Source organism: Hypanus sabinus, chromosome 18, assembly GCF_030144855.1.
Source record: "Hypanus sabinus isolate sHypSab1 chromosome 18, sHypSab1.hap1, whole genome shotgun sequence".
In the NCBI taxonomy this organism is placed as follows: Eukaryota; Metazoa; Chordata; class Chondrichthyes; order Myliobatiformes; family Dasyatidae; genus Hypanus; species Hypanus sabinus.
In genome coordinates this window covers 8,055,292-8,127,380 of record NC_082723.1, presented here as the reverse complement: position 1 = coordinate 8,127,380, position 72,089 = coordinate 8,055,292, and the positions used below count along the sequence as shown (strand labels likewise).

The window sequence follows — 72,089 nt, the reverse complement described above, 5'->3', positions numbered from 1 at the left end:
GGCCGAGAAATCCCCAGCTCCAGATGGTCTGCACCCTAGGGTACTAAGGGTTGGCCCTGGAAATTGCGGATGCCCTGGTAATCATTTTCCAATGTTCCTTAGATTCAGGATCAGTTCTTGAGGATTGGAGAATGGCTAATGTTATCCCACTTTTTAAGAAAGGAGGGAGGGAGAAAACAGAGAACTATCGACCTGTCAGCCTGACATCGGTGGTGGGGAAGATGCTAGAGTCCATTATTAAGGATGAAATAGTGGCATATCTAGATAGCAGTGATAGGATTGGGCCGAGCCAGCATGGATTTACCAAGGGTAAATCATGCTTGACTAATCTGTTGGAGTTTTTCGAGGATGTAACCAGGAAGTTGGACGGGGGAGATCCAGTGGATGTAGTGTACCTCGATTTTCAGAAGGCATTTGATAAAGTCCCACATAGAAGATTGGTGGGTAAAATCAAAGCTCAGGGCATCGGGGGGAAAGCATTGACATGGATAGAAAACTGGTTGGCAGATAGAAAGCAAAGGGTAGCTGTGAATGGGTGTTTCACGGAATGGCAGGTGGTGACTAGTGGGGTGCCACAGGGCTCGGTATTGGGTCCAAAGCTGTTTACCATTTACGTTAACGATTGGGATGAAGGCATAGAAAATAACAACAGGAAATTTGCTGATGATACTAAACTGGGTGGTAGTGTGACATTTGATGAGGATGTTAGGAGAATTCAGGGTGACTTGGATAGGCTGGGTGAGTGGGCAGAGACTTGGCAGATGGCGTTTAATGTGAGTAAGTGTGAGGTTATCCACTTTGGGAGTAAGAACAGGAAGGCAGATTATTATCTGAACGGTATAGAGTTGGGTAAAGGAGAAATACAAAGAGATCTCGGAGTCCTTTTTCATCAGTCACTGAAGGTGAATGAGCAAGTACAGCAGGCAGTGAAGATGGCTAATGGAATGTTGGCCTTTATTACAAAGGGAATTGAGTACAAGAGCAAGGAAATCCTCTTGCATTTGTACAGAGCCCTGGTGAGACCACACCTGGAGTATTGTGTACAGTTGTGCTCTCCAGGGTTAAGGAAGGACATCCTGGCTGTAGAGGAAGTGCAGCGTAGATTCACGAGGTTAATTCTTGGGATGTCTGAACTGTCTTACGCAGAGAGGTTAGGGAGACTGGGCTTGTAAACGCTGGAATTAAGGAGATTGAGAGGGGATCTGAATCTCCTCTAAGATTCAGATTCTGAATAACATGCATTCAATGTGAAAGCAAATCTGCTTGAAACATATAAGATTATTAAGGGATTGGACAAGATAGAGGCAGGAAATATGTTCCAGATGTTGGGAGAGTGCAGTACCAGAGTGCATGGTTTGAGAATAAGGGGTAGGTCATTTAGGACAGAGTTAAGGAAAAAGCTTCTTCTCCCTGGGAGTTGTGGGGGTCTGGAATGCACTGCCTCGGAAGGCAGTGGAGGCCAGTTCTCTGGGTGCTTTCAAGAAGGAGCTAGGTAGGTATCTTATGGGTAGGGGAATCAAGGGATCTGGGGACAAGGCAGGAACCGGGTATTGATAGTAGTTGATCAGCCATGATCTCAAAATGACGATGCAGACTCCAAGGGCCGAATTGTCTACTTCTGCACTTATTGTCTATTGTCTATTGACAGCTTCAGTTTCTCTGTTTTCAGCCTATTGAACGGTCGCCCGGAGCGAGCACATGCTCTCTGGTAGTAAGGAGTAGTGATTTTACCTTCGGCGAAATTGACATATAGCACTGCAGAAAATATGGGGTATATAAATTGAACAGTACCAGGAAGTGAAATTCTATAACAAGCGACCCAAGCCACAGACAGTAGGCGGAGAAAAGTGGCTATTGGAATATTTGCCTTGCTGAATCGAATGACCTTTGACCACGTGCTCACACAGAAAATTGTCGCATGTACTGTTAGGTGTAAGGAAACCTGCACCGAACCACATTTCTGACGAGTCGAGAAAGACAATTCACCAGGAGGATTATATTAAACAATCGGTGGATAAGGTTTAGGCAGTGGGGGAAGCAGTGGATCTGTTACACTTTGGGTGAAGATGTTTGCGTTCCGGGGCACAAGGATGCTGATGTGCTGTTGGACATTTGGTGACGGATCTATAATAACTGAGTGTGCTATAGATGAATACCTGTTCGATTTACCTCAGACGTTTAGTCGCGTACTTCAATGTTTGTCTACAAAAAAAAAACATTTCATGTGCATACTCGTAATCAGCTTTGTCTCTCCCACTTACTGATTCGGCGAATCTGCTTCCCTGAATGAATATCCGTTCATCCAATTATCACAAGTCGATCCACGTGCCCAACACTCGCTGTGAAAAACACTCAGAAATCGCCTTTAAATTTACTTTCACATTCCATGCATGCATCTAGTTCGTATTCTGACACAGTGAGCAAAACGGATGTTTTTTTTTTCTGCTGATAAAACTTCACTATACCCTCACTCAGCATCGGCCGCTCCAAGAGGAAACAGAACATTTTTGTTCAACATCTCCTAATGACACACATCCTCTCATCTGATAGATTGTTTCTTCATCCTCTCCGGATCTTCCACTTAGCTCCAGCAATGAAGCAGCAAGTTCTGCATACAACACTCCAAACACGGCCTGAGAGAGTTTTAGAAATCTTTAACACAGCTTTACAACTCTTGAAATAGTGCCCGGGGCAATGATCAAGCAGGTCACAGGGCTGCTTTACCACCTATTAACCGGCACAAACATCTCCAAGCACCCGGTGAGCATCTGGTGAGGGAACCTGTACAATTCTCATTATAATCAATATAATCAATGAAGATATGGCCTGCGGCCAATCAGGACATCGGCAGATTGGAGAAAAGGAGATTCAAGAATTCCACCGTCCGAGAAGCAAATGCAAGAGGGGTCGCGGCAGCGTAATGAAGCTTTGACCAAAGCCCGATCTGGAATAGAGAGGGCCTCAATCAGATTGACCGCAAGGGAATAAGCAGGCAGGAGCGGTTCTACGAGGGTAATATATTTTTGATAAGTTTTATTTTTGACGATAATATATTTTTGACGAGGGTAATATATTTTGATAGGCGATTGGGAGTAATTAATAAGAGCAAATTAAAAGTGGTCAGGGGCAAGGGCAGCGGATATCGTCTGCTTGGCGATAGTCGGAGTGGTGGTCTTAAGGGTTTAGTCGAGCCTTCAACGAAGAGAATTTTGACTCAGAGAAAGCGAAAGAAAGAAAAGCTCGAGGTTTTATTGTCACTTCTCTTCTGTGTATCTGCTCAGCTATGTAGAGATGACAGTCAGGATTGTGCAATGCTCCGCTTGTGGGATGTAGGAAAACAGTAACACCTCTAGATTCGGTAGCACTGAAACTTCGAGATGTGCATCCAGCTGCAGGTTCTTACAAACCGTATTAAGGAGATGGAGATGGTACTGGATGAAATCCGGAATATACAAGAGGCTGAATGGGTGGTAGATAGGAAATATAGAGAGGATGTTACACCCCAGGTGCATAACACAAAACACATGAGCGTCAAGACGGGGTAAGGTATTAAGGAGCCAATGCAGACTACCCAGCAATCACCCTCTTCCCCCTCAACAACAGAGAATATCACTTTGGATACTGTCGATGAGTATGATTTAACAGAGAAATGTTACAGTGGTCTCGTCTCTGGCGCTGAGTCTGCCTCTGTGACTCCGAGGAGAAGGGGAAATAAAGGTACACTGTCGTGACAGGGGATTCATTAGTTATAACAGGAAGTAGGATTGTGGACAGGAACAAGTTTCCCGGATAGAGTGTTCCCTACAGTCTCTCAGGATCAGGGTCCTCTGCATTCTAAAATGGGCGGCTGAACAGCCAGATGTCATGTTCTATATGGTCAATAGCATAGGTATGGCGATTGACGAGGTACTGCAGAGTGATTTCAGGGAATTGGGTGCTAAGTTAAAGGCAGGACATTCTGGATTGTGATACCAAGTTTGCCATGGACTAGTGGGGCAAGGAACTTTATACAGTTTAATGCTTGGCTGTTTAGTTGGTGTAGGGCCGAGTGAATAAGATTGATGGGTCTCGAGGGCTCTCTTCCAGAGAAGGGGGAAGAAAGGATCTTATGTGAAATGGATGGTGTTCACCTGAACGAAAGGGATCTAATATCCTAGAAGGAAGGTTCGTTTGATGGTTTTAAACTGGGGTTGCATGGAGATTGGAATCAGAGTGCCAGAGCTGTTACGTAGAGGAGAGATTGTTCAGACAGATGTTGGGAAGACCTCAGACGATGTCAGGAATCAAATTGTTGAGGATGGTACGACAAAAGCGAACATGGCGAATGCAGGACTCTAAGTGTTATAGTTGGATTCGGTGCAGAAAGCGGAATAAGGTAGATGAACTTGCAGCACAGTTACAGCTTGCTGGGTTTGATGTTGTAGGCATCGCTGAATCTTGGCTAAAAGCAGATTATAGTTGGGAGCTCAATGTCCAAGGGTACACATTGCCTGGAAAGGATAGGTAGAAGGGTAGATCGTGCGGCGTCACTCTGTTGATTCAACATGGTATCATTAGAAAGACGAACACAGGGTTCCATTGTGATGAATTATTTGTGGCAGGGCGAAAGAACTGCAAGGTTAAAAACAAAACACTGCTGAGAGTTGTGTACAGACCCCGAAACAGTAGTAATGATGTGGCCTACAAATTCCAACAGGAGGTAGAAGATGCATTCTGGAAAGGCCATGTTACAATTGTCATGGAGAACTTCAATATGCATGTAGATTTGTGGATATCAGGTGGGTGCTTCATTACGGGATACATAATTTCTAGAATATCTACCAGATGGCTTATCAGAGCCCCTCGTGGTTGAGCTCAATGGATCGGCTCTTCCAGACTGGGTGATTCACAATGAACCGAAATTGATAAGAGAGCTCCAGCTATTAGAATTTTGATAAAATTTGAGAAGAAGCTAGAGCCAAATGTATCAGTATATCAGTGGAGTAAACGGAATTACAGAGGCTGAGTGAGCAGTTGGCCATAACTGACTGAGAAAGAAAAAAAAAAACACTGGCAGGAATGACAGCTGAACTGCAATGTCTGGAATTCGCGGAAACAATCTGGAAGGCACAAGATATATACATCTCAAAGAGAAAAAAAATGAGAAGATGACACAACCGTGGCTACCGCCACGGCAGAGTATCCGAATGCGCATTTTGCATCAGTCTGCACAGTGGAAGACGTCTGCAGTAAACTGGACATTCAAGAGTGTCCTGGAAGTGAAATTTGTGCAGGGAAAACTACGACTGAGAAGGTGCTCAGGAGGCTTCCCCTTCCGTGGGTGGATAAATCTCCTGACCTGATGGAAAGCACCCTCGGGTTCTGAAGGGAGTAGCTGGAAAGATTGCGGAGGCATTAACGATGATCTTTCAAGAATCGATGAATTCTGGCATTGTACCGGAAGACTGGAAAATTTCAAATTGCAAATGTTACTCCCCTATTTAAGAATGGAGGGAGGCAGCAGAACGGAAACTAGAAAACAGTTAGCCTGATATCGGTGTTTGGAAAGTTGTTGGAATCGATTGAAAGGGATGAGGTTACCGAGTATCTGGAGGAACATAGCAAGATAGGCTAAAGCCTGAAAGGAAAATCCTGCCTGACAAACCTATTGCGATTTTATTAGGAAATTACAAGCAGGGTAGTCAAAGGAAATGCAGTAGCAGTGGAGTACTTGGATTTTCCGAAAGCCTTTGACAAGGTGCTACACGTGAGGTTGCTTAACAAGACAAGAGCCCATGGAATCATAGGAAAGTTGGTGAAGACAGGGAAGCATAGGTTGGACAAGAGGGCACGATATAAGGATTGAAGAATGTCCATTTAGAATTGAGATGAGGACAAATTAGCTTAGTCAGAGGGTGGTAAATCAGTGGAACTTGTTGCCACGAGCGTCTGTGCAGGCCAGGACATTGGGTGTATTTAATTCAGGAATAGATAGGTTCTTGGTTAACTAGGTCATCAAAGGGGATGTGGTGAAGAGACAGGGCAGTGAGGATGACTGGAAGATTTGGATCAACCCATGATTGACTGGTGTAGCAGACTCCAAAAGAGCAAAAGAGATTGAGCAAGATTAGTGGAAAGTTGGAACACTGGAAAGTGATTATGAAGGGAAAGATCGGGGGGGGGGGGGGGGGGGTCACGTGATGACGTAGGATCGAGACGCCGGAACCCAGCTCTCCCGTAAAAAATCAATAAATTAATGCTTAAGTGAAGAAAAGTTAGTCAATACTTTCTAAAAGTTACTTATAAACTACTTCGGATTGTTTCAAGTTATGCCTCACAAACAGAAGATGAAGAAAACTACTACCGTGAAGACAACACAAGTTGGAACAGAATCAAGGCCCACTTCTGCCAAAGAACCGCGGTCTCAGGTACATTATACCACCGGCGATACAGAACAGGAAACTGCGGCAACACCGACCATTTTTAAAGAAAAAGACCAACGAGAACTGCTCAAACGTGAAGGAAAGAGCATGCGCAAACGGGAGCAACCAGAACTACAAATCCCAGTTACGACTGAAACCGAAAGTGAAAGTGAATCTGAGGGAGAGTCAGATTCTCTGGAAAAATGAGATGAAGATGGAGGTAAAAGTTTTTCTGGAAATATAGAAAAGACTTTGATGCAAATAATGCATAAATTATAAAAATTAAACTTATTAAAAGTAATCAAAAAAGTGATAAATATGGAGATTATGTTTGATAAAATGACTGAAAGACAGGAAATAATGGAAAAGAGAATTATAGATTTGGAAACTACAACGGAAGACATAGTTGAAAGAACGAAGAAAATGGAAGATGTTATTACTGCCTGGACATCAGAAAGAAAACAATTCATGGAAAAAATTGATAAACTTGAAAATTTTAGTAGAGGAAACATTGTTAAAATTGTTGGACAAAGAAGAGATAGAAGGAGAAGATACAATAATTTTTTTCAAAAATGGATCCCTGAAAAATTGGAATTGGAAGGAGAAACTCTAATTGAGATTAAAAGGGCTCAAAGAGCTTTAAGGTCAAGACCTCAAGCTGATCAAAATCCACGATCAATTTTGATAAAATGCTTAAGAGACCAAGATAAGGACAAAATCCTGAAGGCGGCTGCCCAATTGCCAAAAACAGAAACGGGCCATTGATTATAGCAGGGAAGGCGGTTCTTTTTTATCCTGATATAAGTTATAACCTTTTGAAGAGAAAGAAGGAATTTAACCCAGTGGAAAAATTTTTATGGAAAGTGGGTTATAAATTTATAATGCATCACCCAGCAACACTGATAATTTTTTCGGAGCAGGGAAAAAGAAGATTTTTTACCGATTATCGAGAAGCGGAGGAGTTCGCACAAAAACTCCCATCTATTCGCTAATTACACATAGAGATTTCCAAGCGTAATGGATTAAAGATGAAGATAGAGACAGTGAATGGAAGTGATGGACATTTAAGGATGATACAGGGGAGACAAGCAAAATTTCAGAAATACTAATTGAGAATAGTATTTTTTTCATTTTTATGTTGCGGGGGAGCTGGGGAGCTTTAGATCGATTACTACGGGATTCACGTGTGTAATCATGGCGATCGCCATGACCCGTACAACAGAGGAGGGTAATGTTGTGTTCTTTTTTTTTTCACAACATTAGTAGGGGGGTATTTTGTTTTTTTTATACTCTATTTTTCTTCTATCTTTCCGCCTGGATGATCGGTGGGGACACACATAGCAACATGGAGAATCTTAAAAAGATTTCCCAAGATATCATGAAAGTTGAAAGATTAGGTATTATTATAGATTGGAGTAACATAATTAAAAATAATGACTAATTTCCTGAGTTTTTAAAGTTTTAATGTTAATGGGCTTAATGGACTGGTGAAAAGAAAAAGAATTTTAACATACATTAAAAAATGAAAACAGATATAGCATTTTTACAAGAAACATTTTTAACAGAAATAGAACATCAGAAATTAAAAAAAGACTGGGTTGGAAATGTTATTGCAGCTTCATTTAATTCAAAGGCGAGAGGAGTTGCAATTTTGGTTAATAAAAATTTACCAATTAAAATATAAAACTTATTAATTGATTCGGCGGGGAGATATGTAATTATACATTGTCAATTTTTTCAGAACTATGGACTCTTATGAATATTTATGCACCAAATGAAAATGATGTAAAATTTATACAAGAGGTCTTTTTGAATTTGGCTAACGCACATGACAAAATATTAATAGGTGGAGTTTTTAATTTTTGTCTAGATCCAGTTGTAGATAGATCAACAAAGGTTGTCACAAAATCAAAAGTAGTAAAATTAACTCTATCATTGATGAAAGACTTAAATTTGATTGATATATGGAGAAGAATTAATCCAAAAGAAAGAGATTATTCATTTTATTCAAATAGACATAAAACATGTTCAAGGATAGATTTTTTCCTATTATCAACGAATATTCAAGTTAGAGTGAAAAATATGGAATATAAAGCGAGAAAATTGTCAGATCATTCTCCTTTGATAATAAAGAGGAATCAATTTATAGATGGAAATTTAACAATGTTACTAAAACGTCAAGATTTTTGTGATTTTATGAAAAAGCAGATTCAGTTCTTTTTAGATACAAATTCACATTCAGTTGATGATAAATTTATATTGTGGGAAGCAATAAAGGCATATTCGAGAGGTCAGATAATGTTATACTTCTAAAATTAAGGAGGAATATATGACAGAAATAGATCAATTGGAAAAAGAGATTACAAAATTAGAAAAAGAATCTCAAAGAAATATGACGGAAGAAAAACGAAGACAATTTATTAATAAGAAGTTACAATACAGTACACTTCAGACATGTCGAACAGAAAAAGCAATTATGAGAACTAAACAGAAATATTATGAACTAGGTGAAAGATCACATAAGGTCTTTGCATGGCAGTTAAAAACCAACCAGACTTCTAAAACAATAAATGCAATTCGAACAAGAGTAAATAAAATTACTTATAAACCTTTAGAAATTAATGACATTTTTAATAATTTTTATTCTGAGTTGTATAAATCAGAATCACAAAATGATAATGTCAAGATGGAAAGTTTTTAATCTCAAATAACTCTTCCAAAATTAGATACGGAAGAACAGAAGGGATTAGATATGCCTTTTACATTGAAAGAGGTCGAAGAAGCCCTAGGATCACTTCAAAGTAATAAATCTCCAGGAGAAGATGGTTTTCCGCCTGAATTTTATAAAAAAGTTTAAAGATTTATTAATTCCTCCTTTTATGGAGTTAATACATCAAGCGGAAAGAAGGCAAAAACTTCCAGAATCTTTTTCGACAGCTATTTTAAAAGTATTGCCAAAAAAAGATAGAGATCTTTTAAAGCCAGCATCATATAGAGCTATTTCTTTATTAAACACTGATTATAAAATAATAGCAAAAAATCTTATCTAACAGATTATCTAAATACTTACCAAAATTAGTACAAATGGATCAAACAGGATTTATTAAAAATAGACAATCGGCAGATAATGTAACTCGGTTATTTAGTATAATTCATTTGGCGCAAAAGAGGAAGGAAATGAGTGTGGCAGTTGCTTTAGATGCAGAAAAAGCATTTGATAGATTGGAATGGGATTTTTATTTAAGTTATTGGAAAAATATGGATTAGGAATATCTTTTATAAAATGGATTAAAACCTTAAATACTAATCCCAAAGCTAAAGTAGTGACAAATGGTCAAATTTCAACACCATGTCAGTTAACAAGGTCAACTAAGCAAGGTTGTCCATTATCACCTGCTTTATTTGTGTTGGCGATAGAACCATTAGCTGAATTAATTAGAATGGACCCAAACATTAAGGGTTTCAGAGTTAATCAGGAAGAATACAAGATTAACTTATTTGCTGATGATGTTCTGCTTTATTTAACAAACCCATTGCACTCGTTGCGTAAATTATCCTATAGATTAGAAGAATATGGGAAAATATCAGGATATAAAATAACTTGGGAGAAAAGTGAAATTTTACCTCTTACTAAAGGAGGTTCTAGTCAATGTCGATTAATAACTGAATTTAGATGGCCGGCAAATGGTATAAAATATTTAGGTATAAGAGTTGATAATGATATAACGAACTTACATAAATTATATTATTTACCATTACTGAAAAAAATTCAAGAAGATCTTGATAAATTGATGGTATTACCAATAACATTCGTAGGTAGAGTAAATACCATAAAATGAATACATATTTATTGCATCTTTTTTTGAGAAAGATAGATGGATTAGAATAGAACTAGATAAAATAGGAGAAAATACACCAGAAGATTTTATATATAAATGGGAATCTCAGTGGATACGGGAAAAGAAAGAATCTCCTATATTAAAGCATTTGATTGACTTTTGCAATAAGATAGATGTTGATGATGAGACAAAGAAATCTTTATTAGCAAAAAGATCTTTAATTCAAAATAGACTTATTCCTTTTACAATGGATAATCAACTTTCATATAATTGGTTTCAAAAATGGAGTAGATATATAGGAGATTGTTTTGAAGGAGGTATATTAAGGACATTTGATCAATTAAAGATTAAATATAAAGTATCAAACAACACTCTTTTTTGTTACTTCCAATTAAGGGCTTATTTAAGAGAAAAATAAAGGCAAACAATGTTATTGCCGAAATCTAATGAAATAGAAACTTTAATTCAAAAAGGAAAGACTAAAAAACTTATTTCTTGTATGTATAGCTTGATTCAAAAACAGGCAATTAAACAAGGGGTCCATAAGTCAAGACAAAAATGGGAAAGTGACGAATATTAAAATTGAAGAAACAAATTGATCAAGACTATGTCTTGATAGTATGACAAATACAATAAATGTCCGGTTAAGATTAGTGCAATATAATTTTTACATCAATTATATATTACACCACAAAAGATAAATAAATTAAACCCAAATTTATCCGATCAGTGTTTCTGATGTAAACAAGAAATCGGTACAATTTTACATTCTACTTGGTCTTGTTCGAAAATTCAACCTTTTTGGACAAATTTAAGTGTTTTATTGGAACACAACTTCCACATAATCCAATATTATTTTTATTAGGTGACACTGAAGGGATAAAATCTAAACCCAAATTGAATAAATATCAGAAATAATTTATAAAAATTGCAGTGGCAGTAGACAATAAGGCTATTGCAGTTACTTGGAAATCGGATGCATACGTAAGTATAGATCGTTGGAAGAATGAAATTTACAGCTGTATTCCACTTGAAAAAATACTTATAATTTAAGAGATAAATATGACGCGTTTTTGAAAATTTGGTGCCCTTATTTACAAAAGGCAGGATTATGTATATAAGTGCTCCGAAGATAAAATAATTGGTTATTTGGGGAAAGAAATAAATATATGCACTAAAGTTATTACGAACTCCATGGAGCATGTGGGGATCTCCCGATATCCAGGCACTCTTACTTTTTCTTTCTTACTTTTCCTTCCTTCCTTCCTTCCTTCCTTCCTTCCTTCCTTCCTTCCTTCCTTATAGGGGGCAGGGGTTAAGAGGAGGGGGGAAGGGTATTTTTTTACATATTTTCTTTTTCTTTCTGCAATTATTTGAAAACTCAATAAAAAAGTTTTTAAAAAATGAAGGGAAAGATCAAGTACGAAAGTAAGATAGCGAATAATATTAGTAAGGACATCAAACTCTTCTACATATATAAAAAGTAACAAAAATAGCAAGACTGGACATCAGATCGCTGAACAACGATGCTGGAGATGTAGCAATGTGGGACAATCAAATACCAGAAGAAATAAATAAATATTTTGCATCATCCTTCGCTGTGGAAGACACTAGCAGTGTGTTGGAAATTTGAGGTGTCAGGGGTATGAAGTGTGTGAAGTTACCATGACGGGAGAGAAGGTTAGTGAGTAACTCAAATATCTGAAGGTAGATCAGATGGACCATACGGTGTACACGTCATAGTTGTGAAAGAGTTGGCTGAAGACATGGTTGAAGCATTATAAATGATCTTGCAACAACCACTCGGTCTGCAATGTTTCCGGAAGACTGGTTAATTGTAAATGTCACTTTACTCTCAAGCAGGGAGAGACAGAAGAAAGGAAAATCTAAGCCATTTTGTTTGACCACAGGGGTTTGGAAGATGTCCGAGTTAATTATTAGGGATGATGTCTCAGTGTACTTGAAGACACATGATAACCTAGGCCGGAGTCAGCACGGCTTCATCCAGGGAAAATCTTGCCTGAGAAATCTAATGAAATTCTTTCAAGGGGGAACAAGCCGGACAAATGAGATTTTCCGAATGTTTTTGAGAAGGTGCCACACATGGGGCTGCTTGACAAGCTACATGGTAATACAATGAAGGTTCTAGCATGGACAAAGCAGTGGCTGATGACTGGGGGGAGGGTAAATAGAGCGTTTTCTGACTGGTAGGCGTTGTCCAGTAGTGTTTCACAGGGGTCTGTGTTGGGATCTGTTCTTTTTTTGCGTTATAGATCATTGATGTAGTGACGAAAATGGTGGTTTTGTTGGAACAATTGAAAAATCCTACGACTTCTCTTGCTCTGCCGATTAACGCACACAATGTAGTTACTCGCTTTATCCTGATTTCCGTTCTGCAAGATGGAGCAACATAGCTATTCCCCTGTCCCAGTGTCCTTGGCAATCCGGGGTATTGATACATTGGTTAAGACCCAGCAATCCCATCTCTGCCTCTCTATCCTCAGGCAAATCCCATCAGATGCTAGAGTCTATGATTAATGTTACAAGTCCACTTTTATTTTTACTCCCTCTTTACTTTATTTTGTATTGTTTATTTGAATTAAATTGACTTGATTAGTGACATCATTCATATACATGAGGGTAGAATTTTATTCTATACGTCTTCGTATAAATGAGAAACTTGCAATTGTTGTAATTTCTAAGCAGAATTATGTACGCCAGGATAGTCATTATAACTTAGAAATACAGTTGCGTCAGCATTAATTAAACCGCCTGATGGCCTAGTGGAAGATACCCGTAGCTTTTGCTCGCGGTATTTAAAATGTGGTACAGTTTCCCGGATGGTAGCAGCTGGAACAGCTTGTGGTTAGCGTGACCCGGGTCTCTTATGATCCTTTGGACCCTATTTACACACCTGTCTTTGCTTACGTCCTGAATAGTGGGAATTCCATATGTACAGATGAGCCTGGTTGTTAGAGTCTTGCGATGGAGGGAAGTACAGTGTGCATACCAGGCAGTGATGCAGCCAGTCAGGCTGCTCTCAATCGTGCCACGATGGAAAGAACTTAGAATTTGGAAACCCATACCAAACTTTTTCAAACGTCTCAGGTGAAGGAGGTGCTGTTGTGCCTTTTTCACCACAGAGCTGGTGTGTACAGACCACTCGAGATCCTCGGTGATGTTTATGCCGAGGAATTCGAAGCAGTTCATCCTCTCAACACCAGATCCACTGATGTCAATAGGAACTCAAAGTGAGAAACAATTCCACTGGTCAAATCAATCCCTGTGCCAAAAATCTTCTGTTTGGGCTTTCCCGAAGTTTCGTACGACCCTCTATTTCTAGTGATCCCGACGGTGAATCCTCGCTCTGATCTTCAACCCATCAGTGAGCGTCTTGGCAAAGGATGGGATTATAAGTCGACACTGAGACCCGTGTTTAGGAAGGCGATAAGGAATAATTGTTAACATAATTAGCAAACATAGTCGCAAGGTAAAAGTAACGCCTCCAGCCTGGTTTTCATTTGAACATTCATGTTTAATTCAATATTTGTAATCATTTATCAATTGTATAGAACTCCATTTTTTCCCGATTATGGTGTGTGGACCAAGCTCCATAATATACACTATTGGGCTGCTTCTCCAATAAAACTATTGTATGTTTGCATGGATTTTTAAATTTTAAAATTTCCAATTAAAATTCTAAACGCACGAACGACAACGAGCAAAAAGCTTGCTTACATATTTACATTGAAACCAATGGCATTGTGATCACGAGTTACTACGAGTTCATTAAATCAAGCTTCTATCTCTTGCCCCGACTCATTAATTTCATAATAGTATATCAAGTATCGCAGACGCTCTCGGCAGCTCGTAAACGCACAAATATAAAAAATAAAATCCTGAAAACATTGGACGATCTCCTACCCATATAGTCCTTTAAGAGTGTAGAATTAACAATCAACGTGCGGAATGTTAAAAACACCTACTCTAACAACCGTAATGATTTGCAATAAACAACGATATCTCCTCAACATTGGCCGTCTAAATACTATTGACTATTGGGTGGTCAGTGAACTATCCCCATTAACGTGATCACTCCTTTCCTCTTTTTCAGTTTCACTCATAAAACCACAATAGTTTAATTCTGCATCTGTCCTGACTGAAGTCAGCCGTGACATTTTCGCTGACTATTAACACTAATTTTCCTGCTTTAGTCCATCCCGCTCGATCATTCTGAAACAAAGGAATTCAGGGATACTGAAATGCCAGACCAGACTCTTCTGCAACCAAGTCTCATTAACGGCTAAGTTACCATGATTCCAGGTTTTGATCCAAGCCCAGAGTTCATCGACTTATTCTCCGATACTTCTGCTACTGAAGTATACGCAGTGCAGGGCACTAGTCGTACCATCCTGCCGTTGTGTGAGATCTTATCAAAATGCTGGTACAATTGCTCCACTAACTGTTCCTGCACGCTCCTTCCCACCTCCCTGCAAATGTAGTTTAAACTTAATCATGCAGCGCAAGCTAACCTTCGGCAAGATATTAGCATTTCCAGTTCACGTGCAAATCGTCTTTTATCAATGGGTCCCAGGTTCCCTGGAAGAGAGATCAATGATCGAAAAATCGTATGGCCTCCCTCCTACACCAGACCCTTAGTCACGTGTTAATCTGCATCATATTTCCTTTACTGGCCTGATTAGGACGCGGCACGAGTCGCTGTCAGAACCCCGAAGATCCTGCCCTACACCTCAGCACCTAAATCTCTGAATTTCCATTGCAGAAATTAGTCACTGTTCCTACCGATGTCATTGGCACCGAGATGGAGCCAACCCCTGCCGGCTCACGCTCCTACTGAAGAATGTTCAAGCCTTAATCCAAGTTGTCCCGGACCCTGGCACACGGGAGGCAACATACCATCCAGGAATCTGTTCTTCCCTTACCATTCTGAGTCACAGACCATACTCAGTGCCAGAGATCCGACCTCTATGTCTTTCCTCTGCTGGGTCATCCAACCAGAAACAGCATCCAGGTGTTGCTGACGGTGATGGCCATAGAGATAGTCTGCGCTGGGTCTTTAAAACCTTTTTTCCTCCTGATTGTCACCCAATTTTCTGTGTCCTGCACCCTGGCTGCCCTACCACTCTATATGTTCTGGTCCATCACGTCCGTGCCCCTGAATGAACCGGAGTTCATCCAGATTCAACTCCAGCACCCCAGGGCGGACTGTTACACGCTGCAGCTGTGTGCACTTCCGGCAGGTGTCGTCATCAGGAACTCTGGAGGCCTCCCCATCTTCCACATCCCGCGAGGAGCGTTTTACTGAGTCGGTGGCCTGCAGAGCCCGTCCCTGTCTTATTTTAATGCGTTCTGTGGTTTTAACACTGGATCAGAGAACCTGAGCTAATTACGTTCTCTTAAGCGTCTCATCTCTCAGAAAGGCCGCTGCTCGAACGTCCAAAACACCCTGCTTCTGTTTCCTCTCCATCAGATTAAACATTGATCTACAAGCCTGCACAACATTCTGACTGTCCTAACTCATTCATGATGGAATGATGAAGCAAACCCAGGAGACCGAACGGCCTTTCTGCATGATGTCTTATGTTCTTGTGAACCTTGTCACATATTCGCTTTACTCGACAATCATCAGATTATTGGGCCTTGTAGCCTACTTACCAACATCCATCTGTAAAGCAGAGTTGCCCGGTATAATTGACAACCTTTGTTCAGTTTCTGTTGACATTGTTGCAATCAACTTCCACCCAGTTTTCAGATTCAGTCTTGTCTATAAACGTTTATTTCTCTGCTTCCTTAAATGTAAATTTATTGTGTCTTCCAAGCGTTCTCATCCATCTCAACAAACGTCCTTCACAAATTCTTGCCGAGTCGCGTCTCACGAGTCTTCGATTTGTAATTATTTTACAGCTTCACTCTCCACAGAAGCTGCCTAACCTGAGAAAATTGTAACACTCTCGCTTTCATTTCCGATTGGCTGGACGATATGCGTGATTGTGTGTATATAACTTTGCTTACATATCAGGCATTCATTCCGTTCTTAAACACACATCAAAAGTTTTCAGGATGGCCGAGTGGTCCAAGGCGCCAGACTCAAGGAATGAAAGTCCTTCCGACAAACGGGAGGGTTCTGGTCTCCATCTGGGGCAGTGGGTTCGAATCCCACTCCTGACATAATTTGTCTTCAAGCATTCAATCGAGGCGACGTTATTTCTGCATACAAACCCTGGGTTTTTGAGGTGGATTAGAAAAACTGTTGGAGGATAAGATTATGTTTTTGACTCTGTTCATCGCATTACAATAGATCACCGTACACCTAACTGTGGGTAAGTGATTTATTCAGAAACAATTTCACGGTGAAGGATCTCGTCCCGAGAACGCCGACTGTTTACGTCTGTCCATAGAAGCTGCCTGGTCTGCTGAGCTCCTCCTGGCATACTCAGCTGATCAATATAGTTTCTAAAGTGAAATGATTGGCTGTCGGAATATTCAATGGATGGGCATGTAGTGTACACTATCACCTTTTGATCAAAAGTCCGGTGTCGGATGGGTAGTAGTGGTGCGAGTCCTGAGGCTCTTGTACCATCTACCCGATGGCAGCAGCAAATAAAAAAGGGCATGGCAGGATGGTGACGACCTCTGACAGTGGATGCTGTTTTCCTATGACAGCGTTTTATGTGGATGTGCCTAATGTTTGGCAGTGCTTTTCCCGTGATGGACTGCGCAGAATTCAATAAACTTTTTAAAGATTTTCCTTCAAAGGTACGGTATTTCCGTACCACGTCACGATGCAGACAGACAATATACTCTCTACGACACATCTATAGAAGCTCATCAAGGTTTTTGATCTCATGCTGAATCTCCGCAGTCTCCTAAGAAAGCAGAGGAAATAGTCATCCCAACAATTTAAAGTTACAGACACGCTCCGCCTCTAATCCTCCAAGGAGAACTGACTCAAGAGCATTTGGTTTTCCCTCTGCTGAAGACAACACAGTCCTTGGTCTTGCCGACATAGAGTGATAGTGTGTTGGCCTATCTTGCTTAAAATGATCCCCTCTTAGTTGAAATGTATGCCCTAAGAGGGGATCGTTTAAATACATGTAAACCCTGGAATGGAGATAACTGCTGCCTACTCCACCATTATCTATGCCTCAAAACCTAAGAAACGTCTATTAGATTCCCCTTCACCTCTGATGCTCCAGAGAAAAATAAAAAGTTTCCCCAAACTTTCGTTATTGCACAAACAGTCTAATTCAGGTAGCATCTTGGTGATGCTCTTCTGCACACTCTCCGAATCCTCGTCATCCTCTCTATGGAGGATGGCCTGAACGGGGTGCAGCACAATTCCAGTGCTGTGATGCTGTACGCTCTGATTCCGCACATGCTCGGCAACCTGAGAAAATGCATCACGTCCATGTAGGAAATCTGGAGGAAGTAGAAAGTCTATAAAAGGACAGAGGAAGATGAAGAGGATGGGCAAAGAAGTGGCAGACATAAAACACTGCCACGAAATGTATGGTGCTGCACTTGAGCAGAAGAAATAAAATGGAAGGCTATTTTCTAATCGTAGAGAAAATTGTAAAATCTGAGGTGCAAAAGGACTCAACGTTGTTCGTCCAGCATTCCCTGAAGGTGAATATGCATGTTGCGAAAGTGGTGAGGAAGGCCAATGCGATGTTGGCGATCATTTCCAGAGGAATGGAGTATGGATGCAGCGATGGAACTTTCAGGTTTTAAAATGCACAGATGAGGCCTTACCTTGAGTATTGTGAGCAGTTTGGAGCCCCTTGTCTGAGACAGGTTGTGCTGTCACTGGAGACGGCTCAGAGGTGGTTTAGAAAATTATTTCCTGGTTGAAAGCTTTGTCAAACGAGAAGCATGTGCTGGTTCTGGGTCTCTACTCAGGGGAATTCAGGAGATTGAGTGGTTCGCGCAACAAATCACCCCTTGGACAGTCTCTATCACTCGCGTCACCCAGCTGACTACTGGACCGTCTCTCCCCGTGTCTATCACTCGTGTCTCCCGACGGCTTAGGCGCTCCTGCTCCATGACTAAACTTAGCTTCCCTCTGTTTCATCAGCTGCGGATGAATGTCAGGAACCCCCGCTGGAATCAATCGGCGAGACTTCTCTCGAAAAGGGATGCCCTCGGTTCCTCTAATACTGTGGCAAGTACTCCTGGAGAAATCAAACTCAGAACTGCCAGTGGAAAAGGCGACTTCGCGTTCCAACACGTTATCAGTTAATCTCCATTTCCATTCCACGAACATTTCAGCAAATGTAGGGCTTCCGGTCGCTCTAGTTGCTCCCAGAATGTAACATGACGGGTTTAGACAGGATGCACCTCACAGTTCCTCCTTTCCGCTCATCATTCTACTTAGCAGGAACTTGCACCTTCTTAACAGCAGCTCTGAACACATGGTGAATGGACAAGGTGTTCAAAAAGTTCTCTCTATTTCTCTCTTTGCATGCTCCTTGGAACCTTCTCACAAGAATAAAAAGTTCCATCCGTTTCAATAGTCTCAGTTACTCCAAAATCTACTTCCATAAATGCCAGGTTCAACGAAAAGTAGCCATTGTATGGGTACTTATCAATACTAAGCCCCGGAATTCCAAGGGCACTAACAGGTACGTGGACACTGATTGTAAATGACACTAGAAGACACTAGACACCAGGATTTGACTGCACAATTCAGACCCTTCGGCACTCGATTTTGAGCAAAGCCATATATCTCTTTCATCCATTTGCCTGTGCAAGAGGCTCTTCAAAGCCCCTAATGTTATAGCCTCCATCACAATCCCTGGCAAGTCATTCCAGGCACTCACAACCCTCTGTGTAAAAAAAAATACCCCTGATGTCTCCCATAAACTTCTCTCCCTTAACTTTAACTGTGTATGTATGCCCTCTGGTGTTTGCTATTCGTGCCCTGGGAAACAGGTACTGGCTAGCACCTTATCTATGCCTTTCATAATCATGTAGACCTCTATAAAGAACCCTCTCATCCTTCTGTGCTCCAAAGAAAAAGTTCCAGCTCTGCTAAACACGCCTCATAACACTTGTTTTCCAATCCAGGCAATTTCCCTGTAAATCTCCTCTGCACCCTCTACATAGCTTCCACATCCTTCCTATAATGAGGTGACCATAATGGAATATGACACCCTAATTGTAGTCTCACCAAAGTTTAGTAGAGTTGCAACATGATTTCTCTACTCTTGAAATCAATCCCCCTATTAAAGAAGCCTAGCATCCCATAGAACTTCTAAACTATTCTATTAATCTGTGCAGCGACCGTGAGGGATGTATGGATTTGAACAGCAATGTCCTTCTATTCATCCACACTTTTAAGTAACCGACCATTAAACATGTACTCAGCCTTCTGGTTTGTCCTTCTAAAATGCATCACCACACATGTAATCGGATTGAACTCCATCTGCCACTATTCTGGCCAACTCTGCATCTTGTACATACCCTCTTGTAACCTTCGACAACCTACAGCTCCATCCACAACTCCTCCAATCTTCGTGTCATCCGCAAACTTACTACACATCCTCCTGCGTCTTCATCCAGGTCATTTATAAACATCACAAAGCGCAGGGGTCCCAGGACTGATCCTTGTAGCACTCCACTAGTCACCGAACTCCAGGCGGAATACTTTCCTTCCACAACTAACCCCTGCTTTCCTCCAGTAACCATTTTTTTTTATCCAAACAGCAAAGATCCACTGATCCCATGCCTCATGACATTCTGGATGAGTCTCTCATGGGGGACCATGTCAAATGCCTTGTTAAAATCGATGTAGACGACATCTACCGCCCTACCCTCATCAGTTTATTTTGTTACCTCTTTAAAAAACACAATTGGGCCCGTGAGGCACGATCTTCCCTTCATAAAGCCATGTTGACTATCCTTGAGTAGACTGTACTTCTCCAAATGCTCGTAGATCCTATCCTTAAGAATCCTTTCTAATGGTTTGAAGACCACCGACGTAAGACTCACAGGTCTAGACCAGGTCTCACCAGGTTTCTCTGTTACCCTTTTTAACAAGGAAACTACATTAGCCGTTTTCTAGTCCTTCGGCACCTCTCCTGCAGCCAAAGAGGATTCAAAGATCATAGCTACTGCTCCAGCGATCTCTTCTCTCACTTGCCACAGCAACCTGGGGTATATCTCGTCCGGACCTAGGGATTTGTGGTTTCTAAGAAGATCCGACACTTCTTCTTCCTTAATCTCCACATTCTCCAGCACACAGGCCTGTTCTATTTTGGCCTCACCCTGATTAAGATCCTTTTCACTTATGAATACCGAAGCAAAATATCCATTTAGTAACTCTCCAACCTCCTGCACCTCCAGGCACATGTTGCCCACTTTATCCTTTTGCGGCCCAATCTTCATTCTTGTCATCGTTGCTCTTTACATACACATAGAACGCCATGGGGTTTTCCTTAATCCTAGACGCCAAGGCCTTTTTATGACCCCTCCAAGCTCTCCTAAATCCTTTCTTAAGCTCCTTCCCGGCTATCCTATATTTCTCATGAGCCTCTCTTGCTTCCTGTTTCTTATATCTAACATATGCTTTCTTTTTTCTCTTGACGAGTTGCCTCACAAGTTTTGTCAGCCACTGTTCCCTTTTCCTACCATTTTTTCCTTGCGTCAGTGGGACAAACCTATCCTAAACCCAGCACAAGTGTTCCCGAAACTTCCTCCACATTACTTCTGTGCTTTCACCTTTGAACATCTGTTTCCAATTTACTCCCGCTCGTTCCTGCTTCATCCCCTCAGTTAGCCATTCCACAGTTAAGCACTTTCCCATTGCCTGTTTTTATCTTTTTCCATAGCAATGCTGAAGCTAAGGGAGTTGAGATCACTCACAACAAAATGCTCTGCCACTTAATCAGGTTCATTACCTTGAACTAGATCCAGTATGGCTTCTCCTCTCAACAGCCGATCCAGATACTGTATCAGGAATCCTTCTTGAACACACCTGACAAATTCAGCCCCATCTATCCCCCTTGCAGTCAGGCGGTGTCAGTCCATATGAGGGAAGTTGAAATCACCAATAATTACAACCTTGTATTTCTTGCACCATTCTAAAATCTGCCTGCTTATCTGCTCCTCGGTGTCCCGCGGGCTATTTCGGGGCAGATAGACTACTCCCAGCACACGTGATTGTTCCCTTCCTATTTCTGACTTCCACTCACACCGACTCAATGGACACTCCCTCTGCAGCGTCCTCCCTTTTCTATAGACGTGAAATTATCCCTGACCAGTAATGCTACATCCCCCCCAGCCTTTCTACCTCCCATCCTATTCCTTTTAAAACACCTCAACCTCAGTACCTCCATCAGTCAATGCTGCCCTTCCTCCAGCCAGGTTTCAGTAACGGCCAGAGTCATAACTCCACATACTGATCCATGCTCTAAGTTCATCCACTTTATTCCTAATACTCTTAGCATTGAAATAAACACATTTCAACCCCTCTGTGGCTACATTTATGTTTTATCGCCTGCCTGTCCTTCCTCACAAAATCAGAACTCAAGGCATCATGCCCTTGTCCTTGTACCCTAATCTCTGTACTCAAATTCTGATTCCTACCCCCTGCCAAACTAGTTTAAACCCTCTCCAACAGCTCCAACAAACCTGGCCGCCAGGATATTGGTCCCTTTCCAGTTCATGTGCAGTCGGTCCACTTTGTACAGGTCAGACCTTTCCCAGAAGAGATCCCAATGTTCCAGAAGTCTGAAACCCTGTGCCCTGCACCAACTCTTCAGCCACCCATTCAACTGCCATGACTTCCAGTTCCTACCCTCTGCCTCGTGGCACAGGCAGCAATCCTGAGATTACCACCCTTGCTTTTTAACTTTTATATTAACTCTCTATATTCCGTCTTCAGGACCTCATCCCTACTCCTATCTATGTCATTGGTCCCTACTTGGACCACAGCTGACTTTTCACCCTCTTTCCTGAGAATACCGAGAACTCGATCCAAGATATCACGGACCCTGGCACCAGGGAGTCAACACACCATCCAGGATTCTCGATCTTTCCCACAGAACCTCTTATCTGTCCCAATAACTATCGAATCCCCAATCACTACTGCTCTCCTCTTTTCCCTCCTTCCTTTCTCAGCAAAAGGGCCGGTCACTGTGCCAGAGACACGACCACTACAACTTGTCCCTGGTAGGTCATCCCCACCTACAATATCCAAAACAGTAAGGTTATTGTTGATGGGAACGGCCACAGGAGTGCTCTGCTCTCTCTGTCTATTCCCCCTCCCTCTCCGGACAGTCACCCAGTTAGTTACCTGTCTCCTGACTTTTAGGGTCTGTCTCCCTGAAACTTCGATCTATTACTGCCTCTGCCTCCCGAACGATCCGAAGCTCATCCAGCTCCAGTTCCCTAATTCGGTTTGACAAGAGCTGAAGCTGGACGTTGCTGGTGTAGTTATCAGAGACAATTGTGCTGCCCTGACTCCTACATCTTACAATCGGAGCACTGGGCTGCCCTATCTCCTGCCTCCATCACCAACTCCTAAGTTAATTAAATTAATTAAAGAACCTTAACCGGCCTTACCCACTGGGAGCAAGTTTGTCCTCCGCCTCTGCTCGCCAAAACCTCTCGAGTCAAAGCCTCAAAGCTCCACTGCTGCTCTGGCCCCACTCACTCACTGGCCGCTCCGCTTGAGCTACCCCTCTTTTTATTTGTTTGTTGAGCTATTCAATTTACGATTACCCAATCAGACCCCTTGGTCACCTGACCTGGATAGCCCAATCAACTGCTTTCTGCTGAGTCTGAACTATTCAAATCTTTTCATTCTTATTGTCCAAAATAACAAGAGTATATTGAAGTAAATAACAATTATTGTCAAGGAAAAAAAAAACGATTGTTTTAAAGATTGAAAAATATGGTGACACATAAAAAAGGAAAAAAAAAACACTAAAGCAAAGAAAAGTGAGGGAAAGAAAATATTAAGAACTCAACCCCGGAGCCATGCGTCATACAAAAAGCTTCTAAAGATAACCATCAAACCACCAGCAAGAAAAAAAATACAATTAGATAGTGGAGAAAATTATCAATTAACTCAAATGGTAATAACGAGAAAATGAACCCCTTCTTTTCTCAAAATTAAACACAGGTTCAAAGGTTCAACTTCTAATTTTCTCCAAACTAAGACATAGCATCACTTGGAAGAACCATTGTAACAGAGTGGGAGCTGACGTATCTTTCCACTTCAACAGAATGGCCCTACTGGCTATCAATGTAACAAACGCAATAGCATGTTGGTCAGACAAGGAAATAGCTTGGATATTTTGAGGAATTATTCCAAAAAGTACAGTTAATTTGTTAGGTTGTAAAATAATTTTAAGTGCTTTAGAAATTGTAGAAAAAAACTGACTTCCAGAACTGTTCCATTGTAGAACGAGACCAAAACATATGTGTCAGTGTAGTTGTCTCAGTTTTACATCTATCACAATAACTATCAACATCAGGAAACGTTTTAGACAATCTCTCCTTCGTCAAATATAATGATGTACAACTTTAAAGTGAATCAGTGCATGACTAGAACAAAACGAAGAAGAGTTAACCAACTTCAGAATCCGTGCCCAGTCCTCCGTCATATAAGTCAAATTAAGTTCCAATCTTGGTTAATCTTAAATAAAGGACACTTATCCCATTGTGATACTAATTTGTAAATTCTTCCAATGGAATACCTAACAAGCCGGCATTCAATATGTATGGAAAATTAGTTAAATGTTTTTGTAAGAAATGTCTAACTTGAAGGTATTGTAAAAAGTGTGAGTACGAAAGAGAATATTTATCAACTAATCGTTCAAAAGGCATCAGTCTATATTCTTTAAATAGATCCAAATAAGAATTAATACCTTTATTTTCCAAAGTAAAAAAATTGGATCACTCAAATAATGCTTAAAAATTATAATAAATTAAACTATAAAGTTTAAATTTTTTAAGATTAAAAATTACAGAACTGGAGCCAAATTTGTAAAGGATACTTAATCACAGGGTATAAATTTAAATTAGCAACTTTAGCTAATTGTAAAGCAGCTCCCAATAACGAGGTTAAATAAAACTGTTTCACAGCTTTCAATTCCAGATTGACCCAAATTGGCCATTCATTCTTATCAACCCAGTGTAACAAAAAGGACATATATTGCACATTAACAGCCCAGTAATACATTCTTAAATTAGGCAAAATAAGACCTCCATCCTTTTTCAATTTTCGCAAGTGACACTTACAATACTTGGTCTTATATCATTCCATATAAAAGATGAGATAATAGAATCAATCCAATCAAAAACACATCTTTGCAAAACAAACAGGGATATTCTGAAATAAATATAACAATTTTGGTAAAATCAGCATTTTGACTATATGGATGTGACCAACAAGTGAAAATGTACGTGGGTTCCATCCACTAAATAAATACTTCATAGAATCTACTCAGAGAACAAAATTAGCTTTGTAAAGATCCTTATTTATTTGTTAGAGATTATAATACATAAATATCTAAAAGAATCCATAATGTTGAAAGGAGTATTACCATATATAGAAAGAGATTCATTTAAAGGAAACAGTTCATCTTTATTAAAATTTATTTTATATCCTGAAAAATCTCCAAATTCATGAAATAAATTTAGCAAGGCAGGGAGATTCCTCGGGATTAGATACATAAACCAGAAAATCATCAGCGTAAAGAGAAATCTCATTCACAAGTAGTCCATGAATATCTTTAGCTTCCGAAGAGTGATACAAAGGACTTAATAGACAACCTTGTCCTGTCCTCCATGAAAGCTGAAAAAAAGATCTACAATTATTAGTAATAACGTGACAACAGGAGTTTTATATATCATTCTAATCCAATTATTTAAATTAACACCAAAACCAAATTTCTAGAAAACATTAAATAAATATTTCCATGCAACTCGATCGAATGCTTTTTCAGCATCGAAAGAGATGACACATTATAGAGTTTTAAAAGATGGGTATATAACATTAAATAATCTCCAAACATTTGAAAAGGAATAATGGCCGTTTATGAAGTCTGCTGACCTTTAAAAATAACTTTACCAAAAAATTTCCCAACAAATTGGCCATTATCTTTGACAGGATCTGAGCATCAACATTCAATAATGAAATAGGTCTATACGAGGCACAATCAGAAGGACCTTTATCCTTTTTAAGCGTCATAAAAAGTAAAGTGTAAATTGCCTTTCACAAAAGAGTCCTTAATCATTTCCTACATATGCAGAGAGAGCAATTTTCCAATTTTTAAAAAAAATTCTACAGGGTACCTATCAAGTCCAGGGGCCTTACCAGATGGCATTGAAAAAATAGCTTTATGAATTTTGGCTTCGGTAATTTGGGCATCAAGAGATTTTTGATCCTTAACAGAAATTCGAGGAAAAACAATCTTTCCTAAAAAAAATTCATTTTAGAAGAATCTACCTGAAATTTAGATTTATGAAGTTCAGTATAAAAATCTTATTAATGGCTTCATATTCCCAAGCCAGGGTACCATCTTTCCTACAGATTTTCAAAATTTGCCTTTTGGCTCTGGCCGTTTTTAATTGAGATGCAGTTTGTTATTTTTATCTCAAAATATATAAAATTGACTTTTTAGCTTAAGCAAATAGCCTTCAATAGGATGAGTTAATAATCAATTATATTGTGATTGAAGTTCCAGCCTTTGTTTAAATGTCAATATTAGGGGAAATCACATAAATATTATCGAAGTCTTTAACTTGTTTTGTAATCTTATCTAATTCTACTTTAGTCTGATTTTTCAGGTTAGCAGAATAAGAAATGATCTGAACACCTTAAAATTCTCTAAATGTATCCCATATGATTCATTTAGATGTACCCGCTAGAACATTAAAAAGAAAAAAAAATATTTTACCTGGTTTTCAATTAAGCTAACAAAGTCTGAATTCTGCAATGATGTCTGAGACAGGCGCCAAGGTGGGTGGGCAAGGATGGCATCATCGAATTCAAAAGACAAACTGAAAGCTGCATGAGCAGATACAGCGATAGTGTCATATTCACAATTCTTAACAGTAGGCAAGAAGTAAGGGGCAACTATAACATAATTGATCCTTGAATATTTTCTATAAACATGTGACAAAAAAGAATATTCTCTATCATCATGGTGTAAATATCTGCATAATTCAATTAATCCAAAAATCAGTCAAAAAGAATTAATAAGTAATGTGGAGTGATTTGAAAATTGCTGGTTGGTTGAGCTCTTGTCAATCAAAGGATTTATACAACAGTTAAAATCCCCGTCCATTATCAAGAGATATTCATTTAAATGAGGCAGTAAAGCAAATACATTTTTTAAAAAAAGATCATCTAAGTTAGGACCATACAAATTGACCAAAACAGCTTTTCTGTTACAAATTACTCCTTTAACAATTAAAAATTGACAAAAGAATGTGAATTAATGTCCTTTTGAATGAAAGATATATTGGATTTAATAAAAATAGACACTCCCTTTGTTTTACTTTGAGAAGTGGAGTGAAATTGCAAAGTCTTCCATGATCCAAAAAACCTATTTTGATCTCCCGCCGTGACATGCATCTCCTGGGCAAAAATTGTATCAGGTTGAAATCGATTACCGGTAATGATTTTAAAAGTCTTTTTTCATTTGAGAGGATGATTCCAACCACGTACATTCTAACTTATTACATTAGTCTGTTTAGATTCCATACTATAATTTTGTTCTACTTTACACATGTGCCGAGCACACACGGGATGATCAAAAATGGTGGTGATGGAGAATACAACCACACAGAAAACACGCATGCTCCGGAACCACCCAATGGGAAAAAACCCTAATTCTAACTCCATCCCACTCCCCCCACAGCCCAGAAAAGGCAGGCACCCTATGATAGAAAACACAGCTAAAACTGCTCTGTCTGTCTGAAAAAAAAGATTAAAAAAGGTTCTCTGTCCCTCACCAGTTAAAAAGTGAAACCCACTGACCTTGTAAGAGGAACGACAAAGTCTCAACAAAGGAAAATGTTTACAGTCCAGCATCTACAAACTATGCCATGTTTATATTTAGTCTTTTTTTAAACAAAGAGGACATCAAAAAATTGTTATCTCTTAAAAAGAGATTCAAACGAGAGGACATGATTTGAGAGTTAGGGGGCACAAGTTTAAGGGAAACACGAGGGGGTATTTCTTTACTTAGAGAGTGATAGCTGTGTGGAATGAGCTTCCTGTAGAAGAAGAAGAGGCCAGTTAAGTTGCGTCATTTAAGATAAAATTGGATAGGTATATGGACAGGAAAGGAGTGGAGGGTTATGGGCTGAGTGCGGGTAGGTGGGACTAGGTGAGATTAAGAGTTCGGCACGGACTAGGAGGGCCGAGATAGGCTGTTTCCATGCTGTGATTGTTATATGGTTATATGGTTTAAAAGAAAAAAACAGCTCCATCTTAAACTTAACATTAAATCCCCTAAAAGCATTAAATTCAGTTATAAGATGCAATAATATTCATTATATAAAAACATACTGATATGTTGAAAAGAATTTTAAAAATAAGCAGTAATTAAAATCTAAAACATATTACGTAGAGAAACCAAGCATAGTGTTGAATAACAGATCAATACAATCTTTAAAACTAATAATATGATGCAAATAATCGAAACCTCCGTTAAATATACATAAGAGAAGGAAATAGCCCCATTAGTAAGAAAAACTACCAGTTAGTTAATTAAGAAAAAAAAACACAAAAAATATCAAACCAGATACTAGGTTAAAGGAATAGGTCCTTTAATGTTCTTTTTCTCCGTCGAATGTCCAAATAACCATTCAAACAGTCATACTTGAACTATAAATCTTCTTACCAAAAAAAACAATGATATGCAATAATAAATAAGTCCCCTAATGTTCTTTTAATAGTCTCTCTATGAAATGTCCAAGTCGCCTTCATAAATCTTCTTTACAAAATGCTATTATGCAGATAATATGCCAGACAGTTCAATCGGCAGTCGCAGCAGGTATAGCTTAAACAAACGCCAGTACGAGTAGGAGAATCAGGAGGAAAAACTTTAATTCTTGTTGGGTGATGCAAGGAAGGAAACAATTTCTTATCATATGCCTGTTTCATTACCAGAGCAAATTTTGATCTTTGTTCCATTACCTCCTTCAAATAATCTTCATAAAAACTGAGCTCAGATGTCTCAAATCTAAAAACTCTGTTTTCTTGCCTGTCGCATTATTTGATCTTTAATCTTAAAATAATGAAAACAAACCAGAACAGCTCCTGGCTTATTTGGATCTTGAAATCTTGAAGTAAAAGTTCTGAGTGCTCTTTCTACAGTAGGCAGCTGTGATAATATAGAAGGAAATAAGGTATGAAAAAGCTTACCAATGTAAGCAGTTAAATCTCCATTTTCAACTTCTTCCTGCAGCCCAACAATCTGTATGTTCCTTCGGCGAGACCTTGTTTCCAGGTCTATAATCCTATTTCAATATCTTTCCAAATGAGTTTTACTTTATTTTACTTTCAAGCAATTTTTGCTTAATTATCTTCAATTCCTCTTTGTGTGTAATGACTTGAGCTTCCAGATCTTTAAGTTTTCCAAGAAATGACATCATTTCATTACTATTCTTTTCAAGTTAGTCTTTAAATGAACTGTGTCCAAGCCATATCTTCAGCCCACAATGGCATTTCATCAGATACTTCCTTTTGCATCTTTCCTTTCCCGTTGCCTTTATCACTAGGTTCAGACAAGTACTTCCCACTCCTCAAATACATATTGCTCCCCTTCAAGAATCAGCAACTGAAGATATTAAACTCAGTTTAAACTAGGGGGAAAGGGACAAAACTAGGAGCAGCACAGAAACTGCTGTTACTCCATTCACAGACAGGCGCAACCTCCAGGAGATATTCAAATCTTGATTGACTTGATTGCACAATCCATTTGCCAAAACTACTTGAGCCAAAGCCTCAAAGCTCCACTCCTTCATTGGCCACACTCCACCCCACTCAATATTAAACTCCAGTCCCATTATAAGTGAATATGCAGTAGAAGAATCTCCTCCCATGCCCAGAACTGGATGTGGTGAGCAGCAGCAATAATTGCAGAGTTCAGCACCAATAGTCACTCTCAAAATAGCTTTAGCAACAGTGATGGACAAATATCCAGCATGCAGCTTATTGAAACTTTCTTCCCTGTGTGAACCGGGTAGTGTGTCACAAGTATAACATTCTGTGAGATTTCACTGCTAACGTAATGGTCTCTCTGTTCTGTTTCACTGCTGAGCTAATGGTTTCTCTGCAGCAGCAATGTTTAGCTTATGACTGGAAATAACAGGGTTTTGGAGTGCCTGGCTATCCAATGAGAGAGATATTGTTCTTTCCTGTGAGTCTGTAAGGTAGATATTCACGGTCTTTTGCCAAGGAGAGATTAGAAGACATGAATGGAGAGAAAGGGCCCTTTTACTTTTTTTTGTTTCCTTTACTAATCCTATAGTCAAAGTAAGAATTAAATAGCTCAATTGTTTAATCGCATATTGAGTACCATTTGTTATTTTTGGGGTATTGATTTGTAACAGGGGACAGATCATGCAGCATTCACACAAACGAGATTTCTTAGGTTTGGCCAAGCTCAGGGGCTATCACCCCCTATATTAAGTTGCCAGCTGAAGCAAGAGTTACATAAGGTTAAATGACCTGTGTGAATCGCTCCCCATATTCACAGCAGGTGAACGGCCTCTCCCCACTGTGAACTCAATGATGCACATTTGGTTGATTTTGCTGACAGAATTACTTCCCAAAGTCTCAGCAGCTGATCAGCCTCTCTCCTGTCTGAACTCGCTTGTGTGTCTGTAGATGAGATGACTGAGTCAATCCCTTCCCACACACTGAGCAGGTAAATGGCCTCTCTCCAGTGTGAACTTGCTGATGTACCTTCAGTTGAGATGAACAAGTGAATCCCTGCCCACAGTCTGAGCAGGTGAACGGCCTCTCCCAGTGTGAATTCGCTGATGTACCTTCAGTTGGGATGAAAAAGTGAATCCCTTCCCACAGTCTGAGCAGGTGAACGGCCTCTCCCCAGTGTGAACTCTCTGATGTGCCATTAGGGTGGATGATTGAGTGAATCCTTTCCCGCAGTCTGAGCAGGTGAACGGCCTCTCCCCGGTGTGAACTGACTGATGTCTCTGTAGATGAGACGACCGAGTGAATCCCTTCCCACAGTTTGTGCAGGTGAACGGCCTCTCTCCAGTGTGAACTTGCTGGTGTGCCATTAGGATGGATGACTGAGTGAATCCCTTCCCACAATCTGAGCAGGTGAACGGTCTCTCCCCAGTGTGAACTCGCTGATGTACCTTCAGTTTATATGACTGAGAGAATCCCTTCCCACAGTCTGAGCAGGTGAATGGCTTCTCCCCAGTGTGAACTCTCCAATGTGTCAGTAGGTGAGATGACAGCGCAAAACCCTTCCCACAGTCTGAGCAGGTGAACGGCCACTGACCAGTGTGAACTCGCTGATGTACCTTCAGTTGGGACAAAGCAGTGAATCCCTTCCCACAGTCTGAGCAAGTGAATGGCCTCTCGCCAGTGTGAACTGACTGGTGCATCATCAGCTGAGATGACTGAATGAATCCCTTGCCACACACTGAGCAGATGAATGGCCTCTCTCCAGTGTGAACTCGCTGATGTACCTTCAGTTCAGATGACTGAGTGAATCCCTTCCCACAGTCTGAGCAGGTGAATGGCCTCTCTCCAGTGTGAACTCTCTGATGTACCTTCAGTTGGGATGAAGAAGTGAATCTCTTCCCACAGTCTGAGCAGGTGAACAGCCGCTCGCCAGTATGAACTGACTGGTGTCTCAGCAGGTAAGATGATTTAGTGAATCCCTTCCCACAGTCTGAGCAGGTGAACGGTCTCTCCCCAGTGTGAACTCGCTGATGTACCTTCAGTTTAGATGAGCAAGTGAATCCCTTCCCACAGTCTGAGCAGGTGAATGGCCTCTCTCCAGTGTGAACTCTCTGATGTACCTTCAGTTCAGATGACTGAGTGAATCCCTTCCCACAGACTGAGCAGGTGAACGGCCTCTCTCCAGTGTGAACTCGCTGATGTACCTTCACTTCAGATGACTGAGTGAATCCCTTCCCACAGACTGAGCAGGTGAACGGCCTCTCTCCAGTGTGAACTCGCTGATGTACCTTCAGTTGGTACGAACAAGTGAATCCCTTCCCACAGTCTGAACAGGTGAACGGCCTCTCCCCGGTGTGAACAGACCTGTGCAAGTGTAGGTGGGATGATCGAGTGAATCCCTTTCCACAGTCTGAGCAGGTAAACGGTCTCTCCCCAGTGTGAACTTGCTGATGTACCTTCAGTATAGATGAGCGAGTGAATCCCTTCCCACAGTCTGAGCAGGTGAACGGCCTCTCCCCAGTGTGAACTCGATGATGTACCTTCAGTTGGGAGGAACAAGTGAATCCCTTCCCACAGTCTGAGCAGGTGAATGGCCGCTCGCCAGTGTGAACTGACTGGTGTCTCAGTAGGTGAGATGATTTAGTGAATCCCTTCCCACACACTGAGCAGATGAATGGCCTCTCTCCAGTGTGAGCTCTCTGATGTACCTTCAGTTTAGATGAGCAAGTGAATCCCTTCCCACAGTCTGAGCAGGTGAATGGCCTCTCTCCAGTGTGAGCTCTCTGATGTACCTTCAGTTTAGATGAGCAAGTGAATCCCTTCCCACAGGCTGAGCAGGAGAATGGCCGCTCGACAGTGTGAACTGACTGGTGTCTCAGTAGGTGGGATGATTTAGTGAATCCCTTCCCACAGTCTGAGCAGGTGAATGGCCTCTCTCCAGTGTGAGCTCTCTGATGTACCTTCAGCTTAGATGAGCAAGTGAATCCATTCCCACAGTCGGAGCAGGTGAACGGCCACTCCCCAGTGTGAACTGACTGGTGTCTCAGTAGGAGAGATGATTTTGTGAATCCCTTGCCACAGTCCGAGCAGGTGAACAGTCTCTCTCCAGTGTGGGCTTGCTGGTGTGCCATTTGGTCAAATGATCGAGTGAATCCTTCCGCACAAATTCAGCAAATGACCAGCCTCTGCCTAGTGTGAACTGACTGGTGTGTCCACAAGTGGGATAAATGACTGAATCCCTTCTCACACTTACAACAAGTGAATGGCCTTGTCCAGTGTGAACTTGCTGATGTACCTTCAGTTGAAAGGACCGAGTGAATCCGTTCCCACTGTCTGAGCAGATGAATGCGTCACCCCCATGTAAAATGACGGGCACGCTAGTTGGTCTGATGATCGAGTGAATCCCTTGCTCCTCTTCTTAAATATCCGGACAGAGACAGCAAAACTGGCGTGTTGTGTTCGAGATTCCCATAGACAAATTCCTTGTCATATTTAACCTGTAAAAAGATTTACAAAATCGATCAATGGGTGTAGGACAACATTTCAGATGAGATCACTTGAGTTGGCAAAGTGTGAGCTGACATCACACTGTTACAGTGAAGTTCAACCCAAGTTGGAGAGAGAAATCATCTTCTACCTGGGCACAGTGCTGGTATCTGGAATGCCAATCAAACTCTCTGATGCTCTTCCTGTCTCTATAACATTGGGGCAGTTCTGCCTTCTCCAACCAGTGATCTGGCTCAGTTGTCTCTCTCCATTGGTATTATTCCCTGTTCCCAATGAGCTGCATGGGTGCCTGGTCCCACTGGAACTGAAACACTCTCTACGCACCCACCACTCTCTGTGTAAAAAAAATACTTACCCCTGACATCCCCTCAGTATCTATTTCAAAGCACCTTAAAACTCTGCCCCCTTGTGTTAGCCATTTCAGCCCTGGGAAAGAAACCTCTGACTATCCACACGATCAATGCCCCTCATCATCTTATCCACCTAAAAAAAAGGCTCTAAAGATAAACAAGGAAATTATACATTGCTTTGAGGATTTATTAGAAGTCTACAAAACTATGAGGAAAACGATAGATTAAATGCCAGCAATTCTTTCCACTGAGGTTGGGTGGGATGACAACCAGAGCTCATGGGTGAAAATATAATGAGAGCATGTGGAAAAGCAGTTCACTGAAATGGTCGCGAGAGTGTGGAATGAGATGCCAGCACAAGTGATGAATGTGAGCTCGGTTTCACCATTTAAAAGAAGTTTGGATGGGAGCCTGGATGGTAGGAGTATGGAGGGCGATGGTCCCAGTGCAGGTAGATGCATCAGACAGCTTAAATGTTTTTTTGGCATTGACTATATGGGCCAAATAGCCTGTTTCTGTGCTGAACTTCTCCATGATGGAGAAGCAGGTCTAACTTGCTTCGAAGGGAAATCAAGTAGGAGTGACAATGGAATAGCAATGGCTGGAGTTTCTGGGAGCAACTCGGGAGCTGAGGGATCGATACTTACGAAAGAAGTGGAGGCATTGGAAAGGCAGGAGGACACAACCATGGCTGAAATGAGAAGCCAAACAGAGGGCATTCAAAAGAGGAAAAACTATTGGGAAGCTTTTAGGAACCAACAGAAGACGACTAAAAAAAAAGTCAGATGAGCTCAGGAATTGGAATGATGATTAATGAGTCAGTCGTTAATGAGTCTTGGCAGCAACCAACAGTCTGAGGCATTTAGAGGAACAAAATATCCGGGGCCTCAATATCTCTTGAGAACCAAAGTTCCCTGCACAAGTTACCTTTCAACTTTTATTTTGACAGGCACATACAAACTCCACACCCTCAAAATTTCACTTCTGAATGCCTCCCACTTACAAGTACTCCTTTGCCAGAAAACAGCCTGTCCCAAAGCACACTTGTCAGATCCTTTCTGATACCATCAAAATTGACCTCTCCCCAGTTTAGAATTTCAACCCGTGGTCCAGGCCTCTTTTTCCATATTTAATTTCAATTTCATGGCATTATGATCACTAATTTCTGTCAACAGCCCTGGATCATTTCCAAACAGCTTATTGCACACTTTACGTCGGGAATTCTACGTCCTGATTAAGGGCACATTTGACAAACACTACCCCATCTAGTCCTTTCACAGTGTGGGAATCCCAGTCAATATCTGGGAAGTTAAAATCACCAACTGAATTAACCTTTGTTTCTTGGCATGGTCTGTGATCTCTCTACAAATTTGTTCTTCTAAATCTCTCAGACTGTTGGGTGTAAGCAAGTCCCAGTAATGGCTACAATATCATAATGCCCTGTCCTCAGCTCATCTGGCTTTCCTACGATGCTTCTTGCATTGCGATATACACAGCTCAGCACATTCATCGCACCATGCTCAGCCATTTGATTGCTGACACTATCTGAGGTCAAGAAAACAACCTCTCAGTCATTGTAACAAAACCAAAGGAGCTAATTGGGGATGACAAAAGGAATGGAGACAAGCTAACCCCAATTGGCATCAATGGATCTGGGGTTGAGAGGGTCACCGAGGATCTGACATGGTCTGTATATACTAGCTGTGATAAAAACACAACAGCACCTCTTTCACCTCAGACGGTTGAAGTTTGGGATGGGGACCCAAATCCTAAGGACTTTCTACAGGAACACAAATGAGAACATCCTGACTGACTGAATCACTGCCTGGTAAACCGCACTTTCCTTAATTGAAAGAGCCTACAGAGAGGGGTGCGCACAGCCCAGCACATCTCTAGATGCAAACTTCCCACTATTCAGGACGTTTGCAGAGGCAGGTGTGATAAAAGGGCCCGAAGGATATTGAGGACCCAATTCACCACAACCACAAACTGATCCTGCTGCTCCCATCCAGGAAACGGTACCACAGCAAATGAACCAATGGAGTCCGGGAGAACATCTTCCACCAGGCCATCAGACTGATTAATTGATTTTTATGTCATATTGACTGCCCTATCTACATACTATTTGTTATAAATTACTATAAATTACACACTTAGACAGAGTCGTAACGTGAAGATTTCTACTACTCACGTAGATGCAGAATGTATGTAATAAATTCAATACAATTCACCCTCTCCACTATCTGTTCTGTCATTCTGGCTCCCGTTCCCCCTACAACTTACTTTAATCACATCAACCCTCCCCACACTAGCATTGGAAAGCCTTACCACGAGGATATTCGTCCCCTCTTGTTCTGTTCCCCTAAATAACGAATCCCCTATCACCCCTTTGACTTTCCTCTGCTAATAATCCCCCCCAACAGTTTCTAAAGTGGTCCACCTGTTGTTCTGTGGGATGGTAACAAGAGTATTTTGTGAGGGATGTTTAACCTCATCCCTTTCCTGACTCTCACCCAATTTCCTGTGTCCTGCACCTCGTGTGTAACTCAATTCTCTCTTCATGTCATATCTATCACGCCCTCCAACTCCTGGATGATCCAGAATTCATCCATTTCAAGTTCCAACTCCTCCAAGTGCAGGGTTACAAGCTGCAGCTGGATGCACATCTTGTAGGTGAGGATGTCAAGAACACTGGAGGTCTCCCCACCTTCCCACCAATGTCCCCTCTAACTTGTAATGACCAGTGGGCACATAAATCTTGTAATGTGCATTTTTTTCCCCAGTGACAACATGTGCACAGTGTATTTTATATAGAGAGGTATTCATTTTAACAGCTAGCAAAGCATTGTCCATAAGAACTTTGATCTCTGAGTTAGATCAAGTTCATCTGCACTCTCAGACAACCTATGTAGCAGGCTTGTAACCGGTAATGAAAACTTTTCTCACCAGAGCTTTTGCACTTTGTCCATATGTGGTTTGCTTGCTAAATTACACTTTAAAATGTCAGATTTCCAAATATCACTCCACTAATTTCTCCAGCAACTTCTGCATCGCCATAATACACACAGGTAACATGAGTATTTTCCCAGAGCAATCCTGAGGAATTGAGGATATATAACAAAATCATTTTGAACCTCTGTAACCTCTGGCTCAAAGAATAATTGGCACTGAATAGGAATTTTTGAACTAAAGTAAACTCTGTCTTCAGCAGTTAACTAAGACAGGCTCATTCCCAGTTCTCTGTGGCTTGCATAGAGACACACTGAGAGCTGATAACATTATACATTGTACCCTTAGTAATTGATAACATTATACATTATACTCTCGTTAGTTGATAACATGATACATTGTACCCTTATTAGTTGATAACATTATACATTATACCCTCGTTAGTTGATAACATGATACATTGTACCCTTATTAGTTGATAACATTATACATTATACCCTCGTTAGTTGATAACATGATACATTGTATCCTTATTTGAGTAAAGGGAGGAGGACTCGCTGAAAAGGACAGGAATGAACATCTGTCTGCAGCTAACTCCGGGCCTTACAAAGGGAATAACTGATAAGGACAGAACAGTACGTGCATCTGCAATTAAAACCTTCATTTAGTGAACTCTCTTATCTAAGTAATTAAATTTTGCACCAGCAGACTTGGTGAGCATACCAGTTCAAACAACATCTTGCAAATAGTAATGTATGGGGCTTTCTATGTATAATTACATAACCTGACTGCTTACGTGCCTTCCCTTTGACAACTGGGTCTCAAACTCCTACAGGAGAATGCGCAATAAACTGTGGTGACGATAGCTGGTCTCTCGTGTTTTATTCAGATTCAACTTTAACATTTGGCGTCACAAACAGGATCCCAATACAGGGAGTGCCAAGCAGACGGGCTGAGTAAGCAGCTGGACCACTCTGGGGACTGCGGAGACTGACCGGGCACCCAATAGGTATTTTGGCATTCTCCGTTAGTTCCTTTCAAGGTACGGTCCCTCACCCAAGCTGATTGTATACCTTGACAGGATCGGGAAAGAATCTGTTGGGAGACTTGTATAAGGTGGGCAAAATTTTACTGAGGTGGCAGATGGACTGGGTCAATTTTAGTAAGTGGGCAGGAGGTGGTCCCAGGTAAATTTATCAATTTAACAGGTGCCAGCCATGTAAATTTATCTGATTGTTAATTGAGCAGAAGGCTTTGTGCTGGGTAAAGAACAGAGGTCAATTGCAGTCACGTGATATGAGTGGGACAACAGCAGACCAACACAATATGTGTGAGAGTCTTCCAGACAAGGGAAAAGATTTGCGAATGCTGAGTGCAGCACTGAATAAGAAATTGGGGAACAAAATCCGGCCACTGGGGGGGGGGGGGGGGAGCCTGGGATATTACCTCATGAGAACAAGCAGTAAATTTGATATGGAAAAAGAACTGTGGAAAGAAGTGGAAATTACTGAAAAGGGAATGGAAGGATAAGGCAGATGCAAAGTGGAACAGTACAGTATTAGCAAGTTGGAGGAATAATGCATCTGACAAAGGGATAGAGGTATACACTGCAGAAGGAATGCCAAAGGTTGGGAGAGGCTGAAAGTGGAGCATGAATGGGTGGATGGGCGCTGAAAACGAGAGCAGGGAAAACAACGTAAGCAAATCAAGGCCGGCCTAGATAGGAGAGCAGGGCAGGAACATCAGTCTGAAGTTCTAACTGATAAGTGAATCAAGGGATCCCGAACCGATGTCTGGCATACCGACCCTGTTTGAGGACAGTGACTGTGATGCTGAGTGCATAATGCGACTCCGCAAGATTTATTCGCTCTGCTGCATGATTCTCTCAGCTGATGAGGGGTGGAAATGGAAGGCAGAACTGAGATACCAAACCTATCTGGAGTTACAGGCGGGAATCCATAATGAGAATGAACAGACAGACCGGATCATTCAAGCCTTGGAAAGGGCTCTCCAGCAACCTGCAAACATCACTAAAGTATGTCAAAGCAAGCCTAAGCCTGGAGAATCAGGACCAGTCTACTGGGAGCGATTTATGACCTGCGAGAGCACTTTCACAGGAGACCCGAGTCTATAATGATGGGAATCCGCTCCCCAGTTTAAAGCCTTACTGCTCCAAAGCTTACCAACTAAGTTAGCCAACATGATTAAAACAAATAATATGGATTGGCCTGACAAAGACCGAAATGGAATGGGACGAGCTTAGACCTGATTTTTGAATCCTGATCAACCCCGAAGGGAAATAATATTAAAAGTTAATATGCTCAGCGGGAAGAAGGACGCGAGCGGGTTATATCTGGGGATCAGAAATGGGAACAAAAACATACCAAGGGACAAGTGGGGACAACAGCCCGTTTAGAAATTGACAAACAAGGATGCTTCCAACCATGAGTATCACCCCTCAGGAAGGGCCCAATGTAATATTGCAAGTTGCTGAAATTCCATTTATTAATGATGTGGGGGCAACCACATCCACTCTCGATCAGGAAATGGTATCAGAAAATGGAAAACAGCTATCAGACAATCGGTCTGTCTGGGTTCAAAGGCAGGGCACTTACGTATTCACGTACCCAGCCACTGCAGGTGGAATTCCAGGGGACCCAGTGTGAAGTTTCATTTACAGTCACCACCAGTCGGGGTGTAATCTAGCAGAGAGAGACTTGCTCTGTCCGCTGGAAGTTGAGATTCTCTGCGTGGACAAGGGTGTCACCCTGGGACTAGTGAACAACCGACAGCTTCCCCAGTTACTGACACCCCCAGTGATGGGCACTTAATTTGGTCTCCACTGCGTTTGAACCCCTTTTGCCAGTGGCCGACCCTCATGTGACTCTGTGCTACGACCCTCCCGGGTGATCAACTGAGGAAAGCCAGTATTATGTCCCCCTCAAGGGACAGAAGTTCCCAGTCACGGTGATTGGAGAGGTTAAAGGAAAAGATGTCAGCACATTACTGCCTGAAGTTCCAGATTTCCTTTGGCGTCAGACAGGACTGGTGCTTCCCTATATCGCTCTCTGGGTTTGCCCTGGGTTAAAGCCAAAGAGCCCAGAGTTCAATTCAGAAGGTTCAAAGGAACATCTAAACAAGTCTGATGCATTTTGGAAACAAGCCCTGTGGACTGATGAAGTTAAAATAGAACTCTTTGATGGCAATGAGAAAAGGTATGTTTGGAGAAAAAAGGGTGCAGAATTTCATGAGAAGAACCCCTCTCCATCTGTTACGCACGGGGATGGATCGACCATGCTTTTGGCTTGTGTTGCAGCCACTGGCACAGGGAACACTTACTAGTAGAGGGAAGAATGAATTCAATTAAATACCAGCAAATTCTGGATGTAAACATCAAACTGTAAAAAAGCCGAAGATGAAAAGAGGATGGCTTCTGCAACAAGATAATGATCCTAAACACACCTCAAAATCCACAATGAACTACCTCAAGAGGCACAAGCTGAAGGTTTGCCCAAGACCCTCACAGTCCCCCAACCTAAACATCACCGAGAATCTGTGGATAGACCTCAGAAGAGCAGTGCATGCAAGACGGCTCAAGAATCTCACAGAACTAGAACCCTTTTGCAAGGAAGAATGGGCGAAAATCCCACAAACAAGAATTGAAAGACTCTTAGCTGGCTACAAAAAGCATTTACAAGCTGTGATACTTGACAAAGGGGGTGTTACCAGGTGTTGACCATGCAGGGTGCCCAAACTTTTGCTTCAGGCCCTTTGCCTTTTTTGTTATTTTGGAACTGTAGAAGCTGGAAATTTAAAAAAAAGTTTCCTTGCTTAAAATATTACTGAAAAGTGTGATCTTTAACTTATGTCTTTTGGAAATCAGTTCAACTTTTACTTGTTTAACAGGAACAGAAATTTTGACCAGGGGTACCCAAGCTTTTGCATGCCATTGTAATTGAGCAGGCCTCTTTTGAATCGGCTGTCTCTGCCCAGAAGGCTGAGCTGTTTGCTTTGACTCCTGCCTGTATCCTAGAACAAGCTACTAAAGTGCGAACGTTTACATGGACTCCCATTATGAACTGACTACGGGGCATTGGGGATTCCTGACTTCCTCTGGCCACCCCATCAGTAATGCTACCTTTGTAGACAGCTTACTCACCGCTCTACAGCTACCTCGAGTTTTGACTATTATTAAATGTGCGGCCCATACTGGGGAGTGTGATGACATGTTCCAGGGTAATGTTAGGGCTGATGCAGCGGCCAAATAGACAGCCTTGAATCTCACACTTTTAGTCCCCTCGGGAACCCAGCAAGCTCCTATTAGACAAAATCTAAGGACGGGTATGCCAGACATGGGGGCAATACGTAACTAACAGAGGGACACCCCTGAAGGAGAGCACAAACTATGGTCCCAAATGGGTTGCCACCTCTAACCTCAGACCAATTTATGGGTGACCCCTGCGGGACAGCTCTGTGTTCCCTCTGTGTTCCTACCTATTTTTATAGATCTTGTACATAATTGTACATTGCAAGGAGGGAATGGTTAATACATTATTACAATCCTGACTTCCAGAAAGCAGCTGAAAAACGAGCCAAAGCATGCTTAAATTGTAAAAAAAAAACAAATGCTGGAAAGTGGATGCCTTGTTGTTCTGGAACTACCCCCTGGACTGGTGGACCTTTTTCTTGTTTGCAACTTGAGTTTATAGAATTACCTAGAGTACATTGTTATAGGTATTGCTCAGTGATAGTAGATGGATTTAGCAAATGGATTGAAGCTGTTCCTACAACTAATGATACCACTACGACTGTTGTGAACATATTGCTAAAAGAAATAACTCCTCGCTATGGACTTCCAGAAATGATAAGCTCGGACAATGGGCCAAAATAAATGAGGAAATCTGTAAAGAACTTGCTATAAAACAGCAGTTCCACTGCACCCATCATTTTAACGCAGCGACATAGTGGAATGAGCCAATGGTACTTTAAAAGATAAGTTGGGAAAACTTACACAAGAAACTGGATTGACCTGACTGTTTTACCCTTAGTCCTATTCCATATGAGAATCACGCCATCAAGTTAGACAGGGCTGCAGAAATTCTCTATAGGAAGCCCATGAGAACTCCCTGGGGACCCCGACCTTGTTTGCCGCTCCTCCCTGACAGCTTACCTGCAACATTGGATATGCATACCTTGGGGGAGGAGGTGGAAAAATACCTTTGGAAATTAACAAAAACTCTCTAAAGCTTGCATTCACAGGTACAACAGGCCTATTGAGAGGACGAACCCTAAACTAAAGGTGACTACTCCACCATCCAGCCTAGAGAATTGACCTGCTCAAGAACTGGGATGGTAATGTTACGAATGTGATGCAACTCTGAGGGGCCGAAGGGTACAAAATCACCCCCTGCTTTTTAAGAATCGCAAGATCGCTATTAATTCGGGTCTGAGACCCAGGAAATGAGAGAAAGACGTCCAGAATACACAGGGTTTGGAATGTGTCCTGCCCTCAGCGAAACAGAACCAATGATAATGGCTATTGTCTCTTGGAGACGGAATTGTGTATTGAGTACTGTACTATTCATTGAAACCCCTCAGGGGACAACCAGAGTGGTCTGGTTAAGGGATTGCATCATCCCAACCTGAATGACACGTGGGACCCCGTGAGTAAGGATAAAAGCGGGTCTGGGAAAAAATCCCTTTAGACGCACCAGGTGAAACACGAGACATCCCGTGATAGCGTTTAATAGCAACAGCCGGTGAGGGCTCGTGTGAGTCCTCCCTTGCCAGGGTGGTGGGCTCACCACGGAAGAACGGTTCAGCTAAAGGAGAGGCCACAAATGAATGGCCACACCAACGAGACTCTGACGGATCGAAATCATAAAAGAAAATCCGGCAAGTTTTTCTCCAAATCTCTCTCTCTCTCCAACCATTGCAACCCAGCGGTCCCCAAAGGCTGCAGCCTGCATGAACTGAGTGAACTTTACGTTTCCATCGGACAATACATTATCCCCTAGACAATGATAGAGCTATTTCTTATTGATTATTATTATACCCGCACTTTTAGATTTAGTATTGATGATGTATATTATCTGTACATTTGCACTGATTTTTTGTGTGTATTTTTACTAATAAATACTGTTAAAAATAGTATCATCAGACTTCAACGGACGTCTCCATCTTTGCTTGTAAGTGACCCAGTTACGGGGTTCGTAATAGTAAGAAGTTGGGACCGAGGTTTAGAGGACTGAACCAAGTGCTACTGACAACACCTCCTGTAGCGAAGGTGGAAGGGCAGCTCCGGTGGATACATTGAACGGACTGTAAACACGTTACTGGCAGAACTGATAAGGACTGGAAAATGTACTGGTTAATGCTGATTTTAATGACCCGAAGGGAACCTGCCCCTGTCTCCGGAGGCCCCCAGTTTAACACTTTCCTGTCCCTCTGCCACATCTGTGCTAAGCAAGCTGAGCAGGGAGCACATTGGGTATGTGCATGGATTCTCCAACAGGGTAAGACTATGTCAGTGGTGCCTCTGAATACTAGCGGAGTCAATTCTGTTATAGTGTTTTCTGATAGCCGTAATGGTAGCATTGTCAATTTCACCATATCCAGGTCTGGAAGGCGAGTCTGGGGATGGTGTTGCTTTGAGTGTTGGAGTCGTAGATCTCCTCCACAAGACCCCTCCAAGCTAAGGCCGGGGATAAGAGTTACATCTGCAGCAGTGGCTAGTACTACTTGTTGGTGTAACCAGAATGAGAGTGCACCATATCAAGTGGGAAGTAGTAACTGTATCAAGAGTTGAACTTATGATACCCCTGGACCACTAAATGGAACTTATTGGGTTTGTGGAAATAGGGCCGATCCCTGGCTGCCGGGAGAAAGAACAGGGCAGCGGCGTGGAACCACACCCTACCAGACGGGTTCTCGAGGGGGGACGAGGGTTGGACTGGTTGTAGCTACTTGGATGACCTTGTGCCACACTTGAGGATCCTGGCTCAGCCTCAGGATCACCCCATCGGAATAGGTAACGAAGGGGTATAACAGAATCTGAGAGATTTTGGATTGTTGCCTCTCTCTCCTATGGGGTAGCCAGAAATTCCAGGGAAATAATGAATTTAGCAGCCACTCTAGAAGAACTGGCCAATAATACAGCCGGAGCTGTGACTGACACTCAAGCACAGGTAACTGAGATGATTGCAATTTGCCAAACAGTGCGATAGAATCAGATGGCCCAAGTCTTTATGTTAGCAGAAAAATGAAGGACCTGTGCTATTATAGATAAGGAATGCTGTACGAATCTTCCAATATTACTGGCTTGTAACACAAGAAAATTCAAGATGTTGGCAGTAAACTGCACAATTTTGGGACTAGTGAGGCAGGGGGGTGGCCCTGGTCTTCCAATATAATCAGGGACTTCTGGGGGTTATTTTAGCATTTTGGAAGTCTGATTGTATTAATTTTGATTATTGTCTGCATCCTAGTGCCTTTGGCCATGTTTTGTATCATGTTGTAGAAGCAGAACCCCATAACCATATGCCCTCTGCTTTGCTTTTACTTTGGCTTTGACTTCTCTTGTCAGCCACGGCCGCATCCTTTTTCCATTCGAAAATTTCTTCTTCTTTGGAATATATCTGTCTTGCACCTTACTCACTTCTCGCATAAACTCCAGCCACAGCTGCTCTGCTGTCCTTCCCGCTAGTGTCCTTTTCTAGTGAACCTTGACCAGTTCCTCTCTCATGCCACTCTATTTTCCTTTACTCCACTGAAATACCAACACATCGGATTTTGGCTTCTCTTTCTCAAATTTCACAGTGAACTCAATCATGTTGTGATCACTGCCTCCAAAGGCTTCCTTCACTTCCATCTCTCGAATCACCTCTGGTTCATTGCACAATACCCAATCCAGTACTGCCGATCCCCTAGTGGGCTCAACAACATGCTGTTCTAAAAAGCCATCTCGTAGACACTCTGCAAATACTCTCTCTTGAGATCCAGTGCTGAGCTGAACTTCCCAATCCACTCACATGTTAAAATCCCCCACAATGATCATAACACTGCCCTTCTGGCAAGCCTTTTCTATTTCCTGTTGTAATTTGTAGTCCACATCACTGCAGCTGTTTAGAAGCCTGTAGGTAACTGCCATCAGGGTCCTTTTACCCCTGCGATTTCTTAGCTCAACCCATAAAGATTTCAGAAATGTCACTCCACTCTTCAAGAAGGGAGAGAGGCAGAAGAAAGGAAACTATAGGCCAGTTAGTCTCACAGTGGTTTGAAAGCTGTTGGAGTCGATTGTTAAGGATGTGAGTTCGGGGTACTTGGAGGCACAAGATAAAACAGGCTGGACTCAGCATTGTTTCTGCAAGGGAAAATCTTCCCTGATGAATTTGTTGGAAAGCTCTGAGAAATAATAAGCAGGGTAGACAAAGGAGAATTGGTTGATATTGTGTACTTGGATTTTCAGACCTTTGACAAGGTGCCACACACGAGGCTCCTTAACAAGCTCTGAGCCTGGTTGGGCAGCAGTGAGGAAGGGGCTGGTCTCGAGTTTGTACAAAATCGAAGGTCGGTTGCAGTGGGAAAGGGTCGGGACTGAGCCAGTTGGCTGGACAGTCTGTGCCGGTAACGTAGTATCAGTTAGTTCTGGTTCCCCAAGCAGTGAGAGTGGATGTCGGTAACAAGGATCTGTTTACGTGTACGGGTATGGGGTAAATAGTGGGAAAGTTGTGGGGTTACTGGCGGAGTGGAGGGAGGTTGGGGATGTGGGTTATCGGACACAGTGTGACCCGGGAGGATGAGTCCTAGGGCAGATCACGTTGTGAACAAGGGAGGATCAGGTCCATTGTATCAGGCAGCTTTTAGGAAGCAACAAATCTCTCTTTATATTAATCAGCCTAATCTTGCTGCTAACATTGTGTTTGTCACAGAGCCCAGAGTCTGGAAACAGCTCAATGGCAGGAAGCAGATGGTGATGATGGGAAGCTCTTTGTTGGAATCAAGGTCCCTGCCTCCTGGAGCTCCCCAGGGTAACACCCATTGCTACTTGTCATCGATGTCAATAATCTGGTTGAGAATGTACAGGGTATGGGTAGTGAGTCTGCAGCAAGTAATTGCAAACAACTACTTCTTTTTGCAAGATAGTAAATATAAACACCCCTCTTTCCCTCTCCACACTCAGAACCGACCAAAAGCTACTTCAGAAGATACAAGTTCTTCAAATGAGCAAACACTGAGGGAATGTGAGAGACTTTATAGAGCTGGGATACTGACAGCACATTAGCAGATCTGGAGTGATTGCAACTGGGTCTGATAGAGGCATAACTGTATTTCTGGTCACATTCAGCTCACTCCAATTATTCCCTACCTTCCTGTTACAGGCATCTAATGTCTAAAGGACCAGTATTTGTGTAAATGAGACTCACTAACTTTCTCCTGACTGAATCACTGGAATCTCCGAGTCAGTTGGGTTCTCTCCAGTCGGTTCTCTCAGTCCTAGGGCTGGTTCACTTGCTGCTGTTCCCTCATCTTCAGTCCTGGTTCGCTTCCAGTTGTGGGTTTTTCTTCCAATAAATCTCTCACCGCAGGTCTAACTTTAACATAAATGATAATGAAGCATGCCAACAATACAAAGGAGAACAAAATATTTCTGCTCACTGAAATCTAAATATTGAAGACAAATATAATGATCTCAGTGAACAAATCTGTAATTGTCCCTGACACGTCACAAAACCTGATATGAGATAGGAAGGAGTCATCATTCAGTCATGGTAAGACATAAGATGCAGGAAAATAATTAGGTGATTCGATCCATCAAGTCTGCTCCACCACTCAACCATGGCTGAGATTTAATCCAACACCATATTCCTGCCTTCCTCCTGTAACCCGGAAGTTACTTAGCAATCATGCGTATATTAATCTCTGCCATAAATATACCCAAATGGCAACCTCAACCACCATCTGTGGCAACAAATTCCACAGATCAGACATCTTTTGGCTGAAGAAATTTTTGTCAACTCAATTTTAAAGGTAAGCCTCTTTATTCTGAGACTGTGCTGTCAGATGTCAGACTCTCCGTCTAATGGAAACATCCTCTCTATGTCCACTGTATCCAGGGTTTTCAGCATTCGATAGGTTTACTTAACCATACATCCCTCCACCACCCCCACCGTCCCTCTGAACTCCATTGAGCACAGGTCCTGAACCATCAAATGCTCCTCATACATAAAGCCGATCATTCCTGGGATTATTCAGGTGAAGCTTGTTAGCAACAACTGCACTGAACACATTCCCAAGTATAACAGACAATCAGGAAATTTAAACCATTCCAGAGTGAATGGAATAAAAAGAAACTGGATTCACCAGAATCGCTCAACAGGTAAGGAACAAATTTAATGATTCAGGTTCACAACAGAATGGATTCAGAGTTTTTCATTTTTAGTGCAGATTTCCAGCGACTTGAGATTCTGTTTGATTTCCCCTGTCTGACAGACAGGTGACAGCGAGGAGGAATTTCCAAACACAGTTCGAACACTGAACACCCCAGGTCTACTTCTACTTTTTCAAACACAGAACAGCCCATTTAATCACAGCTTCTCCTTGTGAGGGATGGAATGCAAACTCATTCTCTCCTCAGATTAGCAGTCGTTGTTTCCAAAGAAACTCCAGAAAAAAACATTTGATCCCAGACCAGAAATACTCACTCAACACCTCATAAACCCGGGCAGCTTGATCCCCGGGTCCATGTAACTTGGATCTAAACAGGGGTGCAGTGCTGCCAGAGCTCACTGGAGCACCACTCCAGCACTTCTGTCAAAAAATCAAAATAAACAAGCGGGAAATTTAACAGCGGACGCATATTAAATAGAGGGAATTTTAAGGAAACGGGGGTCAGGGAGAGGGATTGGTGGCTGGTGGGGAAAATACTACTAATAACATTAGGATAGACTATTCAATAGCTTTTGGTGTAATCCTGGAGCTGTGACTGTGGTGGTCCGTGGATTACTCGCTAATACAAAAGTAAATTTTTCTCACTAACAATCTTATGGCTTCTAAGCAAACAACGTTATTTCACTTGGTTGATAATTAGATTTTATGATAATTAGTGAATGCAACCTTTGCCTTATTATTAAATAAAGTATTATATGTTTTATTGTACCAGTTATATACTGAAATGCAGTGATTGGCTATAATTTTGTTAATGTCTTATTTATCACTGTATTTCTGTGGAGCTCTGGAAATCATATATATTTCTTTCATCTTGGTTTAGTGCTTGACATTATAAAAAGCTCTATATACACACACACACACGCCCCCCCTCCCCTCCCCAATTTGTGTACCTGTTCATCACATGAATGGGACAAGGAAGTTGCCCAGTACATGAAAGGAGCAGGTACACAAGTACACAAATTGGGTGTGACATACTAGGGGTGATTGATAAGTTCTGAGCCTCGGGTGAAAGGAGTCAATTTTACAAAATTACAGAAACAGCACAAAACTGAATAACTTCAAACTTTCTGCATAATCACTCAAAGAGTTGAATTGCACATGCAGGTACCGAGAGCCGTATAACATTAGGCCGCAAACTTATCAATCACCCCTCGTACAGCTCCGGCAGCTAAAAGATTGGCACTGCATCTCTTGCTCCAGCCGTCCGGCAGAGCTCGGGCCCGGCCCTTTCCCAATCCAACCGGCCCAGATTTACACAAACCCGCCGGAATCAGCCCCCCACTCACCCCGCTCGAGTCGGTGAACCGCCAACGACAGCTGCATTCGGCAGTGCGCATGCGTTTACCAGGATGTTCTCCACAGCACCACCAGCGGTCGGAGGTACACATCGCCACCAGTGGCCGGAGGTCCATACAGCGCCCCCAGTGCTCGGAGGCGGGAGGGACAACGGGGAGGGAAATCACAAATGCGACAAAGTCTGCAGATGCAGGAAATCCAGCTCAACGCAAACAAAATGCTGGCGGAACTCAGCAGGCCCGGCAGCATCTATCGAAACGAGTCGACAGTCGACGTTTCCAGCTCAACCCTCCTTCAAGATTGAGATGGAATGGGGGAAATATCTGAATAAAATCGGGGCGGGTGAGACAGTGACTGACTGGAAGGTGACAGGTTGAAGCCCGGTAGATGGGAAAGGTCAAGAGCAAAAGAAAATAGAATCTAATAGGAGAAGAGAGTGGAGAATAGGAGCAGTGGACCCAGTGAAACGGAAAAAAGTCAGAGAGGAAGAGAGGGAGTAGGAGGGAGGGAGATCTGTTCACCGGAAGGAGAAATCGATATTCATGCCATCAGGTTGGGAAGGGGGGCTACCCAGACGGAATATAAGGTGCAGATCCTGGACCCTGGCCTTAACTTGGCAGAAGAGGAGGCGATGGATTGACACGTCGGAACGGGAATGGGAATCAGAATGAAAATGTTTGGACACCGGGAAGTCCCGCTGGGAGCAGATAGTTCAAAGGTCAGTTTATTACCAAAGCAGGTATCCATAAACAACTCTTGCGGTTTTTTTTTCTTCTTCAGAGAACGACAAAACAAAGAAAGAGCATGAAAGTCATTCAGAGAGAAAAATCTAACTCCCACCCCACCTCGCGCATCATAAAAAAATAGCATCCCAATCATCGATCCTCAAAACCCACCCCTCCTGCACAAAAGGGAAATATAACATCGATCCGCCCCCCCAAAAAAACAACCCGACCCTGCACGACTGCGGAGGAGCTGGTGACACCAGTGTAGAGGCAGCCGCATCGGGAGCAGCGGACACAATAGGCGACCCTGGAAGATTCACAGGTGAAGTGTCGCCTCACCTGGAAGGATGTTTAGACAACGGAGAGAGATCGGCCGTCCGGCCCTTTCACTGTGACACCCCAAACTCCTCACCAAATCCGTCCAAATGAATCTGGACGAACTTTAATGACCAATAAATATAATTCCTCTCAGCGATCAGCTGTCTGAATGAATTACTCACTTTAAAGAGGAAGGGGTGTCTATGGTCCACACTGTCAGGGTGTTGAGTTTACCAGGAGACAAAGACTGCAGGGACGAGAGGTTTTCTGTTGACTAATACACTGTGTGTGGACCCAGCTGGCAATTCTGGTGTTGTGACTGGAATCGAGACAAACACCACGCTGCCCACTCCACCAACAACACGGCACAGCCAGACACATAACAGGGGACTTTACATCTCACAACACTGGATTCAGTGATGAAACACTTGATTTATGTTGTTGTCCCACTGAAATCATCAGAAATGTCCATTCATGTGTTTTTAATTACAAGCGCTCCACCACAAGTGACGTCACACAGGCGAATCCATGCGCTTTACGTCACGCAAGCGCTGTCGAGCTCGAGCTTTATTGGTTTAACTGCTGAGCTACCCATCGCGTGACCACTGCTGAAAACCAAAGCGTCAGGAGCTGTGCTATTCCCATTGGTGCGAAGCGCTGTCAGTCACTGGTTACAACCAGTAATGGAGGTGGACAAGCCGAGAGGGCATTACCCCACTGAAACCGTTTTCCGGTCAAGTGTCGATCTCCCGTCAGGGCGGAACAAATCTCAAAGTAAATGTCCGCTTTCTGATTTATTTCCATTTCCCTCCGAGGAAAGTTGGGGCGTTTGTGAAGCATCTCCTGCGGCCAGAGTCTGATGTATCTCTGAGAGGTAGGAAGAGACCGCTCGGCCTATCAGCGATTCCGTGAGAGAGGGAAAGGGGGTATTTTATTGAAAGGATGAAGATGGTGAGAGAGGGGGCGGACAGGATGTTTGTCGCGGAGGGGCTCATCTGTGGAAATGTCACCCACGGTGGTGCCGAGCAGAGCGATTCACCTCAAACACCAGCAGACTGCTGCCCTGCAAGCGGGGCCAATGGTCCGGGCAAAGTGACAATTATTTGGGCTTTGTTGATATTGTACCTGGAATATGGTGTAAAATCCCGCTTCCCATACTAACACGGGTTATACAGACCAACGAACAAACTGCCGGAGGAATCAGTGGGTCGGGCAACATCTGTGGAGGGAAACAGACCGTCAACATTTCGGGCCGAGACCCTCCCTCTGGACTGAGAGTGGATGGGAAATAGTCAGAGAAAAGGGATGAGGTTTGGGGATGGGGCAAGAGTTGGGGAGTGAGAGGTGGATCCAGGTGAGGGGGAGGTGGGAAGGTGGAAATAGTGACGGGGTGGGAGGTGAGTGATTGGGGCAACATGGGGCTGCAGAAGATAGAAATTAATTCCATAGAGGATTAACAAAGAGGTTACAGAGTATTTGTTATAGAGAGTGCAATGAAGATACACCAGACTGATCCCTGAAGTGGTGGGTCATCACATGAAGAAAGATCAAATGTGACAACCCTTTCATTTAGAGAATCGAGGACTGTGTGGTGAACACATTGAAATGCACATCATTATCAGTTGAACCAGGGATCCCAGTCTCTGAAAAAGGTGATGGACTGTCCCGGACTGAGTGGAGGGGAAATGTCTCTAAAAACCCACCACAGAGAATGGTGAAGACTCGGTGATCGTCCTCACATAAAACAGAGGCCTGCAGATATGTGGTGACCGTAGGGATCGAGGAAATGAGCATCGTGCAGAAACGTGTGAGATGGGAGAGCAGCCACCATCTTGATGATGATTAGAGGGGCTGAATGGCCTCCTCTTGCTCACTTGATGTTTCAGTGTTCCTGTCCAATGAGGCCAGAGGAATATCAATAGAAATTTATAAACATAGACTGATTTAAATGAACACTGAACATTTCCTGTTTGGGTCTGAATTGTGTGTTGTACTGGGATGGGAATTGAGCCCATGACTCTGTGACCTGGGGGTGGAGGGAAAGGGACAGGGAAGATATGGAGGGAAAAACTAAACACGTATCTGGTGTAAATATGGAATAATGTGAGAAATGTGACAGATGGATCGGGCAGTGTGTGAGGGCGAGGAGCTGAGTCACCGGTTCAGGTGCGAGACCCTCCACCCACCACCTGATCCCGTTTCCTGTTCACGTTTCTCTGTAGATCTGCAGCATCAGCGAGTCACTGCTCTCCGTGTACATGTAGCTTCATCTTTCACCCGTTCAAACAAGGGAGTGAGATCCAGATCTGTCATTTCCTCTCATCGTGGGTGGAGAATGTTCTTTTTCTGCAATATTTTCCGCATATTTCATTCCACTGTTTTTACCTGCTGACGTGCAGCCAATAATTCTGAATGTGTGACCCATTTATGTGAGAATTTAGCCTTTTCATTTATCAGAGCTTCTCATAAATATGTACAGTTCACTCCAGAATTTCCAAAGCAACAACCCAGTCAAATAGTTCCACACAATTAAAATAGTATATTACATTTGTATTATTTTTAAATTTTGTACTACTTACTTAATTTAACTATAGAATATGTCTATTTTTGTAATTGATAGCTGTTAATATCTGTTGTTATGAGGTAGGTTCTGCTGCTGCTGCAGAGACAACAAATTTCATGACATATGCCGGTGCAATTAAACTTGATTCTGATATTGATATGGGAGACCCATCACCGGTCACGATCTCAGTTACTGTCATGTGAGATTGAAGCCTATTCTATTTATTGGTATTCCTTAGAAAAGGCAACAGTTAAGTTTCCTTCTGTGGGTCCAAAGCAGAAGCTCTGTCTGTCTAATATCTCCACACAATTAAAATGGGAATATTGTTTATTATCATGTACTGAGCTACAGTGAAAAACTTGCCGTACCATCCACACAGATCAATACATTACGACAGTACATTGAACTGATATACGACAAAACAATAACTGTAACAAAGCATTATGGCTGCAGAGAAAGTGCAGTGCAGATAGATATATGGTGCAGGGTCACGTCGAGTTACATTGTGAGGTCGAGTCCATTTTATCATTCATTCGGCTTATAACCACAGACAGGAAGCCGACCTTGAGCTGGGTGGTTTTTAAGTCTTTTGTATCTCTTCCCCGATGGGGAGTGGGTTTGCAGCAAGAATGTCCACGTTGTGAGGATCTTTGAGTACATGGACTGCTTTTCTGAGGCAGGGAAAGAGTAGGAAGAGTCCATGGAGGGGAGGCTTGTTTCTCTAATGTTCTCCGCTCTCCAAAGTTCTCTGCAGTTCCTTGCAGTCATGGGCAGAGCAGTAGCCATACGAAGGTGTGAAGTATCGACAAGAAGCTCAGAGACCTCGGCCTTCACCCTGCCTTGTGCAGCTGGATCCTGGTCTTCCTGTCAGATCGCCGGCAGGTGGTAAGAGTGGACTCCCTCACCTCTGTCTCTCTGACCCTCAGCACACATACCCCTCAGGGTTGTCTCCCTGGTCCCTTCCTTTACTTTCTGTGCACCCACGACTTGTGTCACCACTCACAGCTCCAATCTGGGAATTAAAATTGTTGACGACACTACATTGATTGGCCTAATCTCAAGTAATAATTTTCAATCAATCTTCTGACAAGGCTCGGTCCATACAAAATTTTTGCCTTTCTTCAGGAGATTAGTCAGCGGAAGAGCGATACCAGCAAAGTTCTTACAGAACTTACGATAATATCCAACCATTCCCAGAAACCTTCCAAGAGCCTTGTTACCAGTCGGAATAGAAACTTCAGAAAATTGCCTGAACTTTTGCCTGAACAGGAGCCAACTTGACTTGACCTACAACATAGCCAACATAGGTCACAGTGGCATGGCCAAATTCACTCTTGGGTAAGTTAACTGTAAGGCTGGCCTGGGAAAGCCTGTCAAACAGCTTTTCTACTGCAGAGATACGGTCATTCCAAGGTTCACTCCCTGTGACTAAGTCATCAGTATAGGTATCTGTGTTCCAACCCTCGAATTACAGAATCAATCATTCTCTGGAATGTTCCTGGGGCATTTTTCATTCCAAACAGCAAAACATTGTATTCGTACAACCCAGATGGTGTCACAAACACAGAAATTTCTCTACCTCTGTCTGTCAATGGAACACACCGATACTCTTTCAACAGATCAATCTTTGTAAGAAATATAGCTTTTCCAACCTTACGATGCAATCATTCAACCGAGGGATAGGATAGGCATCTGTTTTGTTACTGCATTTACCTTTCCATAATCAGTGCAAAATCTAGCAGTGTTATGCATATATAGTTTTAAATATATATTTCCCAAACTTAGGTGGTAAATGATACAGTCTTACACTGGTGTGGTAAGGATATTCAGTTCAGTTCACAGGATTGAAGTGAGTGAGAGATTTGGCATCCAAGTTAACAGGTGTCAATGTTCTCTGAATCTTCCAATTTAGTCAAATGTGACCAACTAGAGAGCTTTGTCTTCAAGTGACAATCTACCAACCCAAGCAAGGGTTTCCAGCAGATTTCACAGGGTTGCTCTTACATGCACTAATAGTCATAGACCGATTCCTCTTAACCGATCCTCAACCCCACACGCGTGGGCATTTAAAACTTCAGTGACAACTCTTCACACTAGCCTTTGTGTGTCTGCCTGACCTATGAAACAAACAGCAAACTCCTTTAAATACCATTGCGCTGAACTCCAGCTGTCCATCACGTCGTCCCTTCGCTCTTTCTCTCTCTCTCTCTCTCTCTCTCTGTAACAAGCTGCTTGTGCTCCTCTCTCTCTCTCTCTTTTTTACAGACATGGTTCTTAAAGGCACAGTCCATAATCACAGGTAAGATTGAAAAACTTGGTAAGAGCCTTTGCCACATTTTAGCTTTAATATTTCTGAAAGGTATTGCCTCTGAGAATCTGGATGCAGTACACATAATAGTTAGCAAATACTGATGGCCAGCTTTAGTCTTTGGCAATGGGCCAACAGAATCCACTATAACTTTGGAAAAGGGTTCACCGAATGCAGGTCAATCCAAAATAGTATGACCTGATTAGGTTTACCCACAACTTGACAAGTGTGACAGGTTCAGCAAAGGATCACAACATCTTTCCTCAAATTAGGCCAGTAAAATTCCTTCATAATCCTTTTTACAGTTTAATTCACTCCAAAATGGTCACCTAAGGACATACTGTGGGCCAAAGTTAAGTTTTCAGTCCTGTAAACTTTAGGAACTACAACTTGGTGAACAGTTGCCCATTCCTCACTCACAGGTGTCGCAGGTGGCATCCACTTCCTCATTAACACTCCATCCTTGAGATAATACCCTACTGGCACTTACTTAATCTCATCATCAGAGACAGCCGTTTCTTTTAAAGCTTCAATCTCAGGGTCTCGGTTCTGTTCTGCTATAAACTCCTTCCTAGACAGGGATAAGTCTTTCTCATCAGACTGTGTACATGAATCCTGTTGAAACATTGAAGGCAGAAAAGTCCCTGACAAGTCAGCATAATCTGAATCCCGATTTTGGCTATCATGGGTATCAGAATCATGCTCCATAGAACTGTCTGCGTCGGCAGACCATTCAGCCATACTGTGAGTTACTGCGCAGGAAGGATAAATGTTAAAATCCATCTATGGGTCGTCAGTGGTTGGCTTAGTTGTCAACTGCACAGCAGGAACAACTTTACCATCTGCCAGGTCATTCCCTAATAGCAATGTAACATCTTCCACCAGTAAACTGGAGCACAATCTGATCTTAACAGGTCTGGAAACCAACCCTGATTGTAAAGGTACCTTGTGCAATGGCACAGAAACCACGCCACTCCCAATGCCTTTAATAAGATTTACCTCACCAGTGTCAGTCTCATCACCAAACTTTAGAACACTGTCTCATATAAGTTCCTGAAAAGCCTCAGCATCTGGAAGAATTTTCACTGGTACCTTCGTAGACCCTTGCTTTACTAATACAAAGCCATCAGACCTAAAATAATCAAATCCCTTCTTAACTCGGTCAGACCTCTCAGTCCTTAACTGAGTCTCAACAGAATGTTCAGAACCCTGTGGGGTTATATGTGCTTCAACATACAGAACACAGGCAGTCGGGGCTGGTTCCTTTTTCTTTTTCTTCTTCAGATGTCTTGCTAGACTACAAGACTGGTGTATGTTTTTGAACTTCAAAACATATTCTAACAAGGCAACATGGACATCCCCGTCAATCCACTGTTCCTTTAACAAGGTCAAAGGTCCCTCACTCCCTGAGCATATCCAAGTTCAAATTGAACAACTGACCATCATATGAGCAGCTTTCTTACAATAACAAGTAAGACCAGAATATTTCTCCTCCAACTGCTTCCCTTCATCCCTACTCTTGTCACTCGTCCCAGCATTAATTTTTGGTTTACCCTGGTGATCCCTGCTACTATTTTGGAAGCTCTTATTCGAGGTAAACTTAACCTTATGAGTTAAAGCATACTCATCTGCTAATTTAGCAGACTCCTGCAAAGTGGCAGCATCCTTTTCATCTAAATATGTCTTTATGTCATCAGACGCACCTTTCGAATTGTTCAATTAAAACCAACTCTTTCAAGCCGTTAAAATCATCATTTATATTTTTATATGTGCACCAGTGGTCAAAACACACAAACTTCTCATAAGCAAATTCCATATAAGTCTGACTCACAGATTTCCTCAAATTTCTGAACGTTTGCCTGTATGCTTCAGGGACCAACTCATAAGCTTAGAGCACAGCCTGTTTCACTAAGACATAATCAGCTGCTTCATCAACTGTCAAAGCAGAATATGCTTGCTGAGCCTGCCCCTTAATTACAGTTTGTAAGAGAATATGCCAATCCTCTTTTGGCCACTTTAAACTTTGAGCGACCTTCTCAAACAGCTGAAAGTATTCATCAAACTCTGCCTCATAAAAAGGAGGTACCAATTTAACTAACACACACAAAATGCTGGTGGAACACAGCAGACCGGGCAGCATCTATAGGGAGAACCACTGTCGAACCACTTTTCTCATGTTTATTCTACCAATTTAACTTCCTCACTGGCCTCAAACATCACCAGAGTCTAACGCTAGACCCCTTTGCTGCAATATCTCAATCTTTTCCAGCTCAAACACCCTCTGTCTTTCTATTTCCTCCCTCTGTTTTTCTGCCTCTCTAGCCTCAAACTGCCTCTGCCTTTCTGCAGCCTCCATCTTTAATTTTTCTAACTTGCACTGGACCTCAAGCTCACTGGATTTACTTTCAGGAAACACTCCTCCACTTTAAACACACCTTCAGATACATAATGTTCTGCTATTATCCTCTTCATCTGTGCTCTCTTCATTGTCAATGTCACCTTAGCAAGTTCTAACCTTTCAGCAATACTCAACAACTGAATCCTACTGGCGTCCTCTAATGCCTCAGAGGTTGGCACTTCTGGAAATCTATCAACATCCATTGCTGCTGATATTCCACACACAAATAAATCAAAAGGGATTTCCCCAATGAAATCAATAATTTATCAATCAATATGGCCCCAAGTCTGTTCATATCCCGGACACAGCCCCAATTTTGTTATGAATAGTAACGCTTTAGAAATGAACCAGCAGCAATAGACGACACCTGAAATTTGTTTTTGATGTTAAAACAATCTTTATTAGAATCTAGTTATAATACAGTAACTTAAGCAAGATAACCAGAAGTTGTGTGTATATGTGTGTGTAAATATAACTTCCAAACTATTGAGCTTGGGGGAAACAAGGCTTCGAGTCTTGATGCGTTAAGAGTATGAAAGTTCAGTTCAACCACAGAATAGGTGATGACAGAGATATCTGTAAGCCAGGGTAAATGGCGCGAGAAGGCAATTGTGTCGAATTCCACAGGCTCCACCGTGGTAGAACGAGACAACAGTCACTGTAGATTTTATGCTTCATCGTTCCAAATCCACATACGAATGATCACCGAAAGTGACTTGTCACAAGGGGTATCGTCTTCAAGTGAATTACCACACCACACCCAGCCAAGCGTTAACACTTAAGTGGTCTTCACAGGATATGCCAAATCCGATCCACACCTATGGATCAAACGAGGTGATAACCACACATTTGATGTATGGTGAATCAATAATTAACCCACCCTTGTGGTCATAGAAAAGTTCCAAACAGTGACCCTCGGCCACTAGTTCCCCAGTTCCAATCCTTCCACTTTTCCTCCTTCATCTTTGTCTGAGTGTCTGTGTCCTCGGTTAAAACCAAACAAGCTGCGAGCAAATTAAACAACCTGCAAGTCAGACTGACTCACCATCCTAATTTCTGTCTCTCTGTCTTAAAATGACAGTCCGCAGCAAACAAAACCTAGGGATTCATAATAATGGCCACTTCCCATTATGAACTGACTGGTGTGCCAGTAGTTGGGATGACTGAGTGAATCATTTCCCAAATTATGAACAGATGAACGGCTTATCCCCGGTGTGAACTCGCTGATGTCTCTGTAGGGAGGAAGAGCGAGTGAATCTCTTCCCACATTCTGAGCAGGTGAACGGCTTCTCCCCAGTGTGAACTCGCTGATGAGTCTGTAGGTTGGATGAGTGAGTGAATCTCTTCCCACATTCTGAGCAGGTGAATGGCCTCTCCCCAGTGTGAACTCGCTGGTGTTCCACTAGGTGGGATGACAGGGTGAACCGTTTCCCACATTCTGAGCAGGTGAATGGCTTCTCACCGGTATGAACTCGCTGATGTCTCTGTAGGGTGGAAGATTGAGTGAATCTCTTCCCACATTCTGAGCAGGTGAACGGCCTCTCACCAGTGTGAAATCGCTGGTGACTCTGTAGTGTGGATGACTGAGTGAATCCCTTCCCACAGACTGAGCAAGTGAATGGCTTCTCCCCAGTGTGAACTCGTTGATGACTCTGTAGGTCGGATGACCGAGTGAATCTCATCCCACAGACTGAGCAGGTGAACGGCCTCTCCCCAGTGTGAACTCGCTGGTGACTCAGTAGGGTGGATGAATGAGTGAATCTCTTCCCACAGTCTGAGCAGGTGAACGGCTTCTCTCCAGTGTGAACTCGCTGATGACTCAGTAGGGTGGATGACTGTGTGAATCTCTTCCCACAGATTGTGCAGGTGAACGGCCTCACACCAGTGTGAACTCGCTGATGACTCAGTAGGTTGGATAACTGAGTGAATCCCTTCCCACATTCTGAGCAGGTGAACGGCTTCTCCCCAGTGTGAACTCGCTGATGTCTCTGTAGGCTGGATGAATCAATGAATCCCTTCCCACATTCTGAGCAGGTGAACGGCTTCTCCCCAGTGTGAACTCGCTGATGTCTCTGTAGGCTGGATGAATCAGTGAATCCCTTCCCACATTCTGAGCAGATGAATGGCTTCTCCCCAGTGTGAACTCGCTGGTGACTCTGTAGGGTGGATGAATGAGTGAATCCCTTCCCACATTCTGCGCAGGTGAACGGCTTTTCCCCAGTGTGAACTCGCTGATGACTCTGTACTTGAGATGACTGAGTGAATCTCTTCCCACAGACTGAGCAAGTGAATGGCTTCTCCCCAGTGTGAACTCGCTGGTGACTCTGTAGGGTGGATGAATGAGTGAATCTCTTCCCACAATCTGAGCAGGCGAACGGCTTCTCCCCAGTGTGAACTCGCTGGTGACTCTGTAGGGTGGATGAATGAGTGAATCTCTTCCCACAATCTGAGCAGGTGAATGGCTTCTCCCCAGTATGAACTCGCTGATGAGCCATTAGGTCAGATGACTGAGTGAATCCTTTCCCAGAAGTTCAGCAGATGACCAGCCTCTGCCTGGTGTGTTGTGAACTGACTGGTGTGTGCACAGGTGGGAAGACTGACTGAATCCCTTCCCACACACAGAACAGGTGAATGGCCTTGCCCAGAGTGAACTTGCTGATGTACCTTCAATTGAGATAACCGAATCAATCCATTCCCACTGTCTGAGCACGTGAACGGCCTTTCTCCTGCGTAAAATGATGGACATGCTAGTTAGCCAAATGACCGAGTGAATCCCTCCCCAGTCTGAGCAGGACAGATGGTGTATTGAATCCCTTGCTCCACTTCTTAAGTATCTAATCGGAGACAGCAAAACTGGTGTGCCGTGTTTGCGAGTCTTGGAGATAAATTCCTTCTCATTTTCAACCTGTAACAAGATTTACAAAATCCATCAATGGGTGTAAGACAACATTTCAGATGAGATCACTTGAGTTGCCAAGGTTTGATCTGGTATCACACTGTTACAGTGAGGTTCAACCCAAGTTGGACAGAGAGAAATCATCTCCTGACTGGGCACAGTGCTGGTATCTGGAATGACCATCAATTTCCTCATGCTCTTGTGTCACTATAGGAATGGGGCATTTCTGCCATCTCCAATTTGTACCTTGGCTCAGTTGGACTCTCTCCATTGGTATTACTTTCTGTTCCTGCTGAGCAGCATGGGTGCCTGGCCCCACAGTAACTGAAACAGTCTCATGCAAATAGTCTTTCTTGATGTGCAACTGTGATTTTCCTTAACTTAACGTGCCACAGTTTTAACGCCATATTAAAAAAAAATTCCTGCTGAGATGAATGGTTGGTCTTCACAGCTGTTAAAAGGATTTAGAATGAATTTTTGTATTATTTCAGATTCTTGTTACAGTAATAGAAAATTACAACACAGAAACAGGCCCTTTGGGCCATCTAGTTAGTGCTGAACTACTTCAAATGCACACTCCCATACCCTTGCCATTTAGGTACCTATACAAACATCTTAAATGCTGAAATTGCACCACTTGTGCTGGCTGCCCATTCTACACCCAGATGACCGTCTGTGTGAAGAAGTTTCCCCTCATGTTTCGCTTAACGTTTCACCTTTCACCCTTAACACATGGTCTCTGGTTGTAGTCTCACCCCATCTCAGTGGTAAAAGCCAGCCTGCATTTAACCTAGCTATGCCCCTCTATCAGAATCAAATCTCCCCTCAGTCTTGTATGCTCCAAGGAATAAAGTCCTGACCTGTACAATCTTCCCTTATAACCCAAGTGCTCCAGACCTGGCAACATCCTTGTAAATTTTCTCTGAACTCTTCCAACCTCTTTTATATCTTTCATGTAGGTAGGTGACCAAAACTGCACACAATACTCCAAATTAGGCATCACCAATGTCTTGTACAAAGTCAACATAACATCCATCTCCTGCACTCAACACTTTGGTTTATGAAGGCCAATGTGCAAAAATCTTTCTTTCAAACCCTATCAACCTCTGATGCCACTGGCAGTGAATTCCCAGTGAATCTGTATTCCCAGATCCCTTTCTTCTACAGTGCTCCTCACTGCCCTCCCATTCACTGTGTAAGACCTAGGTCCTACCAAAATGCAACTTATCTCCATTAAATTCCATTTTGCATTTCATAACCCATTTTTCCAGCGGGTCCAGATCACACTGCAAGCCATGATAGTCTTCCTTGCTGTTCACTACACCCCAAACTTGGTTTCATCCACAAAGTTGCTGATCCAGCTAACCATGTTAACATTCAGATTACTGATATAGATGGCAAACACCAACAGATCCAGCAGTGATCCTTGTGGCAACCACTAGTCACAGGCCTCGGGTCAGAGAGGCAACCATCTGCCACCACACTCTGGCTTCTCCCAATTTACTCATCCAATTTACTATCTCATGTTCAATGCTGAGTGACTGAAACTTCTTGACCAACATCCCAAATGAGACTTCGTCAAGAGCCTTGCTAAAGTCCATGTAGACAACATCCACTGCCTTGTCTTCATCCACTTTCCTGATAACTTCCTCGAGAGACTCTGTAAGATTGGTTAGACATGACCTACCATGCTGAAAGTCATGCTGCCTATCCTGAATCAGTCCACATTGATCCAAATACTTGTATATCCAGCTCCTATATGTTTTGGTCATGTTCTGTACTGAAACATTTTTGGAAGTCTATTTTCTCTACAATGTCTAGAGTTTTAAAAATTAATTTACAACCTACTAAATTGACTGTTTTATTTGGCATAATCCATCAATATATTCATGGTATTTCTCCATCAGACCAACATGTAATTGCATTTGTTACATTATCGGCCAGAAGGGCTATTTTGTTGAAATGGAAAGATGCTTCTGCTCTAACTTTGATACAATGGTTTTCTCAGGTGATGCTGTCTCAGTTTGGCGTAAATCAGATGTCAAACTTTTGATTCTCGATTTTATTTTGAGAAAAGGTGGAGTTCATTTGCCCACCTCTATCATCTGATTTGAGTTAATTAATATGGTTTCCTTCTGACTTTTATTTAAATGGATTTGAGTTAGTGGATTGATGTTTTTTTTTATGCAATCGTGTATGATGTATGGCTCCAGGGTTCTGCTCCTAATGCTTTTTTTTGTTTTTTTCATTCAGGGTTTTTTTTTTGTTAACAGAGTATTTTTTTTTCTGCTTCTTTTTCTTTCAAAAAATATTCTTAAAACTTTTTTTCTTATTACTGATATATTGCTTAGATTTGTTAATCAGTTATTTGCTGATTTAATTTTTTATTGTCCATAATGACATATTGACGTAATGTATCTTTTTTGTTAATTATCAATAATAATTTATTTAAAAAAAGATTTTAAAATGAAATATCTGCAACCTGCACACACTTTCCAATAACTTTCCCACTAGTGCTATCAGGCTCACCAACGTATAATTTCCTAGTTTATTTTTAGAGCCTTTCTTGAACAGTGGAACAACATTGGCTGTCCTCCAATTCTCCAGTTCCTCAGCTGTCACTAACAGTGATTTAAATATCTGTGGTTTGGCCCAACAATTTCTGCACTTGTCTTCCACAGGGTCCGAGGGAACTTGTCAGGCCCTGGGGACTTATCCATGGTAATTTCCCTTAATACAGCAAACACCTCTGTAATCTCTACAGGGTCCATGTATTTTGTGTCCTCATATTCTGATCTTTCAGCTGATTTTTTTTTCGCTTGCAATCTTTTTGCTTTTAACATATCTGCAGAATCTCTGAGGATTCCCCTTCACCTTGTCTGCTGGGGCAACTTCATGCCTTCTTTTATTTCTTTCATAAGTATTCACTTGAATTTCCTGTACCCCATTTCTTCCTATTTACCTGTAGCTGGTATGCACCTCCTTTTTATAGATCTGGGAGAGGGAAGCCAAAGGGCTGATAGACCTGCATGGTGGGAGGTGGGGGTAAGGGGGGGGGGGTTAATCTAAAGTTGCAGGGGGAATGGGAGCCTGAATAACAGAACAGATAGTGGAGGGGTTGTGCAGACAGTTGTTGTTCAGTCCTCAGACAAAGTCAGGAATTAAAAAGTTGAGCATGGTGCAGTGAATTTGCTGAGCCCTGTATATTTCAATGCAAGTAACAGTGTAGGACAGGTGGATGTGTTAAGTGCATGGATCAACACCTGGAATTAAGATATCACTGTAATATTAAGGAGTTAACATCTCGTAGGCCGCTTGTGACACTGGCTATTTTTTTTAAAGGTCACAGATGACATGAGCTTGAGAATAAGAGTATAAATGCACAAATGCTTTCTCATGAGATAAGCTGAGCATGAGAAAAAGAGTATAAATGCACAAATGCTTTCCCATAAGTTAAGATGAGCAGGTGACAGCAGCCTTGGTGTGAGAAGCATATTGACACAAGAGGGAGTGACTATTTACAAGGGCAGCAGACTTTGGGTGGTGGGGCTGTGTCTGTCTGCATCCAGACATAATAGCAAATAAAACTGTTATACAAACAATTTATGACGGATAAAGTTAACTATACTCATCTGTAGAGAAACTAAGGGGGGGTGAACCCACATGTATCTGTGTACGTGACTGCATGATATAAAGAGAACTGTATTTGCTTCAGGAGAGAGAGACCCTCGAAGCAGCCTCCGAGAGAGAGTGAAACCCACGTGTGGAACCAAAGCAGATGGCGGAGATCTATTTACTCAGGAAATGGACAAAGGGTCTATGGGAGTGTGGAAAAGTGGCATTAAAATCCTAGACATGTACAGTTTAAAGAAGAGAAGTTACTTTGCTGTTCAACTTCGAACATAGAAACCTACAGCATATTCCAGGTTATTCAGCCTAAAGTGTTGTGCCAACCATGTAACTTACTCTAGTAACTGCCCAGAATTTCCCTAGCGCATAGCCCTCTATTTTCCTAAGCTCTATGTACCTATCTAAGAGGCTGTTAAAAGACCCTATTGTATCTGCCTCGACCACTGCTGCCGGCAGTGGATTGCACGCACCCACTGAGACTGTCTGAGGTCTGAACAACATCTGACTGGTGTCAAGAAAACAAACTCTCCCTCATTGTCACAAAAACGAAGGAGCTCATTGTGGATGACAGGAGGATTGGAGACAGGCTAACCCCTATTGGCATCAATAGATCTGGGGTTCAAAGGGTGAACAGCTTTACGTTCTTTGGTATAAACATCACCAAGATTTCACTTTGTCTGCACATACTGGCTAATTTGTGAGAAAAGCAAAACAGCACCTCTTTCACTTCAGATGGGTGAAGAAGTTTAGGATGGGACCCCAAATCCTAAGAACTTTCTACAGGGACACAATTGAAAGCATCCTGACCAGCTGCATCACTGCCTGATATGGGAACTGTACTTCGCTTAATCGCAGGAACCTACAGAGAGTGGTGCAGACAGCCCAGCATATCTGTAGATGTGAACTTCCCACTATTCAGGACATTTACAAAGACAGGTGTGTACAAGGGGCCAAAAGGATTTTGGGGACCCAATTCAGCACAAACACCAACTGTTCCTGCTGCTGCCATCCAGGAAATGGTACCACAGCAAAAGGACCAACAGGCTCCGGAACATCATCTTCCACCAGGCCATCAGACTGATTAATTCATGCTGATACAATTGCACTTTCATGTTGTATTGACTGTCTGATATACAAACTATTTATTATTAATTAACATTGCACATTTAGATGGAGATGTAACGTAAAGGTTTCTACTATTCATGTATATGAAGGATGCACATAATAAAGTCAATTCAATTCAATCTCTCCACTATCTGTTCTGTCATTCTGCCTCCTATTCCCCTTACAATTTACATCACCCTCTTCCACACTAGCTCTAGCAAGCCTCACTGCTAGAATATTAGACCCTTTCCTGTTCTGCTTCCATAACTCACCAATCCCCTCTCACCCCTTTGACTTTCCTCGGCCAGGCAATTCCCCTCAAATGTTTCTAAAGCGGTCCACCTGTTGTTATGGGGGATGGCCACAAGAGTACTCTGCGATGGCTATTTAACCTCATTTCCCTTCCTGACTCTCACCCAATTTCCTGTGTCCTGCACCTTGTGTGTAACTCACCTCTCTTCATGTCATATCTATCATGCCCTCCAGCTGCTGGATGATCCAGAATTCATCCATTTCAAGTTCCAACTCCTTCAAGTGCAGGGTTACAAGCTGCAGCTGGATGCACATCTTGTCGGTGAGGGTGTCAGGGACACTGGAGGTCTCCCCACCTTCCCACCAATGTCCCCTCTAATTTGTAATAACCAGTGTGCATGTAAATCTTGTACTGTGCAATTTTAGCCAGTGACAACATGAGCACAGTGAATTTTATATGGAGAGGCATTCAGATTAACAGCTAGCAAATCACTGTTGATAGGAACTTTGACCTCCTCTGAGTCCGATCGAGTTCATCTGCACTCTCACGCAACCGGTTTAGCAGGCCTGGAACGGGTTGTTACGAAGAATGAACAGCTCTGATGGGCAGAAGGGTGCAGGGTTGCCCATGTCCCCCTCCCCTGGGAGAATTACAAACCGTTACTGTGGCCAGGCTGTTAATGAGAGAGAAAGAGATGGAACAAAACATATTGGGACTGGAACATTTGCTTCAGACAAGGGCGAGATAACACCAGGGGGAGAGAGACCATATTATGACTCCTGTAAGACTCACGGCTCCAGAGAGGGCTGTTTACTTGGTACTATTCTGTTCATTAAAATTCCTCAGTGGACAGCCGGAGTGGGCTGGTTTGATGGGCTAAGCCATTCAAAACTGATTGACACCTGAGACCCCGTGAGAGGTCTGGGGAGACACCCCTCAGACGCACCAAGAGACACACTAGTGAGCACTGTTTAAGTGTTGGAACCCACGAGAAAAGTTGGGGGCATCGGAGACTGAATGAAGGATCGGTCAATTTTAACTCACTGTGTTTATAGCGAGGCTGGTGGGGGCTTGTGGGTGTGTCCACCCTTGCCTGGGTGACGAGTTCACCATAGAAGAACAGTCTAGCTAAAGGACAGAGGGGTCATACCTGAATGGCCACAACAACACATCGATGGATCAAGATCGTAAAGGAAGGTTTGCAAGACAATAGCTGTTACTGTTTGTTTGCTCTCTCTCTCTCTCTCTCCCCAGCAATTACAACACATCGACCAACAACTACCTCAGCCTGTATGAACTGAACTGAACTTTATACTCACATATGACAATTTGTTATCCCCTAGACAACGATAGAGCTTGTTTATTATTGATTATTACTATACCCACACTCTTAGGTTAATCTGCATATTTGCATTTTTGATATTGATTTGTATATTTTACTAATAATCACTGTTTTGAAAATATTTCCAGACTCCAATGGATACTTCTATTTTTACTGGTAAGACACCCAGTTACGGGGTACTTAACAGGGTAATGAAGGATTCTCTCACCACAGCTTTTGCACTTTGTTCATATGTGGTTTGCTTGCTAAACCACACATTAAAATGTCAGATTTCCAAGTATCACTCCACTTCTTCCCACTTGCAAATTCTCCAGCAACTTTTGCATCACCACAATCCACACAGGTAACACCAGTTTCTATATTGGACATAAATATTTTACCTGAACCCTCCCCCAAATGACTGACAGTGGTGAACTCAGTGATGGCAATGCCAATGAATATGAAGGGAAGGGCAGTAGTCTGTCTCATTGGAGTCTGGCAGATCTGTGATGTGAAAGCTGCTTGTTGCCAGGGCAAAGGTGATTGATATCATTATGTACCCAAACAGAATGGAACAAAAAATGTTCTCACTGGTCGAAAAGTCCAGAGCAGGAGGAGTTAGAACAAGAAACACACATAAAATGCAGGAGGAACTCAGCAGGCCAGGCAGCATCTATGGAAAAAAGTACTAATGCTGAATTCCGCCGGCATTTTGTGTGCGTTGCTTGCATTTCCAGCATCTGCAGATTTTCGCTTGTTTGTGATTGGAGGTAGAACAAAGGTGATTTTCTCAACTGGTGATGTAAAAGATTGTGTTCCCTTTCTCCGAGTTCCCAAGCTGGAGCTCAGCTCTGTCTGAGAACCATCGGTTCCCATTCCCTGATCAGCCGGAAGCTCCCCGGGGCCCGTGTACGGATCGGGGGCTGAGAGAGAGGGAAGAGATCAGGACTGTCCTCGGATTGCGGGTCACGGCATCCGCCGGTCACAGGAATTGCCCCGAAATCGGTGTCTAAGGTAAAGAGACTGAGAATTGCTCTTACCTGCAATCGATATTTCAAAGGCCTTCTGAGTACTGTGCGCATGCGTCATATTCGGTGACATCACAGCCCTGACGCCTGCGCATTTCATTGGTACTTCAGCGCCGGCCAAAACCTCATTTTTGTCCGTACCTCATTTTTGTTCCTGTGTATAGAAAAATCTGCAGCTGTTTAAACGCAAAAGCGGCTCTGATAAACAATATACTCAATATCAACGTGTATCTCATGCCAAAGTGAAATGCAGATCTGAAACTCAGGAGATTCTGCATTTGTTGGAAATACTGAGACGCACACACACAAAATGCAGAAGGAAGTCTGCAATTCAGGCAGCAACTAATTAGCTGAGTACACAATGGAGCTGAAGGGGCTCGGCCTAAACGTTGTCTATTTATTCCTCTCCACATTAACTGCCTGATCTCTTAATTTCCACTTTTTTTTCCTTTTTCCACCTTTTTTTTTCGGGCAACCTGTTTCCAAATGATTCCGATCTTTGTTTTGTAGCCAGAGCCTACTGTTTTAATTTCTCCTCCTCCTCGTGAACTCCAGGCCCCATCTCTCTCTCTGGAGCCCCAAAGCCCTGACTCAGGCTGGCAACTCTTTGGTTTCTGACTGCACCATGGAAGACTCACTCGCTAGTCTACTATCAGACTTTAGAGATGCATTGTGTTGCGAGACCGCAGGTTCGTTTACTGTGAGTGTCGCTTTAAGTGCCTGAGTGAGGCGGGGCAGTGATGTCAGAGACAAGCTGCAGCAGACAGTGAGAGAGAGAGAAGGAGAAGCTGTTGGAACTTCAGCTTGTCACTGCTATGGGTTGCAATGCCCAGAAAATCGGGTTGATGATCGGCACGCCGTGCACAACCGATGTGTGACTGTCACTATGTATAATCCATATTTGTGGATTTGCTGGAGTATCCTGTGGTATCACTTCTGTTGGCCCTTACCTGGAATCGGGGTGTTCTGTGGTAACCACTTGAAGACGATATTCCTGTCACTGTCACCTGTTGATAGTTTGAAGTGGATTTCGGAACGAATCGACGGATGAGATCTTCGGCGACTGTTATTTCATTTATCCAGCGTGCAATGTGTGTGGAATTCTTCGTAATTCTACATGTTCGTGTGGATTTACAAATCTCTCCTCTCACTCACTTATTGCGTGGATTACTGAACTTTTCTACTTTAGCATTTTAGGACTTTAAGCATTGTTTCCCAAGCTTGATAGCTTGGAAGCTCTACATATACATATATACGATAACACTGTTAACTTCTGTTCATTTCGTATAATCTTTTATATTTGGAGTAGATACTGATAAAGATAGTGGACTTAACATCGAAACCAGACTCCATTAGCGATCTATTGCTGCTGGTACGTAACAATTGCAACAACCCAGCTGTCTGAGGCACAGTCCTTTAAAATTCGTGAAAATGACCCAAAACATTGAAAAGAGCAGGGAAGAAGGAGTTTAACCAACTTTGTCCAGAACCCTGAAGAATGTCAAAACCACAGTGAGATCGTCTTATTCAGCCTGGAGTAAATCATGCAGGTGTATAAGATTATGAGAGGCATTGGTCGTGTGGATAGCCAGAGGCTTTTTTCCAGGGCTGAAACGGCTAATACGAGACGCAGAGGTTTAAGCTGCTTGGAAGTACCTACAGAGGAGATGTCGGAGTTAAGTTTTTTAATCAAAGAGTGGTGCACCGCCAGCGTCGGTGGTAGAGGCGGTTACAATAGGGTATTTTAAGAGACTCTTAGAGAGGTAAATGGAACTTAGGAAAACAGCTGTCTATGCGGTAGGGAAATTCTGGAGAGTTTCCAGAGTAATTTACTTGGTCGGCACAGCATTGTGGGCCAACGCTGCTGTAATATGCTGTAGACTTCTATGATTCTATGAAATTCAACGAATCTCCTAACCCACTGTGTGGTGACTAGTTGAAACCTGTCATCTCAGGGAGAGTGATAGGGGAATGGCAGGGATAGGTTTTGATGTACTGATATGGAACAGAAACATGGGCAGGGGTGGCCGAGTGGCCTTTCTAGCGTACACTGTGAGTGTGGTAGAGACAGTAACTACCTGAGACAGTGGAGTGAGTACAGAACTGATCTATCTTTCACGGATCCACAATATTAAACACCAGTCTAGTTCAAGGCTATCATCAGCAGAACAGACACCTCCAATCCTCAGTGACCAGCGTTCAGTCCTGGGTGCGATGAGCAGCTGCAAGCACGGCAGAATCTGATAGTAACAGTCCCTCATGAATCTGCAGCTGCCTTCAGTCACCGTCATGGTTAAACATTTAACACGGAGCTGATTTGAACTTCCTCCCTGATGTGAAGTTGTTGGTGTTGCAGCAGCTGGGATGATTGAGTAAAACTCTTTGCTCACTCCGGAGAGAAATGTGGCCTCTATTTATTGTGAACTCACCGGGAGCATCACAAGGTAGGTTAACTGAATGAGTCTCTTCGCTCACACGGAGCAGGTGAACGGTCGCTTCCCAGTGCGAAACTGTTGGTGTATCTGCGATGGCCGATTGAATCCCTTCCAAAATGAGAGCCAGTGAATGACATCAACACGGACAAACAAGCTGCATGAACTCAGCAGGTCGAGCAGCATCCGTTGAAACGAGCAGTCAACGTTCGGGCTGAGACCCTTCGTCAGCGAATGACGTCACACTGCTATCAAGTCATGGCAATGTATCCAATCAGATTACGGACATGGACACGTGTTCGGGCTCTCCTTATAGCGAGTGGGGCCCTGTCTTCTCCAGCATCTCCGCCTCCACATTCAAGGATCGGCGACATTCAAGCGCTGGTGAACTGACAGATGCAGCGGAACGAACGTACTGCTGTGTTTGAGATCCCCATGCACAGATCCTTTGACTTCTCTACACTGTTAAAACATTACAAAGCACGTCAGTGGGTGAAGGACATTTCAACTCAGATAACTTTAGTCTCCATGGTGTCTTCTGATAAAAGCACTGTCACAGCTCAAAACAATTTGGAGGAACAAGACTTCATCTTCTAACTGGCTACAGTTCCGGCATCAGGAACAGTATCAAACTCTCTGCTTCCCTCTCTTTATCAAAATGGAACATTCCTCCCCTTCATCCGTCTGTGACTTGGCTCAGTTTGTCTGTTTCCTTCACATTCTTAGAAGGATGAGAGGGGATCTGATTGGAACAGATAAAATTATTAACGGATTGGACACGCTAGAGGCGGGAAACATGTTCCCAATGTTGGGGGAGTCTGGAACCAAAGGCCACAGTTTAAGAATAAGGGGTAGGCCATTTCGAACTGAGTTCAGGAAATTTTCACCCAGGGGGATGAGGATCTATGGAATGCTCTGCCTCAGAAGGCAGTGGAGGACAATTCTCTGGATGCCTTCAAGAAAGAGTTAAAGAGAGCTCTTAAAGATAGCGGAGTCAAGGGATACGGGGAGAAGGCAGGAACGGGGTACTGATTGTGCATGATCAGCCATGATCACATTGAATGGCGGCGCTGGCTCGAAGGGCCGAATGGCCTACTCCCGCACCTATTATCTATTGTCATGCACCACACACCTACTGAAATCACATTTTATTTACACGGCTGTGACTAGAGACTTTCTGATTATTATGTCCCCACCCTGGCATTTGACGGTGGTAAACAGAGTCAGCAATGGCATTGACCCTCAGAAGTAGGTGATTAGGCTTTTTCGTTGGAGATCGATAAACTGCCGGTGGTGTGCGGCTGGATGAGTGGGTCGTTTTCAGACTGGGAGGAGGTAGCGTTTGAACTACCCCAGAGATCTGTCCCTGAGCACAGTTGTTCACAGTTTAATGGCCTGGCGGAGGTAGCGAGATGTGAGATGTCCCAGTCTGCTGGTGACGCAGAAAGAGTGGAGTTGGGTGTAGGGGAGGCTATTCACATGAAATTTCGTAGCTTGCAATCAGTACATAGTGCACTGTGGGGCTGCAGTGGCGTGTTCCGTTCCTGGGATCAGAGCACAGTCACTGTGCGCTATGAGGATTTTGTGAATAAAGCGCCATTCTCCAATTAAGAATCTCAAGCCGCGGAATCGGCCTATCGTCTGTATACTTAAGTTGTATTTATGGCTTTGTGATAACCAGATACTATAGCCCTCCACGACCTCTATCCAGTCCTTTCAATATCTGACTTCATTCGTAAATTTGGCCACAGGGCCATCAATACTTTCATCCGATGCATTGACATAGAAGGTAAACAGAAAAGTTGCCAACACAGACCCCTGTGGGCCTCTGGGGTAACAATCTCAGGATTGCTGCCTGCGCCACGTGCTAGCGATGAAAGAATAGCATGATCAGGGGTATTAATGTGCGGCTGAGAGACTGGTGTAAGGGGCAGGGCTTCAGATTCCTGGATCATTGGGGTCTCTTCCGGGGGAGGTACGACCAGCACAAGACGGATGGGTTACACCTGAACACAAAGCGGTCCAGTATCCTGGCGGGCAGATTTAATAAAGCTGTTAGTGAGGGTTTAAACGAATTTGACAGAGAGATAGGAACCGGAGTTATTGGGCTGAGGAAGGGGAAAACAGAAATAAATCAAAGATGGCGTGCAACAGAGATTATAGAAAGAACAGGCAGGAGATAAATCTTAATCAAAGCCAGTGGAATGAGTTACAGGGCAATAGAGTCGTGGGGCAATTAAAACAGAAAGCAACAAATGCTGGACTGAGAGTGTTGTATTTGAATGCACGCAGCATAAGGAATAAAATGGACGATCTTGAAATTCAGGATTGGCAAATTTGACGCTGTGGCCATCTGTGAAACTTGGCTAAAGAATGGCTGGCATTGGGAACTGAACGTCCAAGGATACAAGGTGTATCAGAAAGATAGGTGAGTGGGCACAGGAAGTTCTGTGGCCCTGAGTACATGAAATAATATTAAATCATTGGAATTAGATGACATAGGATTGGAAGGTCGCTGTAGGTCGAATTAAGAGATTTACGATGTAGGTCAATAATTTGGACTGTGGCATTAATGGGTTTTTGGCTAAATTTTCCGATGATACCAAGATAGGTGGAGGAGCGGGTAGTGTTGAGGAAACGGAGAGCCTGCAGATATAGTTAGGGGAATGGGCAGAGAAGTGACAAATTAAATATTAAGTTGTAAAGTGTACTAAATTGGTGGAAGAAATAAATGGGTGACGATTGTTTAGATGGGGAGAGAATTCTAAATGCAGAGATACAAGTGGACTTGGAAGTCCTTCTGCAAGATACCCTAGAGGTTGACTTCCAGGTTGAGTCGGTGGTGAAGAAGGCAAATGCAATACTGACATTCATTTCTAGAGGTATAGAATATAAGAGCAGGGATGCAATGGTGAGTCTCTTTCAGGCACTCGCGATATCACTCAGACTATTGTGTGCAGTTTTGTGATCCTCATTTTAGAAATGATATACTGACATTATACAGACCTGGACGTCAAGAGACGGGAGGACGTCGCGAACGATCGCTCACGCTGGAGACGAGAACTGCACAGAGGGCTGGAGCGCGGAGGAGAGAAACTGAGGCTTGCCGCCGAGGAAAAGCGCGCTCGCCGAAAAGACAACAACACGGCAACTTTGGAGGAGAGCGTCTTCAAATGCAATCGCTGCAACCGAGACTGTCACTCCCGTGTGGGCCTGTACAGCCACAACAGACGCTGCACCACCATCAGCAGCTGAATCAAAACTGTCCAGGCGCAGATCCATGGTCTCTCGAGACCGACGGATGCCACATCATCATACTGACATTCACGAGAATGATTCCGTTGGGCTGTATTCCCTGGACTTCAGGAGAATAATGGGGATCTCATAGAAATATTCTCAA

General features: G+C 42.8%; 2 protein-coding genes, 1 long non-coding RNA gene and 1 other non-coding gene across 13 annotated transcripts; 2 read left to right on the top strand and 2 right to left on the bottom strand.

Annotated features, from left to right (window-relative positions):
- The first annotated feature begins 16,315 nt into the window (after positions 1-16,315).
- trnal-caa (transfer RNA leucine (anticodon CAA)) lies at positions 16,316-16,429 on the top strand. The gene is made up of 2 exons: positions 16,316-16,353; positions 16,395-16,429. It is a non-coding gene; the product is annotated as a tRNA-Leu (tRNA).
- Positions 16,430-24,250: 7,821 nt separating this feature from the next.
- On the bottom strand, positions 24,251-66,289 carry LOC132407297 (oocyte zinc finger protein XlCOF6-like). 9 transcript variants are annotated; one of them, XR_009516437.1, is made up of 4 exons: positions 45,398-46,073; positions 28,647-32,659; positions 26,170-26,279; positions 24,251-25,064 (listed from the first exon to the last, which is right to left on the bottom strand). XR_009516437.1 is itself a non-coding variant. In XM_059993604.1 (3 exons), the coding sequence occupies exon 3, from the start codon at positions 32,291-32,293 to the stop codon at positions 30,194-30,196; it is 2,100 nt and encodes a 699-aa protein (XP_059849587.1). In that variant the 5' UTR covers positions 32,294-32,659; positions 45,398-45,561; positions 47,704-48,591; the 3' UTR covers positions 24,251-30,193. The 9 variants fall into 9 exon arrangements, 6 of the variants coding, with proteins under 6 accessions (XP_059849587.1, XP_059849589.1, XP_059849583.1 ...); XR_009516435.1 differs by having other exon boundaries at positions 26,170-32,659; XR_009516436.1 differs by having other exon boundaries at positions 24,251-26,279.
- Positions 49,474-64,844, top strand: LOC132407305 (uncharacterized). 2 transcript variants are annotated; one of them, XR_009516443.1, is made up of 4 exons: positions 49,474-49,630; positions 52,064-52,204; positions 53,585-53,618; positions 62,637-64,844. It is a non-coding gene; the product is annotated as an uncharacterized LOC132407305 (long non-coding RNA). The 2 variants fall into 2 exon arrangements; XR_009516442.1 differs by having other exon boundaries at positions 49,475-49,630; positions 62,723-64,842.
- LOC132407301 (gastrula zinc finger protein XlCGF26.1-like) lies at positions 53,625-61,178 on the bottom strand. The gene has a single exon (XM_059993610.1). It carries the CDS (start codon positions 58,518-58,520, stop codon positions 57,210-57,212), a length of 1,311 nt encoding a protein of 436 aa, XP_059849593.1. The 5' UTR covers positions 58,521-61,178; the 3' UTR covers positions 53,625-57,209.
- Positions 66,290-72,089: the final 5,800 nt, after the last annotated feature.

Coding starts and splice junctions, on each gene's coding strand:
- LOC132407301 (XM_059993610.1), bottom strand. CDS start 58,520: ATGGCTCATCAGCGAGTTCATACTGGGGAGAAGCCATTCACCTGCTCA.
- LOC132407297 (XM_059993606.1), bottom strand. CDS start 32,293: ATGGCACACCAGCAAGCCCACACTGGAGAGAGACTGTTCACCTGCTCG.